This window comes from Gossypium arboreum, chromosome 11 (assembly GCF_025698485.1).
Source record: "Gossypium arboreum isolate Shixiya-1 chromosome 11, ASM2569848v2, whole genome shotgun sequence".
Classification (NCBI taxonomy): domain Eukaryota; kingdom Viridiplantae; phylum Streptophyta; class Magnoliopsida; order Malvales; family Malvaceae; genus Gossypium; species Gossypium arboreum.
In genome coordinates this window covers 121,987,526-122,041,928 of record NC_069080.1, presented here as the reverse complement: position 1 = coordinate 122,041,928, position 54,403 = coordinate 121,987,526, and the positions used below count along the sequence as shown (strand labels likewise).

At 31.1% G+C, this 54,403-nt stretch overlaps 4 protein-coding genes across 12 annotated transcripts; 2 read left to right on the top strand and 2 right to left on the bottom strand.

The window, feature by feature from the left end:
• Positions 1 to 2,561: 2,561 nt before the first annotated feature.
• LOC108471203 (probable protein phosphatase 2C 73) lies at positions 2,562 to 5,144 on the top strand. 8 transcript variants are annotated; one of them, XM_017772814.2, is made up of 6 exons: positions 2,562 to 2,889; positions 3,645 to 3,892; positions 3,974 to 4,282; positions 4,353 to 4,470; positions 4,558 to 4,784; positions 4,891 to 5,144. In XM_017772814.2, exons 2-6 carry the CDS (start codon positions 3,650 to 3,652, stop codon positions 5,077 to 5,079), a joined length of 1,086 nt encoding a protein of 361 aa, XP_017628303.1. In that variant the 5' UTR covers positions 2,562 to 2,889; positions 3,645 to 3,649; the 3' UTR covers positions 5,080 to 5,144. The 8 variants fall into 8 exon arrangements, with proteins under 8 accessions (XP_017628303.1, XP_052876811.1, XP_017628302.1 ...); XM_053020851.1 differs by having other exon boundaries at positions 2,563 to 2,870; positions 4,561 to 4,784; XM_017772813.2 differs by having other exon boundaries at positions 2,563 to 2,870.
• A 5,893-nt stretch (positions 5,145 to 11,037) lies between these two features.
• LOC108472652 (phospholipase D zeta 2) lies at positions 11,038 to 16,966 on the bottom strand. Its single transcript, XM_017774202.2, has 19 exons — positions 16,391 to 16,966; positions 16,176 to 16,291; positions 15,934 to 16,075; positions 15,643 to 15,810; positions 15,345 to 15,518; positions 14,960 to 15,202; positions 14,757 to 14,873; positions 14,524 to 14,663; positions 14,227 to 14,376; positions 13,862 to 14,018; positions 13,253 to 13,768; positions 13,020 to 13,130; positions 12,776 to 12,922; positions 12,499 to 12,696; positions 12,288 to 12,389; positions 11,841 to 11,972; positions 11,635 to 11,700; positions 11,499 to 11,560; positions 11,038 to 11,408 (listed from the first exon to the last, which is right to left on the bottom strand). Exons 1-19 carry the CDS (start codon positions 16,715 to 16,717, stop codon positions 11,159 to 11,161), a joined length of 3,318 nt encoding a protein of 1,105 aa, XP_017629691.1. The 5' UTR covers positions 16,718 to 16,966; the 3' UTR covers positions 11,038 to 11,158.
• A 586-nt stretch (positions 16,967 to 17,552) lies between these two features.
• Positions 17,553 to 20,001, bottom strand: LOC108472601 (uncharacterized). 2 transcript variants are annotated; one of them, XR_001869568.2, is made up of 9 exons: positions 19,619 to 20,001; positions 19,476 to 19,542; positions 19,349 to 19,388; positions 19,059 to 19,191; positions 18,775 to 18,846; positions 18,583 to 18,657; positions 18,392 to 18,453; positions 18,149 to 18,303; positions 17,553 to 17,914 (listed from the first exon to the last, which is right to left on the bottom strand). XR_001869568.2 is itself a non-coding variant. In XM_017774146.2 (8 exons), the coding sequence occupies exons 1-8, from the start codon at positions 19,901 to 19,903 to the stop codon at positions 18,237 to 18,239; spliced, it is 801 nt and encodes a 266-aa protein (XP_017629635.1). In that variant the 5' UTR covers positions 19,904 to 20,001; the 3' UTR covers positions 17,553 to 18,236. The 2 variants fall into 2 exon arrangements, 1 of the variants encoding a protein (XP_017629635.1); XM_017774146.2 differs by having other exon boundaries at positions 17,553 to 18,303.
• Positions 20,002 to 47,043: 27,042 nt separating this feature from the next.
• LOC108472984 (F-box protein PP2-B15-like) lies at positions 47,044 to 48,221 on the top strand. The gene is made up of 3 exons (XM_017774551.2): positions 47,044 to 47,454; positions 47,527 to 47,645; positions 47,727 to 48,221. The coding sequence occupies exons 1-3, from the start codon at positions 47,212 to 47,214 to the stop codon at positions 48,142 to 48,144; spliced, it is 780 nt and encodes a 259-aa protein (XP_017630040.1). The 5' UTR covers positions 47,044 to 47,211; the 3' UTR covers positions 48,145 to 48,221.
• The last annotated feature ends 6,182 nt before the right edge of the window (positions 48,222 to 54,403 follow it).

The window sequence follows — 54,403 nt, the reverse complement described above, 5'->3', positions numbered from 1 at the left end:
TACTTCGGTTTAACTGATGAGAAACTGGGTGTCAAATTTATATAACACTGGGTGCAGTTATTACTTCGGATTTATTCGATGAGGCACTAGGTGCCAAACTGGTGTATTGGTTGGATCTATGTATCCGTCCGAGTCCGAGTCGTGTTAATAGGGGTAATTAAATAAAACAGTACTATGATTGATATTGGATAATATTGTATGCGAATGAAAATGGGATAGTGAATTGAAATATGAAAATGAGACACATAAATTACATATTCATGACCTGGATATGGATTGAATAATATTATTGTTTAAATGATATATATATTAAATTGTGAAAAGCTATTATATAGCAAGTGATGAGATTTGAGAATGGTATGAAATGATGTATTTATGAATTGAATTTTGAATGGCTAATGCCATTGTATGATTAAATGTGGTATTAAATATTCAAATGTGCTTATAATTAAAATATGTATACTATATTATCTTGTCTTTAAATATCCGGATTATAGAAATACCACTGTGTTTTACTCAGCGTAAGGTTTTGTTTTCCGTGTGCAGATTAGGTACTCCAATTTTGATCGTCGATACAATGCTCCTGAACTCAAATGTGGTGATGATTACTCGTTTGTGTCGGCATGTACCTAGGATGTCTAAATAATAGTTATTTTGTGGATTGAATGTAAATGAGATTATAAGTTTAATATTGGTTGGTTTTATACATATAAATATGTGTTTGTTTTTGAAGTCATATTATGGCATGGTAAATTGAGCTAAATCTAGATAAGTGCATATGAATTTAATTCTATGTTTAAGTGCTCACGATCAAGGCAAATTGATTTGGATTTGGTATGCTTATAATTTGGATTAAAATGATGTTTTGATGACTTGTTTTCATCGAATCGAACTTAGCATTGATTAGACGAATTCAAAGTATTTTGGCACAAGAAAATCAGGGGTGTTTGCGTTACATCTTGAGAGAACAGAATTAAATTACAGATTGCTTAGCTAAACAAGCTTTGGTCGAAAAAGAAGATTAGCAGGTTTTTTATTTTCCTCCACGGTGGTTCAAGCTTTCTTGTAATGGACAAGTCTAAGGGTGCTTTTTCTTTTCACAATGTTTCTATGTAATTAGTTAGGTAATGTTTTATTGTCAAAAAAAAAATTATCTCTTAAATTTTATTTATTAAATTTTTGAATAAAATAAAAATATCCTTTATTGATTTACTTATTATTTTATATTATTTTTTATTCAATAAATTATTTTGATTATTATTAAATAAATTTATAAATTACATCATATTTTAATACAAGTATCTCTTAAATATAATATTTATTTTAATTAATATATGTAAGTTTATTTTAAAAATTTCTCATAATCATATTTCTGTTTTATACTCTCTCTTTTATTTTTCTTTAGGTGTATGTATATTAAATATTTCAAAATTTATTTAATTTAATTGTATGAAATGATTTTATTTTTTTCTTTCTCTTTATATGTTTGCTTTTATAGTTTAATTTAAATTAAAAATAATTTAATAAAGTAATCGGTTAAATGTAAGGTCGAATATTGCATTTTCAAATGACATAATAATTAATTTAATCTCTGATGTTTTTTTATGTCATCTTGATTTTAATTATTTATTTTATCATTTTAATCCTTAAATTTAAAATTTAATTAAATTATATTTTTAATAAAAATTAATTAAATCTATATTATAATTTAAGTGTATTTCATTACTAATATGAATATTCTTTAAAATAGCGTAATATTTTTGAATTTGTCATTATGGTATGTTATATAAAGACATCCCCATCTTGCTTTAAGAATATTAAGTAATACTTAGGACCTGGTCTGTATCTTTCTAAAATATATAATTATTTTTAATTGTTTTCAATTAAATATATATATATATATATTTATATTTCAAGAAATTATTTTCTTCTTTTGTTGAAAATATCATAATGATAGTTTAATGTTGGAGGACTGTTTTGGTCTGTGGAAGAACCAAATGGTTACAAATTGGCCACGTGTACAACTGTGGACTACAATAATTTGTCTATTCTAAAATAAAGATATATTTTAATAAGTATATGTGTAAATTCTAGAATAGAAAAAGAGGACATTCCATTTCATGTATATATACTTATATTCATATATGTACACACAAAAGTCAACTGTTATTATCTGTAATCATATAATGTTTAATTTAGAACAAGAAAAATAGAAAAAAGTTATTTTATTTTACCAATCATTTGGGTTTTAATATATAATATTTTAATAAATCATATTTTGTAGGCAGTTAAGAAAATAGGTGTTAACTATAAATTTTAAAGTTACTTCATAGAATTAAATTCTCTATTATTAATTAAAATAAAAAATTCTTACTATCTCACTTTACTTCCATGATTCACGTCCTCATATATTTATATAACCTCGTGCTATTTTAATTACCTAACATCTAAGTATTCAAATCCTTGTTAAATGAGTTAATTAATTAAAATTAGGTCTTTAATTAATTATACCACAATGAACCATTTTGTTTTAAGAGAAGAAGGATTGAGTTGTCTTCATTTAACGTTAATTAAAATGTTAAATTAATAAAAAAAAAGTTTACTGTAGCAGGATTTGTTTTGGTATCTGCATGAAAATACATGTAAAAAGCTTGTCTCTTTCTTTTTCTTTGTTTTCTTCTCCATAGATAAAAAAGAGCTTTTAAAAACCAGACCCAAACAAACCAAACCAAAGGAGAATACTGCTATGGGCTGTTTTTCTGATCCATGTTCATCTTCTCCTTCTCGGTTTCTCAGCTTTTCTTGTAAGGATCACGTCAACACTTTCCGGCTGCTTGCGTCTGCTTCCCGGCAAACCATTTACTCCTGAGGTTTTATTACATCATCTATGTATGTTTGTTTCATATTTCTCAGAGAGTGGATGACAACAAAGATGGTTTTTGGGTTTTATTTTTGCTTTGTTTCGAGTAGATTTGAGCTAAATTGAGCTGTCTTTTCTTCTTTCTTTTTTTTTTCATTTACAGCTTTTGTTTTGGAATTTTCTTACAAGTACTTTCCCAAGAACTGAAAAAAAAAAGTTGGTCTTGTTAAAATTTTGGATTTTTCCCCCTTAAAGATCAACTTTTGATTCATTTTAATGAATACTTTTTATATTAAATTTGAGATAACTTGATAGTTTGTTGAGACTTCAAGAACAGAAACAAGTTCAACAGTGAAATGAGTAGTATTGCACATAGGATCTTAAATTCTTTTTTCTGGTGTTTTCTTTGATTTTCTGGAAAACCAAACAGAAGGTCCCTATAATTAGCTAAGGAAAATCCAAGATTCTACTTCCTTTTAGTGTTTTCTTTTTGCCGTTACTATAAAGGGAAAATTTTAACTAACATGAACTTCTAGTCAACTCTAGATTTCCTGTCTTACTATTCAAGTTCCAACTTGTTGGTCCCTTCAACATACTAAAAAGACAGCAATTTCAAGTTCTATTTTTTCCCAGTATCATTTTCCCAGCAACCAGTTTATGTGATGTGGTGTTATTGGAATTCCTTGTCATAATGAATATTCTATATTTAATGTGAACAGGCAAAATTTAAAGCTACATAAAGGAAACAGTATCTAATTTTGTGATAGTGGGTATTGAATTGTAGAGAGAATGAGTCAGTTTTCCTCCATGTTCAATGGATTAGCAAGGTCATTTTCTATAAGAAGAGGGAAAAATCCAGGGAATGGTGATGGAAGAGAAGCTGCAGAGGCCATGGCAAAGGATGGCAAGAAAAATGACCTGATTTTAAGGTCATCTGGTTTTGTAAACATTGATGGTTCCAACAATTTTGCCTCAGTTTTCTCCAAAAGGGGCAGAAAAGGAGTGAACCAGGATTGTACTATTGTATGGGAGGTAAAAGCCATTACCCCATTAGCATTTTACTTAACATATTGATTGCATATCATTTTAATGGATTCTGTTTACTTGGAATAGGAATTTGGATGTCAAGCAGACATGCTGTTTTGCGGCATCTTCGATGGTCACGGACCGTGGGGTCATTTTGTTGCGAAAAAGGTCCGAGAATCGATGCCGTCGTCCTTGCTTTGTAATTGGCAAGAGACTCTAGCTCAGGCATCGCTCGACCCGGATTTCGATTTAGAATCAGATAAAAAGCATCACAGGTTTCATATATGGAAGCATTCTTATCTGCAGACTTGCGCCATTGTCGATCGTGAGCTTGAGCATTGTAGGAAGATCGATTCCCTTTATAGCGGAACGACTGCCTTGACAATTGTTAGACAGGTAACTGAAGCTTTTAATTCTTGTAATGACATACCAATTGTTGAACTTATATGACATTTATATTGGCCAGGGTGACCTCATATATGTAGCCAACATTGGTGACTCTCGGGCTGTTTTGGCTACAACTTCAGATGATGGAAATTTGGTTCCCATTCAGCTCACTGTCGATTTCAAGCCGAATTTACCTCGTGAGTACTTTGCCATACACTTGAATATCGTAAACGATACATCGAAACCGTTATGAATTCTTATGCTTTTCGGTTTGGTCTTGCTAGCAGAGGAGGCTGAGCGGATAACTCAATGCAAAGGTCGGGTATTCTGTTTGCATGATGAGCCAGGGGTTCACAGGGTTTGGCTGCCCGATGAGGAGTCGCCAGGACTAGCTATGTCTCGAGCTTTCGGAGATTACTGCATTAAGGATTATGGACTTATTTCCGTCCCCGAAGTCACGCAAAGACATATAACCAGTAGAGACCAGTTTGTTGTTCTCGCAACCGATGGCGTATGTGATAAAAACGCGACCGAATCTTGTTACTCGAATTCGAAAGTGGAGACACGCGAAGCGTGCTTAAATTAAGCTAACAATTTTCGACACTTGGTTGCTGCAGGTATGGGATGTTATTTCGAACGAAGAAGCGATTCGGATAGTATCTTCGACACCGGACAAGGCAAAAGCCGCAAAGCATCTGGTCGAGAGTGCAGCCCGGGCATGGAAAAAGAAGAGGAAAGGCATTGCAATGGATGATATTTCCGCCATTTGCCTATTCTTCCATTCAATTCCATTATCTATAACGTGAAAGGTTATGTAAATGTACATGGTAATTGATGTTGAAGTTTATGGCCACATGGTTACGTACAATAATCTTAGTTTATATTAATGGATTTGATTATTAAAAAAAAAAAAAAACAGGATAAGGCAAAAGGATTTATTCCTTAATTATAAGATCCACTATGGATTAAACAATGCAACAACCCACTTAAGGATAATCTTTCAAAACGGAAAAAAGAAGAAGGATAATCTTAATTTACACATAATGGACATCTTTATAATCCTTTATATATAAATATCAACCGATGTGGGATTTGAACTTCAAACATAAAAATTCTCGAATCATAAATTTATCATCAATTTTAACTAAAGTTTTATTGGCCTTAATCATGTTCATAAATGTTCATATACATTCAAACTGAAAAGTACAAATATCATGTAGTAGTTATGTATTAGAGTTGGGCGTTCTGTTTAAGCTAAAGATTCACTTAGCATTTTAAAAAAATTAGTTTAAAATATTAAACTCAAAGAATGAATATAGACAAATAAATGAAACCCGTTTAAGATATAACTTTCAATTTTATATCATGCTTACTCTTATATACTTTTCCATTTATACCATATAAAATGAAATATATAGTATAAAATATAAATATTTTAAAATTTTGTTAAATTGTTTTTTTAAAATTAATAAAATAAAAGTATATAAATTTACTAGATAATAAATAAAAAATTAATTCAATTAGATTCCTCAAACTATGGCTAGATTCTAATTTGGTTCTTTATTTCAACACGTTCTAATTGAATTATCAAAATATCAATATCATATCAATCATGTCCACTCGTTAGTCTAGTTGATAGTTTAGGCATTGAATATCAACTTAGATATGGATTAAATTTTAAATGTGTGTACCTACCGCACGAGTGGCTTACAAAACTAATGCAATAATATGAGAAAAAATTAATGTGCTAACAAAAGTAATATTACAATATTTTATATACTTCATGTCATATTTGAACTTGTGTTTAGCTGCCAAGATGACGACTAGATTAATACAATACGATACTTTAAGGACTCAATTAAAATATTTTAAAATTTGAAAATTGATTTAAACTATAAACCATAATTTAAAAATGTTGATATAATTAATCCTAAATAAATAAAAATACTTTTAAAAATTTAAAGAAAAATAATCATATTAATCATTTATAAATATCAGTAAAATTTAAGATGATCTTGAAATTGAATCAAACTTAAACCTTATATATATTAGCATATATATACATATACTATATACATAATCTCATATTATTTTTTTTAGCATGGCCACTTAGTGTATGTATATAATCTACTTTAGATTAGTGTATTTTGCTTTAAAAACAAGGCAAATATCTAATATGATAGGATAAGGTAAAAAGGTTGATTCCATAATTACAAGATCCACTATGGATTTAACAATGTTAAAACACCCATCATCACCTTAAACCATAATCTTAACTCTACAATCATACACATGTAAGTGTTTATATACATTTGCCGATTGAGTTTTAGCTCAGTTGGTATTAACATTATTGATAATATGAGAGGACATAGGTTCAAGCTTATTTAAGGATTGGGTAGAGACTATGAATAATTTTCGACATTTTATTAAAAGAAATATTTATATACAGTTAAATGAAAAAAATAATGTGCTGTCAATGGTATATATGTTAAAATAATCATATTATTCATTTAAGTTTGATAATTTATTCAATTTATGTCATTAAAATTAAATATGTAATACTATAATGTAATGATAAAAAAACTTAAATTGTTCAAAAATGTATAAAATTACTAGATATTAAATAAAAAATAAATGGCTAAATTAAGACCAATTTTTTTATGAGTTACTCGTATAAGAGTTAAATCTTTCAAAAATGGTAATATAACAGCTCATGTAAGGGTCAAACATCTTAAATTGGAAAAATAAGGGTCCAACATTTTTTAAAATGCTTAAATAAGAGTTTTTCAAACATCATTTATTAGATTTCAACGTATATTTTTAACTAATATGTGACTCAACTGTCATGTGTTGTATCACCTAATTTTGTACTACAAATTTAGGTGAAGTGTGTTAAAAGCCCTTATTTGAGCTAATTGAAAAAAAAAATTAACCCTTATTTGATCATTTTGAAGGGTTTTTTACTTATGCGAGCAACTCGAAAGATTTCATCCCGATTTGAGCATTTGGCCTAAATAAAAATAACATATTTTAAAAAAAAATTTAAATGAACGCATATAAATGGACTTGGATTAGCCATTATCTATGTTTTGTATTAGCGAAAACAATCTACAAGAGTATCAAATTCTATAAAGAACTTCTAGAGTAATTAATTTTTATAGAATAATCTTTGAATATCAGAAGATGGAGGAGAATATAGAAATTTTGTTTTGAATTCTTGGTATATCTTAGTATATCATGTAGTTGAAATTCCTCTCCTATTTATAGAATTTCTATTATCTTTTCATAGAGACATAACTATTCAATAGTTGTCTATTTGAATAGTTATATCTACTAAAATGAACACAATTATTCATTACATATTAGAATGAACACAATTATTCATTACATATTACTAATCATAACTTTTGTTAATAATAAGTAAAAGGATAAATCCCAAAATTATACATGAACTTTGATTCAATGTGCAATTTAATACATGAACTTTAATTTGATGCAATTATATACATGAAACTTTGATTGTGGTTCAAATATATATATATGAAACTTTAATTTTGATTCAATCATGCACATTTAAGGAAATAAATATATCAATTTATTTTTATATTGGATAAATATAATCATATGTGTATGTAATATATGAGCATGAAATTATCAATAGTTGTGTTAATAATTTATGAGAATTTGGCCAAATCAAAATTTCATGTCTAAAATTGTACAAAATCAAGTACATGTAAATCTAATAATTTTTAGTAACAAGAAATATAACTCATCAATATAAATAGTAACAACTCTTGATCAATAAATAAGTGACATAACCTTTAATTTTAATATATCAAAATAATAATAATACATTTTTTTTGATATATTATCCAATATTAAACTAAGCTTCGGCACTCTATTCACCTTATTCCTTCTACTTTTTATAACTCTCATCTTTAGAGTTGTTTTAGTATAACTATTATAGTGTTTTAGGAAGTAGTTTTAACATTTAGATTAGTTTTAGTGCATTATATATATTTTCAAATTAATTATGATTTATTTGGTTTTATCATTTTAGAATTAACTTAGATTTACTTTCTATTTTTCCTTCTACATTGTAAATTTCGAATGAAGAATAAAAGACTTGGAGCATGGAGTAAAAAAAAGAGTGAAGAAATGTCTTTTGCTCTATCGGATTTTAGTGCAGTGGAGCACAATATTCAATTCAGAATTTTCATACAAGCAATCTGTTCCACTACAATTGATTAACTAAAATAGGTGAAGATAAAGTTCCAAGACTTCAAAAATTGATTGAGAAACTAGTGATTTTCAATATTCAATATTCAATATTCAAGATAATTGATTGAACAATATTTAATTCAGAATTTTTAAACAAGCAATCTGCTCCATTACAATTTTGCACTCAGTGGAGTAGGGCGATTAAAACCCTAAAAATAATAAGGGGTGACATGATTTAAGGAAAGAAGAGGGGAAAAAGAGAGAGAAATCAATTTGGAGGCTAAGAAAAATTCTCTCACATCAAGGGGAACTTCAAATTTACAAAGACGAGAAGAAAAAGAGATTCAGAGCGCTCAACATTAGTTTGATAATTTTTTCTTCTCTCTAGATTGTTTCTTTTTACTTTCTCTTGATGCAAGTTTGTTTTGATTTTCTTATTATGATGTTTTCTCAAATCAACATAAACTAAACTCTATTTTCTTGGAATGATGATGAATCCTATTTTTAATTAATTAATTTATTCTCTTTTCAATTGTTTCAATCATTGTTACTTATTTATTCAGCCTCATGCTTATTTAATATGTTTGTCTGGCCACCAAGTTGTATTAATATGATAACTTTGATTTGTCTCGAAAGAGAAAAAATTGAGGTTTAAATCTAGACGGAATGAATTAGGATTAACTTTAGTAGTGCCGACGAACAAGTTAATTTGCGACTAAAATAGAAATATATCTTATGCCTCAATCAACCCAATAGGTTTGTTTGTAGTGACTTTACTCAACTTGCCTAGCATAGGAATATAACTATTAGAGAAGGGGGATTAACTTAGTTAGATACTGGAATGGTCTAGTTAATGCTATTGAGTTTTAAGTTAATAATTACATAGATTGAACAATGAAACGAAAGATAATTGATTAACTGAAATAGGTGAATATAAAGTTTCAAGAACTTAAAAATTGATTGAGAAAGTAATAATTTTCATGATTTTAGTTTAATAAAATTTTTATAATTTTTTAGTTTAATTTAAGGAGTAACTAAAATTGAGTTTCTTGATATAAGATAAAATTAAGTAGTTAATAACCAGTATGGTCCTCGTGAGATGATATCTTACGTAAGGAATTTTTACGCATTAACTTCAAATTCACTAGCTTCTCTAGATATAACTCTGTATCCTGTGCTTGTGAATCCACCTCAACTAATTCTTAACCATCTGTATTTGAACGTTGTTGATTGTAAATGGATTTTTTAAGTGAAGACTAAACTAGACGGAACCATTGATTGCTACAAGGCCAGGCTTGTAGTCAAAGGATGCACAAAGAAAGGAGGGTTTGATTACCCACTTTAACTTTTAGCCTAATTGTCAAGTTTGGCATTGTTCATTTTGTTTTATCTTTTGCAGTTCCAAATGGTTGGTCTCTGTATCAAATTGATCTTGATAATTCTGTTATGCAAGGCAAGCTTGAGAAAGATGTGTTTATGCGACAACCATCGAGATTTGAAGATTCTAAGAATTCTACTAATGCATGCAGATCGAAAAAGATTATTTATGGGCTTAAACAAGCTCCACAACAATGGTACAAGGAATTAATTAGTTTCCTTATCTGTTTATAGTGATTATAGTACTCTTTTTAACTACTTATTAATGTTAATGATATAATACTGACCAGAAATCAAAGTGTAGTTGTCAAGTAGATAATCACCACACTCTCTCTCAAGTTTGCTCTCAAAGACCTTAGTATTCTCAAGTTCTTTTTTTGGGTATTGAAGTAGTACTAACAACAAATGGGTTTTTTCTCACTCAGGTCAAGTACATTCGTGAACTTCTGCATGAAACCAGGATGACAACAAAGGAGCTGATAGCTTCTCTAGTTCTCAATGATGGTAGTCATCCTGTTGATGCTATTGAATTTTGGAGAGTGTTAGGTAAACTTCAGTAATTGATGTAAGTTTTGGTCACAAAGAAATTGCCTCAGTTTATGCATAGTCCCTCTGTTTTTGGAAAGCAGTGAAATGAGTGCTTTATTGCTTAACACACACTACTAGTCATGCCCCCCATATTTTGCATCTTCTTGATCCCAATCTCTATCTATTCTGATGAGGATTGGACAGGAGATCATAGTGATAGGATATCTACCATTAGCTATCTGCTTTATTTTGGTCTTCTAAGAAACAATCAACAATGGCTCAATGACTAACTAACGCAGAATAATTTGCTATTGCTAGTGCTATAAGGCTTTTTGGGTAATGGATCTCCTGAAAGACCTGCAAGTTCCTCTTGCTTAGCCTCTCAAACAATCTTGGTGCTACTTTTTGGTGCCGACGTATATTTCACTACAGCAAGATGAAACATTTGGAAATTGAATTTCATTTTTTATACTCACATCAAGCGTAGGAATCTTGAAGTTGTCCACATTCTTGTTGTAGATCAACTTGCTAATTCTCTTACCAAAGATCTATAAAATTTTGCAAGTGTTGTTACTCACCCCCTAACTTGAGGGAGGCATATCGAAAATATGTGTTTTATACAGGACCGATTCCCTTGGTTTAGTTTAAACTTATTTTATCATTTTATTTAATTTGAAGAGAATAATCAGCTGAATGATTAGGAAAAAAATTGCAATTTTTTTCCGTCTAATTGTTATATACATAGACATATATATGTAATCAGTGAAACACTTGAGGAGAAGCATAGAACTCACGCTCATTAAATACAGGTCTCAAATCTTCTTGAGACATGAACTTCAAAGGAAATACAACAAGATGTCCCTTAACCATTTTCAGTCTTTCCATAGGATCTTCAGTTTTAATTTCTCCATTTTCTACAGTTTCTAGTCTCTCTGGTGCAACACCTAAATCAATGGTGGTGTGCCCAAGCTTGTCTTTCCAATTGGCCATGTCTTGTCTTAAAGCAGCTCTGTGTTTAAAGTGGAAACATATCATTTGAGAAAGAAATTTATCAATGTTATAGAACAAAAAACGAGATGATATCTCTGTCAGAATGTACCTCGAGAGTATTAGATCATTTGGGATGCAGGCAAAGACATCTTGGAAAATCTTGCTGTTAGTCTGTCAGATTTTAATGCAACATTAGTCAACAGCAAATGAAGTAGGAGAAGTACCTATGGAACCTATTATCTTACCTCTGCGGTTGCTACCCATAGTTTTCGGTAAGTTTGTTCCAACACAGGATCATTGATCTTACTGATCTGAAGGAAGTAAGAGATTTTAATGGATTAACTACATTGTATAGGAACCATAATTTTGCTGGTTCATCAATGATGATATATGCATGAACCAGAAATTATGCTGATATAAGGCAGTGTTAATATTGATCCTTTGAACCAACCTCTCCTGGATGAAGGCCAAGGTGCTCACACCACAGCGAGCACCGCAAGCTATGCGCAAACTTTCCGGACTTCCAAGGCTCTCCGTTCATAGATGATTCAAGAAACTCCTTGTCTTCAATCACTACTCCAATCTACAACAGGCAATCAATTGTCAATTACAAGACAGCTTTCTCAACAGCAGATTAGAGCTGCATATAAATTTGTCCATTAATGTAAGAATATAATGAGCAAATATGAGCTTGGAGTGAACCCTCAAAACCCGTTCAAAGGAATTGGTAGCCTAGTGATGATTGATGATTCTATAACGAGGTAATATAACTTCTGCCTTTGATGTTATCACAGTCATCCTCAACCTATGTGTTACGGAAAACTACTTTTCCCGATATTGAACATCTTATGTTACAAGGTGTGAGTCTCTTGAAAATCAAAAGAGAAACGTAAAGTACCTCGGAGTCCCTTGATCCAAGCAAACTCCTGTCATTAATATTAGACGAACCAATCACAGCAAGACGATCATCTATAATCATCAACTTGCTATGCACGTAAACCTGTATCAAAATGAGAATATGTTCAATAAAATATTTTGAACTTTTTTCATTACAAATTCAAATGTCAAAAGGCATATAAAGGTGAAAACATGTAATACAAGAAGAATACCTGACTCGTAGCGATAGGACAGCTATCAGAAAGTCTACCGTATGATCTCAGACCATAAAAGGAAATGTAATCCCATGTTTTAGGTCCAAGTTTTGTTTTCAGATGATGCAATATCGAAGTTTTCTCTCTCGAAATTGTTCGATATTGCCAGTCAACTAAGGCTCTAACAGTTGCAGCACCAAAGTCATCGAGACCTCCCTGTTGATCACCAAGAAAGAAATGGCTAAGCATCTCAGATTTGAAACTAGAAATCAGGATCTCATACAAAGAATCATACCTGGAAGCCTGGTAAGAGTGGTATAACTACAATTACTCGAAAACATTTTTCTTCTTTGTGCGCTCGCAGAATCCGTCTGTACAATGCTTCTGAAACTCGGTTCTGTATAATTTCGTCTTCAGCAAGACCTGATATAAAAAATTGATTCTACAAGCAATCAACCAATAGAAACAGCAAAATAGTTAGTATAAAAAACTGACAACTCAGTTAACCATGGACTTCAATTTACTGCAACTTATGTTACCTCAATGTAAATAAAATGTTCTGCGTTCTCAATTAAGGAACAGTAAGCACTATGAATACTTTCTTCAGTTTGACTCGTTCCTGCAGACCACTGGCTGACGCTTCTGATAACCTGTAGACAAAGATATCAAACACGTGTATTTTAAGAAAGATGAAAATCCGAATAAAAGAGCTGTGTAGACTCACGTACGACAGCCCAATAAAGTTTTATTGGCTTTCAAGAGCAAAGCTAACCTGACAATGACATGGTATACGAGGACCGATCTCTCCATATTCACCTACAGAAGCTTCATTATAGTCAGTAACAGTTGTTTCCCACCATTCATCAGGAATTTCCATATCTGATTGTGGCATTTCATTTGCTTCCAGGTCCCTTTGAGGATCCATGCAATAATGGTCGTCTGCGGTACCCGTAATTTGTGCATCTGAACCTAAGGAGTCAACTTCAAACTCTTGAGAAGATGAGGATCTCGCATCATCTCCATGTTTCTGAGACGAAGGATTGAACCTACTGCACAGACCATTTGACTTTTGGTCTACAGCAAGTCCATCGGATTCTTGGGGCAAAAGCAACGGGATGTCTTCGAAGGGCGATAGTGAGGAAAAAGATTCTTGTCTGCTGACTTCTCTCTGATTGACATCTCCCTTACATTCAATGTCAATCTCTCTATTTCCCATGTAATGAGGGAGGACCATGTGGTGTTGAGGCATAAGTAATGGAATTTTTTGCTCATGTAGGGCTTTATTTCTCTGAAAACAAACAACTTACATGCGTCGGAAACGTAAACTTTGGCCAAGACAAGAAACATGTGCTCAAAGAACCCGAAGTGAAGAAAGAGTAACCTTGGCATGATTCCAACGTTGAACAAAGTGCCTAGCAACATCTCGACAAGGTGGTCCCCATAGAGCACAATGGACATCGTGCCATGGCATACGAGGATATTTTCCTCGATCCAGTTCATCTTTCATTGATTCCTCCCAAGAATTAGGTTCAGATTCTCTAAACAGAACCATCAAAGAATACACAAATAATGTCAAACTTTCTGAAGTAGCCTAACATTTCTTTCAACTTGATAAGTTGATGGAATAATTGAATACAAATGTTTATCAGCATGCAAAGCTAGTTTGCACATATAATCCTCATTATTAATCAGCTCTGGAGATGCTTAGTTAAATCAGTGTCAGTACTATCCATAAAAGAAATATACCTGGGATTATAATAGTCCTTCCCGGGCCATGTAACGGGAGGGCAATCACCAACTCTATGTTCAGCCGTGTCATACCGTCCAAAGCACAAATCTAAACCTCCAATAAAGCATATCTGGTAATCAATAATAACAAGTTTCTCATGATGGGACCTGCATTTAACCATAGCAAAACAATAATTGAACACAAAACAAATAACATAAGATGTAATTTTCTATTTAATTCGATGTCAATAAAATGCAGATGATTGGTATTTGTATCGGAAATGTGGATTGAGTTTTCATCTCTAAGCTGCATACCATAAATATATGCCTGTCGACAAATGGTCAGGATAACGCAGCACCTTTATGTTCTCGTGAATGTTATGAAGCAGTTTCTTGCTATACAAACTATTGATTTTCAAAGCAATGGAAACCTCCTTGTAGAGAAGAACGTAAATCTGCATGGTTAATTTTAGTTCATATAATGAAGAGCAATCAATATGATAGTGATATTATATTTATGGATTGAACAGAGAGCGAACTGTTTGCACCTGAACTCCTTGCTTAGCTTTTGATTCTAGTAGTGCATCGAGCCGAGAAGAAGGATTACTTTCAAAAGGGCGCCTCAGATATAGCTCTGGGCAGAGCCACCAGCCAGTAATGAATATCTGCATAAAAAAAGATTCAGATCATTGAATTCGAAGACTAAATGGGGATTGACATATATAAACAATAGGCATAGGAAGCTATGAACCTCTGATTTTGCCTTCTCTATCGAAGAAGCAATGGCTTCAAATGCAGCTTTACCATCAACAAACCATTGAGCTTGACTGCCATCTTCATTCAAACCTCTTGGAGGAGCAAAGGAACTGAAACGGTGAGGATAACACCAGCCCTCAGGGGCCCCTACGCCTGCATCATTAATGGCAGCAACCCATTGTTTAGCTTTACCATTACTCGTGACTCTCAAGTCCATGCTCCAACTTCCACAAGAGACCTTTTCACATTTCCATTGTTAGATTTTAAAAAGGGAACTTTCATTTAGCTAATGTTGATAGAAAAGAAACTTGATTTCATCCACAAGTCGTAGAAATAACTGGAAAACTCATTTATGTTTCAGATGCATCGATATAGCTTACCCTAAATGCATAGTACAGAGGGTTATGTTCTTTTATCTGTTCTGCTAAATAGACCTGAGACTTCACATCATCATTCGAGGTTGGTAGTACATCAAAAACAATAATGTCTAAAAGCTTTGTGTCAAAAGGATCTTCCAACAAGGCCAAGAATCCCGGTTTCATAACCGCCCATACCTACATGCATTAACAATGAGAAACAACAATAGTTATGAAAATACTGCAGACTGTACATGGTTATTGAGCATTGGTATAAATTTAATGTTTCTTCTGCATATTCGCAGATTGGAAATTCAACTACCTTTCTCCAGTTGTTACTCCAGCAGCTAAACCATTGGCATGGAAAGCATCCGACATCATCATCTCCGGTGACTTTCGATAGATGCTTCACCATAACATATCCTTCTTTTAACTTTGGGCCGTATTCCCGTGAAAACGAAAACTTAGATACCTCCAAAAATTTGCATACCTGAAGTTTGGAACCACTAGTTTCAATGATGCAGGGCATACAAGTGAATAGTCCAACAAGCTAGGCTTTGAATAAGAAAATGAATCAAATATTGACTCACAAAAGAAAATATTATATGCTCACCTCTCTAGAGTTCACTATGTCTAAGTTTCCCAGGAAATGATTCAAATAACCTTGCATTGCCACTTTGGCTTTGTCACAAACAGTTTGCTGCCCTCCTAATGTGGGGCGAAGAATTGGCAAAGCAGCAATAGATGGAACATTTCTGCATTAAGGATCAAATAATTAAGAACTAAAAACAGCAAGCAATGGTAGAGGAGGGTTCTCCTACAGAGCACAATCCATAGAAAACAGTATACACTCACCTATTTCTCGAGCTTCCTTCGTTGTGTAACGGGAAGGCTCCATCATCAGGTTCATCATCATCTTGCACGACCGCAACCTGGTCAACTATCCCTAAGCTTTGAAGCCATTCTTTAACCTATGCCATAAGAATAATGCAATGAAAAGCTCAAAGAAAATTTATGAACAAGTCTGCAAGCATAGAAAATAGCATAAAGTGCAAGGGAAAAGGGAAAACCTGTTCTTGTTTTTCGTGAAATTCCTCAATAAGCGCACGCTTCTTCAACGCAAAGTGTAGATATAGAACTTGTGAAGCCTTCTTCAATAATCTCCACTTGAACTGTTTATATTGAACTTCAATGGTGTAAGATAGAAGCATGGGACTCATATCTCCTGTATCAGGCCTCGAAACAGATACAATGGTTGCCTTTGGAAGTTCTTCGAAGATGGAATCGTTTTCACCACAGCGTACGAAGGAACCAGACCATGCCAATGTCGCTGTTGAACCATACCTTGGTTCATCAGACCGCATAACATCTTCTGCAATGAGTCTCTCTGAAGACATTGAAAACTCCTTGCCAAAATCCCAACAATTCGAATTGGCATGTCCCACTTATACTTCCTATGTGTTTTGTTTTAGATGAAAAAACTTGCAGACAGAACAAAAACAAGAGCAATAATTTATATAGTGTCCTTCAGTTAATAATATACCAAACTTTTTGAGATTATATTTACTGGAAAATAGGGCTATAATGATTTGAGATTGCATGTAATTTATTTGCTGATATTGGTGACAAAACAGATTCTGTAGCTATGTGTCATGTATTAAATCCAGTTGCCTGTTCCTTTTTTTTACGTATTTTACCTTCTAAGCAAATTTGTTCCTTACAGACATAACCTTAGAAGCCTGAGCAAATTAAATTATGGGCTAATTTTAGTGAAATGGATTATGATGTCATGACATATTTTTATCTTTTACGTTCATAAAGTGCTAATTCAATACGGCATATGCTGTTATAGAATCGCTTTTAAGAATATCCTTTCTTCTATGTGCTACCAATAAAAGAATATGCTAAAAAGGGGCACATGTTTGAGATTTGAGATACCTTTTATGCTTAAAACTAGTGTTTTTTTTTTTTTAACAAGTTGATTAATTGATTGGTATCTATCAAGAATTTGTTTTAGTTGATTCTTTATTCCAACAAGAAAATATTAATAAAAAAAGAGATAATTTATTGATAATTATAGTTACATTTTTGTCGTGTACGGCTAAGTCACCTGGATTTGCAAGATACTCAACCAATTGGTTGTTTCATTGAATATTTCTATCAACTTTATAGAGCTTATTATCATTATGAAAACTTTCAAACATAGAAAAATTCCAAATTTATGAATTACCCTTTTAAGGATTCATCAAGTGGGTATTTTTTAGATTAAGAAACAAAGGTGAAATCACCCAGAGTTGTACTTGAAACTTCAAAAAGGAGCTATTTTGTCACTGTCAACAGGTGTTAAAGCTTGCTCTTTTGTCAACTATCCATTGTACACTAACTTGGAGCCTATTTAGAGGTACAAACAATCTAAAAACATTGTCTTAGAATCTTCAAAATATCACAACTTTGCATCTTAAGTTTGGGTTAAGGCTTAATCAAATCCTTGCTTCTGCAAATTAGTTTCCTGAAGTATAGCAATAATGGAGTTTAGACCCGAACTTTGCATCCGTTCTTCCAATTTTCGTGGTTGCTAGAGCCAAAAACTGAAGCTGCAATAGACAAACCAAGTTTTTCTTGTATTGATATACAGATCGTTAACGAGTCAGAATTTAACAAATCGCTATTCAACACCAAGTTGCAGACACTTAACAAGGGTTCATCAGTTTACATTCTTTTCTAGATTTCTCTTCTTTGGTACTCAAGAACACTGCATGCTGAGAATGTCTAAAATAATAGTGTATAAGCTATTCAACATTCACATGTTATCTCAGACTCCAACTCACCATATGGAGTGTTATTGCGGTGATTTGTTCAACTTTTTTCTCTGAAACCAGCTTTTAAATTCATTTTACTAAGCTTGAGCGAGGAACTTCACTCAGAGGTCCAATTTCGACAAAGACAGTGAACTTTGGCAAGGGAAGCCATGTAGTCATCAGACCTGAAAAAGAAATAGGGGCAATTTGTAATGATGTTGTATTGCTATTAGTAGCAGTGGTCCTAAATGTGAATACATTCTTAGTTCAAACCTTTGTCCATAAGGAGAGTTGCATGCTGAAAGTATATGAACTTTGGCTGCATCTGCTTTCTTCTGCAAAGTGAAAAGCAGTACACAACAATTCAAGAAACATCAAATACATCCATCGCTCACCCTGACCGAGTGTGACACATACATTACAAAGCTAATGGATGTAGTAACAACTGAAGGACCAGAACAAACCTGAGATTCATAGTAAAGTCCTGCATATAAAGAAGCATAGAAGTACTGTGGTCCATTGGTGAAAGCAGCAACAAGCTACACAGCAAAATTAATTATTCATTCAGAAACATTAAAGTAAAACCAAACTGCATATTTGGATACATGTTTACATGGACATTACTGCAAGGGAGGGGTGTTCAATTCAATCAATACCTTTTCTGGATCACCTCCATCTTTAAACAAGTTATAAGCTTCCCGCATGACAGGCCGTGGATCTCTTCCAACCTACATTTAGATAGTAACCGGATTAAGACAACTTGTAGTTGTCAGCTCACTTAAAATGCAAAGTTAAAACTGTTCTTCATAAAAAAGAAGAAGCAAACTTGCTCACTTGTGTATTTAAACATTCTCAACTCATTAGAGAGGTCATTCATTATAAGGTGAGCCTATGTTGGCTTACTTACTATCTTGTTAGCCATATCTATTATATCACTTACCTCTAGAAAGCGTTGCCTTGCCTCATCGACTCCATATAATTGAGCTTCACAGAGAAAGCACCATATTGATTCCTCAGTATCATTAGGGTTCTCAGCAACATCTATTCTAAACTGCTCTGCAGCTTCTTCAAACCTAAAGAGAACCAAAACCATAAGTATGAGAATTATCATTGATCTTCTTGCAATAAAACCTAAAGAAAGAACCTAAGCTTAATTGAGTTGTCAATGCCATCAAGCTCAATTACAACTCAATTAACCATCAAAAGATTAAAAGATATAGAACTATTTACCTATCAAGATAGTACAATGATAATCCCCTTTGCCAAAGATCTATAATAAACATTGTAAAAACCACATTACTACAGAAAGGTATTTTTAAAAGACAAATGAAGGGACAATCTTAATTCAGGAACTTACATGCCTTTTGTCGGGGATCTAACTCAATTGCCTTGTCAAACTCCACTACAGAACCTGGCACATCACCCTTTAAAACAAAAAATCATTACAAATCATATACAACAAAAATACCAAACAGAATCAAATGAAAAGATTCAGCTTACCTGCCTAAATAGTAACATTCCACGTCTTATAGCAATTACAGCATCTTTGGGATTGTTATTGCCAGTTAAAGCATCCCAGATTCCAGAAACTGAAGGAAGAATGAAGAACCTCCTGGAGAATGTGAGACTGAGAGATGGGTATTGGAGATTATGGATTCTTGTGGTGAAAGAGAAAGGCTTGGTCTGGGTTTTGAGAGAAAAAAAGGGAGAGAAAGAAGAAGGATGGTGATGAAATGAAGAAGAGGATACAGAAATGGTGAGTTTTAAGTTAAGAGTTAAAGCCATGGATGTTAAAAAGCAAAAGCTTTAAGATTTGGTAGCAAAGAACAAAACTTTCAAGTGGAAAGCAGTGAGTTTTAGCTTAGTGGGTTATAAGGGGATTGACAGATAAGGCGCCAAAGGTAACGGAAGGTTGAAAAATTATTTGCTTTTAGGCTATGGACCAATAGTAGTTAAGATTGTTGGGCTAAACATGAAAAATAAATAAAGCGATTCTGGGCTTCGGCTCAAGAGGTATAGTTAGCATACTTCAACTTTAGTTTTTTTTATTTTATTTTTAATTTTAAGAATTTATTTATTTTAAGTAGGAATGTCAAAATTTGAATCCACCAGTTAATTCTGACTTTAACCCCTTTTAAATGGAGCGGATTTTTGTTTGAAAAGTGGATGCAAGACGGGTAGTGTGGATTCTTTCTTTTGGATAGTGGATGTGGAGAGGTTGTAGTAATTGCTTGTTTTATCCCGACTTATTCTATTATATAAAATTATTATTTTATCATTGTATATATAAACTGTTAAAAGGGTCAAAATGTAATAATAATATAGAAAAAATCATATATTTTATGTTTAAATATTTTTTTTGAAGAATTATGTTTAAATATTTACTTGATTTTAAAAATATTGAAAAAATTAAAGAAAAGTAGCAAAATTAAATTGAAGCGAAGCAGAGCAAGGTAGGGCGGGAATAGATACATCCAACATATATAGAGGTGATAGTGATTTTTAAAATTATATATCCATATTAAAGTGAGGCGGGTGGTGGAGCAGAGTATATCAATTGTGGAGCGATAATAAATTTAACATTATCTATCTTCATTCCACTCCATTATCATCTCTAATTTTAAGAATTTTTAATTTTACTATTAATCAATTGATAACATTAAAAAAATTCCATTAAATTATGTTGCATTTTTAAAGGAAAAAAAAAAGCCTTCACTCTATGAAAGTTGTGTATTACTTTGAACCATTGTGAAAAAATCTTACAATCTCATATTTAAAATCGAAAATTTTATAACTGTAGATATAACAATTTTATTTATTTATTTTAACATTTTAAAAATATCACTTAATCTAATTTAATGAAGTCCACAAGAATGTTATCATATGGAATTCAATTATTAAGTAAAAAATAAAATGGTTAAATTATTGAAATTAAAAATAAAAATTAAATTTCAAAATTGCGAAATTATTTGGAGGTGAAGTTTAAATCTTGACATCTGCTACCTCGGTAACTATTTTATATTTTAAAATTTTGGATGTTTTATTCCCATGCAATATATTCTTTGAAGATGAAGGTATAAGTATTTTATATAGGGTAAATTATAATGGTTAGGTTGATTGAGTTTTAACTTAATTTATATGGGTATTGTTGTTAATATAGGGTGTTGAAGTGCATTATCGTGCTATTTATGAGTTGAGGAGGAGTTATGGACAGTCTTAGGCATCGTATAAAAAATACAATAATTAGGATAAAATTATAAAATTAAATAGATTTAAGTTAAATTATTAATTTTAAAAATATCAAAATAATTACAGAACCATTCTATTTTTTTTATTTAAACATCTAATTCAATTGTGAAAATATCTGAAAGTTTCTAAGTTGATACAATACTTAGAACTACTCTTTACCTTTTCTAACTCTTAACTATGAGGATAATGCGTCTCAACACTGGCGCCAAGTTAATATTTAATCGAACACAAAACCCTCCTATTTAAAAAGTAACAATTATTATAAAGATATTTTTGTATTTTTTATATTTTATATAAAACCTAACAGTTAAAACCCAATGTAAATCCACAATTAATGAATCAATCAAAGCTTTATTTGATTTTAACATAAATTTTTATACAAATATTTTCAATGAAATCATGATTGTGTCTTAGAAACAATCTTCTCTTAGATTATATAAAACCAGCCCAAATTTGAATTGATATTGTGTGGAATTTGTTGTTGATAAAGATGGACCATATGCCTTAAGGACTTACGGCCGACGAAAATGGAACATGTCCCTCAGTTGACATTCAATGTCAAATCATTGGTCCTAAATAAGAACAAGTAAAGGGAACCAACTTGATTAAAAATATTGACGTAGATGCATGTAACATGAACCAGATATATGGGCTAAGATAGTAGTCATCAACCGTCAGCCTCCACTTTAAGGGAATCAACTACGGCACCATAATTTTAGGCCACCAAATATATTTTATTATTTTCTAATTCTTTGGTATATGAAAATCAAAGACAAAGCCAGTTGGTTACTTGCCAGCAGAATAGCTTGCATGAAGGGACCAAGGATGAACTAAAATTGATTTTTGCTTCCAAATTTTTTAGGCTTTGCAGCTTTGTATTATAATGCATATAGCATATGTATCCAATTTCACATATGACACCACTACAAATGTCTTGTAACTAAATCAAGATTATAGCTGTTCAAGGTTGGGTGGCTTGTTCTGCCGACTTGGGCCGATTTGGATAATTTTTGTTGATTCGGTTCGTTTTGGTTCGAATTTAAATTTCATTTTTTAAATTTAATTATTAAAATATATAAAATTTTAAGGTGATGCAAAATTTTTGAAATCAGATTTCAGTCCGGCCTACGAACACTTCTAATTAAGATGTTGTTGGTGAAAGAGTTTATTAAAGGGGTAAAAACTCATCAAACATTAATGATTTTGCAATGGTATTCATACATTAAGTAAATACATTAAATTAGAAAATTCTAAGATAAAAGATAAAAAAGATAAAAAAATCAAAGTGAAAGAGTGTAGTGTAACAACCCGTTTTTAGGTAAATTGGAATAGTAGTTTCGGGACTGCAAATTCGAGTCCGTAAGAAAAATTATTTTAAAATTTTTATTGGTCTATCGTATGATAGGAATATCGTATAAAAATCACGTTAAGAAAATTTTACCGATTTCATATTTAATTAAATGGAAAAGACCAAATTGCATAAAATGCAAAAGTTGAATTCTAGTAGCTAAAGGGATCAAATAGCTATGGAATTCAAAATTAGAGGTCCTTATATGGAAAATAAACCATTAAGAGAAGTAATTATGATGATTCATCGATGAAAAATTTGATAAGGAAAAAGACTAAATTGGAAAGTTGAAATAATAAAAGATGATAAGTTAATTAAATAATGAAAATATCATCTTTTTCATCATCTTTCCCAAATTTTTTTATGGAAACCCTAGCTAAGAGAAGAGAAATCAAGCAAGCTTACTTGGCTTAATTGGGTAAGCATCCTTGTCCTGTTTTTAATAATTTTTATATTTTCGAGATCGTAATAGCTTAATTTAGCTATCTCGGGGATTAATTTGTAAAGTTATCAAAGTAATAGGGTTTTGCCAAGGATGAATATGCATGAATTATGAAATTTATGGTAGAAAAATAAAAGGTTGTTGATAGATAAACAGCTTTTGTAAAGTGAATTTTGATGAAATTGTGATTTAGGGACTAAATTGTAAAGATGTAAAATTCATGGAAAATTTCTAAATTTTATGAATTACAGGGGATGAAAATGTTATGTAAAAATCGTCTAGGATTGGAATAAGGATTAAATTGCATGATTTTTATTTTCCGAGCCTAGGGATAAAATTGTCATTAATTAAAAAGTATAGGGGCAAAATGGTAATTTTACTTAGGATGTGAATTGAATTGAATTGAATATGAATTGTATTAAATTGAGCTAAATTTACTGGTATAGATCCGGGTAGACCAAATATGGAGCTAGATCGAGGTAAAGAAAAAGTAACGGATTAGTAGCATACAAGTTCACGAACATTGTCAAGGTAAGTTCGTGTAACTAAATTGTATATTTATATTTTTGAATTGAATGTTATGATTGTGAAATGTATGATTACCATGTATGGATCGATAAGGATAAAATCTCGTTTGAGCACATGAAATTCGATTGGATACAGGGTTTCCTAATTGGTTGTGGTCCTGTATATGTTGTAGACACACCACAGCTCAAAAGAGCATCCCGTTATTAGCTCTCATGAGCATATTGATATTTGGCCCTCTCGAGCTTCCCGTTATATGGTTCTTGCGAGCTCCCCGTTAATAGCTCTTCGAAGCATTCTGATTGGTTGTAATTCTACATGTGTTGTAGACACACCACAGCTCTTATGAGTGTCCTGTTATATGGCTCATCGTGAGCTTCCCGATTAAAAGCTTTTTGTGATCTTCCTAATTAATGGCTCTCTGGATTTTCCTGATATAGCTCGCTTGAACTTCCCGATATATGGCTATCTGGAGCTTCCCGATTAATGGCTCTTCAGAGCTACCCATTATTGGCTCTTATGATCTTCCTATTATACAGCCTGGATAGGCTTCCCATTACATGGCTCACATGAGCTTCTCGTTATATGGCTCTAGAGAGGGCTTCTCGGTTATGTGCTTTAATGAGCACTCTCGAATATGAATTGACAGATTATAGATTCATACACTTCATATGTATTTGTAACACCCCGTATCCATGCCCTACGCCGAGAACTTTCTTTTAATTCAAAACTTTTCAAACACATGCATGTCATCCCTTATTTGGGTCTACGAAGCCCAAAACATATATTGGGATTGATTTGAGACTAAACCGAGAACTTTGAGAAGTTTCAGGAAAACTTAGAAAATTTTCTCATGGTATAGGGTCACACGCCCGTGTGGACATAAGGACACGCCTGTGTGCCAAAGGCACACCCGTGTCCTTAGGCCATGTAACTCTCTGACTATGACGTCAGCATGCAGATTGAACCATACGGCCGGGCCACACGCCCGTGTCTCTAGGCCGTGTCCCTCACACGATTGAGATACACGGCCGTGTCTCAGCCCGTGTGGCCAACACTTAGGCTATTTTCCAAGCCTTCATGTTGCCTATAATCTCTTACAACTTATGCACATCAAAATCGCAATTCATGGCATCATTTTAGTGATTAAACACTCTTTATTAAGATATATCCTTAACATTAACAAGTCCTCTTACAAGTAATGCATCTACTCATGCAATACCAAGTCTAGGTTCCTTACTTCACATTCATAAAGCTGGTCATTTTGATGACCATTTTCACCATTATACTATGGTTACCAACTTGTCCATCAAACACTCATGTTCAATCATTATCACGTTGTGTATATAAAGTGCAATTACTACATGGCTATGACTACCTCAATTGGTCATAGAGCATACATCTAACACACATGTCATATTACTAACCATGCATGACAAACAAACATAATCACATTATAAACATTAGACATAACATAAATAACTAGGCTTACAAGCCATAATCAATATGAGCCACATCTCATGGCCATATGCATATAACTCAATATAAGCCAATACATTTGGCCAAAGCAAAATAATGCATGTCAATCAACTAGATCCCTAAACATGCCACTCACTTGAAAATTTCCAATATATATACTTCATTTTTTCCAAAAGTAGCGACTTGATAGTGTGATGCTGCCTCCGATGATCTCCAACTCCGAGCTAACCTGAAAACACTAAAGGAAAGGAAAGGAAGGGAGTAAGCTTTATAGCTTAGTAAGACCGTATGAAAATAATAAGTAACTTATCAACTTGCTTTTCATGGTTATGCAACCCTATTTGCATTTTTACTTATGTTCTAGTCAAGCTGTTTTCTCGAGTCACAGTCACTAAATTATTTATATCTAGAGCTACGGAAATCCAAATTAAGTTCCACTAATTTTTCCTAAAACTAGACTCATGTATATTTTTACCATAAAATTTTTAAAATTTTTGGTTTAGCCAATTAGTACATTTTATTCCTTAAAGTTACCCTTTTTCGCTATCTGACAGTTCTGACCCTTCTTCACTAAAAATTAATTATCTCATAATACGAGATTCAGATGATATTCTTGTCTATTTCTCTTCAAAATAGACTCATTATGAATTCTAAAAATATAAATCATAACTCATAAATATTTTTTTACAATTTTAAATGATTTTAAATAGACTCATTATGAATTCTAAAAATATAAATCATAACTCATAAATATTTTTTACAATTTTAAATGATTTTCTCAAATAAGAATAGGGGATTTCGAATTCATTCTGACTCAGTGTCACAACAATTTAAATATTTCATAATATGAAACTCTTTTGCTTACACCATTTCTTCTATGTGAAATTAGACTAATTAGGCTTTAATTTCATATTTTATTAAGCCTATAACTCAATTTCCACAGTTTTTGGTGGATTTTAAAAGTCGGACTATGGCTGCTGTCCAAAACTATTTTAGTGTAAATTAACGATACTAAGTTTATCACACCATATTAATTCACTTTCACCATGTTGGTAAGGTTACATATTCATACATCATAAGCATAGACCTATAATCACAAGGTCATCAAAAAATAATTCTTATAAGCATGAATTACCTAGTTACATCTTCACTAAAGGTGCATCATAAACTGAAATCATTTCTCATGAGCTTGGCATACATACCTGTGTTACTCAACATGCTCATTTTCATTTCTTACTAATCATATAACATGAATTAAATTCACATATCATCAATTTCATGTAAGTACCTGTACCACTCACAATATGGTCTTAACCTTTCTCGTTTAGCTTAAACCATAACTCTCACCATTGAACCATTCAGAAAACTATCAAATATTCACTAAGCCTCAAACATAGGGTATAATGTCGATGCCATGTCCCAGACATGGTCTTACACTGGCTCATCCATCAAGTCGATGCCATGTCCCAAACATGGTTTTACACTGACTATCGAAATCAAGGCTGACGCCATGTCCCAGAGATGGTCTTACACTAGCTCTCACATATCTGTGCCGATGCCATGTCCCAAACATGGTTTTACACTGACACATCTTGTAGCCGATGCATGTCCCAGACATGTCTTACACTAGCTTACATCTCGAGGCCGATGCATGTCTCAAACATGTCTTACACTAGCACTTGTCTCAATGCCGATGCCATGTCCCAGACATGGTCTTACAGTAGCTCACAATAACCCATACGTCATGGCATGAATATCCAATTTATTCCCTATGGTTCAAAAGGGAATTCTACTATCTCAATTATCATTATGCATTCTCATTTCCACAATCAAGCATTTCATGCTTTATCAATTCAGCACATAATAATAACAATGTAATTGTATTATTTACATACAACTTACTCGTTTCAACTGAATATCATATTCCATCAAATCTCCAAGCATTCAATCAACACATAAATGTCATTTACATTTGACATCACTTTCTCCTATACAATATCATCAACATAAACTTTAATACAATCATGACAAGATAGATTTTCAAGTATAATAACAATAGCATAAATATCATGCTCATTTAATCATACGGACTTACCTCGAATGAAATTTTGGCTAATTATTCTCTTTTTTGTCTTCAACCACGTACTTTCTCGATTTAAGCCCAAATCTCAATTTTCTTGATTTAAAATGATGAAATTCACTCATTTTATTAATGCACTAATCATTTCAGACCTAAAACATATTTTGGAAAAAATCACATTTTTACCCCTAAACTTTTGCATAATTATGAATTTACCCCAAGGCTCGGAAATGGAAATTTATTAGATTTCTATATAAGATTTAAGACATTCTAAACATTTTTTCTCTTCTATGGAAACCTCAAATTCTCACTATTTCATGCTTTTATAAACATTAACAACCTTTACTAATTAACCCGTTTTAACTATTTTCAACGAAAATCACTTAACAAAAATCATTCTCCTAACCTCAAGCATCCTTATTCTACCATTAAACATCAAAATCCACAATTATCCAGCATGGGTCAATTTTTTTAAACTTCATTTTTCATGCAAATAAATGGTAAAAATAGAAAGGTTAAGCTTTTAGGATCTCAAAAATACGAAGAACATTAAAAACGGGGCTCAAATGCACTTACAATTGAGCTTTGAAAAGCTTGAAACCCTAGCCATGGAGCCATGTAAATTTGGCAGCCATATGAAGAAGATGAGCAGATTTTTGGGCTTTTTTTTTTGTCTTTTATGCCTTTAAACACCCAAATAACCAAAATGCTCTTGTTGCTAACCCTTCAATTTACCCTTCCATGTCTAGTTTTGTCCATACCAAAATTTGATGTTCTATTTTCCATTTAAACACCTCTAGTTTAAACCCCCATTTCAAACAAGTACTTATATTCTAGAACTCATATTTTGCAATTAATGCTATTTAATCCCAATAATAAAATTGGGCACTTTATCAATAAAATTTACTTAACAAAATTTGCACACAATCACTCAAACATATCATGGACTCTAAAATAGTCATAAAATAAATATTTCTACTTTAGATTTGTGGTCTTGTAACCACTGTTCTGACTAGGCTTTATTTCAAGATGTTACAGTATTACCGTGTATCTATTGATATTCAAATGGTTCAATGGACAAAGTTCTGATAAGATGAATTCTAAATGAGATACTACCTGTATACACCTGAAAACACATGAAAATTTAATATTTGATGAGCTCATCCCTGACTCTTAATATTCACACGAAATACATGACTAACATGTTTGATGAAGCCAAATTGCTTGAATGCAATTTTTGTATGCTTACCTTAAAATGTAAATGAATGGTAAGTTTATTTCCTGTTATACGAACTTACTAAGCATTAAATGCTTACTCTGTTTTATTTCTCCTGTTTTATAGTACTTCGGAAGCTTGTTGGTTTGGAAGCTTGGTGGAGATATCTCACACTATCAATTTATCCAACAGCTCATTTCGGTATAAAAATTAAATTAAGTTTTAGGTTATAATGACAAGTATAAGCTAAATTTGGCCAATGATGGCATGTAAATGTATAATTGAAACAAGCCATTAGTATGGCTTGTAATTTATATGTGTTTTGGTATGTTTACATGATAGCTAACTAACAGGCATGGTTTGATTTGGTATAGTTAATACAAATGAGTTACATATTATTGATCAGTTTGATAAGATTGAATACTTGGATGAATGAGGTAATATAATATGTTTAAGACATGTATTTGGCTTGTTTTGATTGCTTGGTTATAGCTTATATATGTGCTATTTGATATGTTTAGGTTGAAGCTAAAAAGGGGCGAGAAATATGGCTAGGAAATGTCCTTATTTTGTCCATACGGGCAGAGACACGAGCGTGTGTCTCAGTCGTGTGTGACACACGGTTTAGCACATAGTCGTGTGTCTTGGCCGTGTGTCCCCTGTATATTAAAAATTTCAAAACAAAATGCTCAGGATTTTTCATATGGTTTGGCACACGGGCTTGTGGCTTGGCCATGTGACCCTTGCACCTACACATGGCCTAGCACACGGGCGTGTGACTTGGCCGTGTGACCTAAGTCAGAGAGTTACAGAGGTATGGACACGAGTTAGGACATGGTCATGTGTCCCATTTCGAATACCCACACGGCTTAACTACACGGGCTTATGTACCCTGCATCTAGGAAAAATTTTAAAATTTCACGAAAATTTTTTTGAGTACCCAGTTTAGTCCCGATTTGTTTCTAATGTATGTTTTGGGCCTCTAGGGCTCATATATGAGACTTTATGAATATTATTTGACATGAATGTTAAAGAATATGAAATGTCTGTATTTATTCTATTTATTTTGGTAATGCTCGGTAACCCTGTTTTGGCGACGGATACAGGTTAGGGATGTTATATTTATTGGTGTCATAGCTACAGTTTAGCTGATTCTCAGACTAACGTAGCATATACGAGTATAGCTATACATGCCATTATGTAACCTCTGATAGTGTGATATCTCCTGACCATTTTAAACATATTTTTCATATAGTAATGTCATCCAATCGAGTTGAATACGAAGAAGCTGAGAGCAATGCTCAAGCTACAGTACAAAGGGTAGCATCTAGTAGTAGAAGGCCCGTATCTGAGGGCCGAGGAGGAGAGGCAAAAGAAGCCTTCTTACAAATGATGAATGAGTGGTTTACAGAATTTTTAAGAATAGATCCAACTGTACAACAACCTCCCCCTCCTATTCATCCACCGATTCCCGAAACCCTTTAAGGTATAGAACTTGTTAGAACTGGTAAGCCTCCTATTGATAAAATCCGTAAATATGGGGCAAAAGAATTCAGAGCTACAGCTGAAGATGATCCTGAATGGGCTGAATTCTGTTTGGAAAATACTATCAGGGTTCTGGATGAATTATCTTACATAGTGGTCAAATGTCTGAAACGTGTTGTATTTCTGTTAAAAGATTTGGCTTATCAATGGTGGAATACCTTGATTTTTGTTGTACCGAAAGAAAGGGTTACATGAGAATTTTTTCAAACTGAATTCAAAAAGAAGTATATCAGTCAGAGATTCCTGGATCAGAAATAGAAGGAATGTTTAGTGCTTAAAAAGGAGAATATGACTGTATCTGAGTATGAAAGAGAGTTTGTCAAACTGAGTAAATATGCCAGAGAATGTGTCCCGAGTGAAATTGCTATGTGTAAGCTGTTTGAAGAGGGTTTAAATGAAGATATAAAATTGCTAGCTGGGATTCTTGAGCTAAAAGAATTTGTTGCACTAGTTGACCGGGCATACAAAGCCAAAGAGCTTAGTAAAGTAAAGAAATAAGTTGAGATGAAAGCCAGAACTACAAGTAAAATATTTACGGGGAAGTCATAACAGTCAGTTTCAAAGAAATCAAAAAGATATCATGACCGTTTTGCCACCTCTACGGGGTATTCTGGGAGAGACAGAAGTATTCAACGCTCTAATCCGAGATCTCAAGCTACGTCTGTAGCAAGTGCAGGCAGTGTAAGAAACACCAAACCTAGGTGCAAGCACTGTAATAAATTCCATTTTAGTGGTGCCGCATGAGAAGCGGAGCATGTTTTAGATGTGGTTCTTTTGACCACTATCTCAGAGACTGCCCGAAAAAGCCTGAGAAATATATTATACAGACTTCAAAGCTGAGCAACTCCCCCATAAGAGGTAGACCACTTCGTAATCTCGACAATGTCAGTGGTAGTCAAGGTACGATAAAAAATTCAACTGTCAAATCTGAAGCAAGAACACCGGCAAGAACATATGCTATTCGTGTACGTGAGGATGCCTCTGCACCCGATGTTATTACTGGTACTTTTTCTCTTTTTGATATTGATATAATTGATTTAATTGATCCTGGTTTGACACATTCATACATTTGCACAAATTTAGTGTCTAAGAGTCCACTGAATTCGTGGTTAAAGTATCAAACCCCCTGAGCCAGTATGTGATGGTGGATAAAATTTGTAGGAGTTGTCCACTAATAATACGAGGTTTTTATTTTTCGGCTGATTTAATGTTATTTCCATTTGATGAATTTGATGTGATTTTAGGTATGGATTGGTTAATTCAGTATGAGGCCATATTAAATTGCAAACGAAAATATATTGTGTTGAAATGCTTGAATGATTAAATGATATGTATTGAATCTGATAATTTGAATGGGTTATCTAATGTGATATCAGCCATGTCAACATAGAAATATGTCAGAAAGGGTTATGATGCTTATCTTGCTTATGTGTTGGATACTAAAGTATCTGAGTCAAAGATTAAGTTAGTGCTAGTAGTCTGTGAGTATCTGGATGTATTTTCAAAGTAGTTACCTAGGTTACCGCCGGCCAGAGAAGTAGAATTTTCTACAGATCTTGTATCGGAAACAACATCGGTATCTATAACACCCTACAAAATGGCTTCTACTGAATTAAAAGAGTTAAAAGCGTAGTTGCAAGAACTGACTGACAGAGGCTTTGCTCGACCTAGTTTCTCACCTTGGGGTGCACAAGTTCTGTTTGTTAAGAAAAATGACAGACCATTGAGATTATGCATTGACTACCGTCAACTCAACAAAGTCACAATTAAAAATAAGTATTCACTCCCTCGTATTGATGATCTATTTGATCAGTTAAAAAGTGCTACCGTGTTTTCAAATATTGATTTCCATTCTGGCTACTATCAATTATGAGTGAAAGACTCAGATGTACCAAAAACAACCTTCAGAACGAGGTACAAGCATTATGAATTCCTTGTGATGTAGTTTGGCTTGACAAATACACATGCAGTATTTATGAATCTGATGAACAGAATTTTCAGACTGTATCTAGATAGATTTGTGGTGGTATTCATTAATGATATCCTAGTATATTCCCAAGATGAAAATGAACATGCTGATCATTTAAAAATTATTCTGCAAGCTCTACGTGAGAAACAATTGTATGCCAAATTTAGAAAATGTGAATTTTGGCTTCGAAAACTTGGTTTTCTTGGACATATAGTATTCGCTGAAGGTATTAAAGTGGATCCGAATAAAATTTCAACAATTTTTAAATGGAAACTACCAAAAAACGTGTCTGAAGTCAGAAGTTTTCTTGGATTAGCCGGTTACTATTGAAGATTTGTAAAAATATTTTTGATGATAACTTTTCTGATGACACGGTTGTTGCAAAAAGATGTGAAATTTGAATGGACTGATAAATGTCAACAAAGTTTTGACCTATTGAAAGTCCTGTTGACTGAAGCACTCGTTTTGGTTTAGCCTGAATCGAGTAAGGAATTTGTAATATTCAGTGTTGCATCATTGAATGGCTTAGGCTGTGTTTTGATGCAAAAAGGTAAAGTAATAGCCTATACTTCGAGACAACTAAAGCCGCATGAAAAGAATTAACCGATACATGATCTTGAATTAGCAACTATTGTCTTTGCTCTGAAAATTTGACGACATTACTTGATTGCTGAAAAATGTCATATATTCACACATCATAAAAGTTTGAAGTATCTAATGTCACAAAAAGATTTAAATTTAAGAAATCGCATGTGGCTTGAATTGTTGAAAGACTATGATTTGGTTATTGATTATCATCCGGGAAAAGCAAATGTGGTGGCAGATGCTCTGAGTAGACAGTCTTTGTTTGCCTTACGAGCAATGAATACCCTATTGTCATTGTCAGATGATGGTTCAATCTTAGCTGAGTTAAAACCTAAGTTGACATTTCTACAGCAGATCTGTAGAGCTCAAAAAAGTGATAATGAGTCACAAGTTAAACGAGTACAATGTGAATCGACTTTTGATTCAGAATTTTAGATTGGACCTGATGACTGTATGTTATTCAGAGGTAGAGTTTATGTACCGAAGAATTTTGAGCTTATACAGAAAATTTTGCATGAAGCTCACAGTAGTACTATGTCTATTCATCCAGGGAGTATTAAAATGTATAATGATTTAAAAAAGATGTATTGGTAGTCGGGGATGAAACGTGATATTTCTGAATTTGTATCTATATGTTTGATATGTCAGCAAGTCAAAGCTGAACATCAGGCATCTTCAGGATTATTACAACCAGTCACGATACCGGAGTGGAAATAGGAAAGAGTTATTATGGACTTTGTATCGGGGTTACCCCTATCTTCAAAAAAGAAAGATGCCATTTGGGTAATCGTCGATCGTTTGAAGAAGCCGACAAACTTTATTTTGGTATGTATGCATTTCTCCCTAGATAGATTGGCTGAGTTTATATGTCTCTGAGATTGTTAGATTACATGCTGTACCAGTTTCCATTATTTCTGATAGAGATCCTCAGTTTACATCTCGATTCTGGAATAAGTTACAAGAAGCTCTAGGTATACAATTACATTTCAGTATCGTATTCCATTTTCAGACTGATGGTCAATTCAAACGTGTGATACAGATTCTAGAAGATATGCTTCAGTGTTGCGTGCTAGAATTCGAAGGTAACTAGGAAAAGTATCTGTCTTTAGTTGAATTTGCATATAATAACAACTATTATTCCAGCATTAAAATGGTACCATACGAGGATTTGTATGGTCGTAAATTTAGAACTCCATTTTATTGGACTAAGTTCAATGAGAAAAAGATACACGGAATTGATTTGATCCGTAAGACTGAAAAAAAGTTGAAAGTGATTCAGGATAGCTTGAAAGCAGCCTCTGATCATTAAAAATCTTATGCTGATCTTAAATAAAAAGAGATAGAATTTCAACTTGGTGACAAGGTATTCTTGAAAGTATCGCATTGGAAGAAAGTTCTTAGGTTGGTCGTAAAGAAAAACTTAGCCCACGGTTCATTGGACCATATGAAATTACTAAAAAAATTAGACCTGTTGCGTACTGGTTAGCATTACCACTAGAGCTTGACAGAATTCATAATGCTTTTCATGTGTTTATGTTGTGATAGTATCAATTAGATCCTTCACATGTTATTTATCTGACAAAAGTTGAGATTCAGCCTGGCATGACTTATATGAGGAACTGATCAAAATTTTGGCACGTGAGACGAAAGTGGTAAGAAATAAAAAAGGTAGCTTTAGTAAAGGTTCTTTGGCAACGACACAGCATAGAAAAAGCTACCTGGGAATCGGAGGAAACAATGAGAAAACAATATCAGAACCTCTTTATTGGTAAGATTTTTGAGGACGAAAATTCTTTAACAGGAAGAGTTGTAACATCCCGTTTTTAGTGAAATTAAAACAGTAGTTTCGGGACTACAAATCCAAGTCCGTAAGAAAAATTATTTTAAAATTTTTATTGGTCTATCGTATGATAGGAATATCGTATAAAAATTACATTAAGAAAATTTTATCGATTTCATGTTTAATTAAATGGAAAAGACCAAATTGCATAAAATGCAAAAGTTGAATTCTAGTAGCTAAAGGGATCAAATAGCTTTGGAATTCAAAATTAGAGGTTCTTATACGAAAAATAGACTGTTAAGAGAAGTAAGTATGATGATTTATCCATAGAAAATTTGATAAAGAAAAGGACTAAATTGGAAAGTTGAAATAATAAAAGATGATAAGTTAATTAACTAATGAAACTATCATCTTTCCCAAATTTTTTTATGGGAACCCTAGCTAAGAGAAGAGAACTCAAGCAAGCTTACTTGGCTTAATTGGGAAAGCATCATTGTCTCGTTTTTAATGATTTTTATGTTTCCGAGATCGTAATAGCTTAATTTAGCTATCTCGGGGATTAATTTATAAAGTTATCAAAGTACTAGGGTTTTTTCAAGGATGAATATGCATTAGTTATGAAATTTATGGTAGAAAATGAAAGGTTGTTGATAGATAAACAACTTTTGTAAAATGAATTTTGATGAAATTGTGATTTAGAGACTAAATTGTAAAGATGTAAAAATATGGAAAAATTTTAAATTTTATGAATTAAATGGGCTGCAAATGTTATATGTAAAAATCAGCTAGGATTAGAATAAGGATTAAATTGCATGAATTTCATTTTCCAAGCCTAGGGACGAAATCGTCATTAATTAAAAGTATAGGGGCAAAATGGTAATTTTTCCTAGGATGTGAATTGAATTGAATTGAATATGAATTGTATTAAATTGAGCTAAATTTACTCGTATAGATCTGGATAGACCAGATACGGAGCTAGATCGAGGTAAAGAAAATGTAACGGATTAGTAGCATACAAGTTCACGAACATTGTCGAGGTAAGTTCGTGTAACTAAATTGTATATTTATATTTTTGAATTGAATGTTATAATTGTGAAATGTATGATTACCATGTATGAGAGTATTCACATATCTGACAAGGATCGATAAGGATAAAATCTCGTTTGAATATATAAAATTCGATTATATACAGGGTTTCCTAATTGGTTGTCGTCCTGCATATGTTGAGGACACACCATAGCTCGAAAGAGCATTCCGTTATTAGCTCTCATGAGCATCTTGATATTTGGCTCTTTTGAGCTTCCTGTTATATGGTTCTTACGAGCTCCCCGTTAATAGCTCTTTGGAGCATCCTAATTGGTTGTGATTCTACATGTACTATAGACACACCACAGCTCCTATGAACGTCCCATTATATGGCTCATCATGAGCTTCCCGATTAAAGGGTCTTTGTGATCTTCTTGATTAATGGCTCTCCGGAGCTTCCTTATATAGCTATCTTGAGCTATATAATGGGACGCTTATGAACTTCCTATTATACAGCCCGGATAGGCTTACCGTTACATGGCTAACATGAGCTTCTCGTTATATGGCTTGAGAGAGAGATTCCTGATTATGTGCTTTAACGAGCACCCTAGAATATGAATTGATGGATTACAGATTCGTACACTTCGTGTGTATTACCGTGTATCCATCAATATTTCAAATGCTTTAATGAACAAAGTTTTGATAAGAAGAATTCTAAATGAGATACTACCTGTATACACCTGAAAACACGTGGAAATTTAATATTTGATAACCTCATCCCTGATTCTTGATATTCAGATGAAATACATGACTAACATGTTTGATGAAGATGTGTGTTTAGGCTATTAGCCAAATTGCTTGGATGCAATTTTTGTATGCTTACCTTAAATGTAAATGAATGGTAAGTTTATTTCCTGTTATACGAACTTACTAAGCATTAAATGTTTACTCTGTTTTATTTCTCCTGTTTTATAGTACTTCGGAAGCTCGTTGGGTTGGAAGCTTGGTGAAGATATCTCATACTACCAATTTATCCAATAGCTCGTTTCGGTATAAAAATAAATTAAATTTTAGGTTATAATGACATGTATAAGCTAAATTTGGCCAATAATGGCATGTAAATGTATAATTGAAACAAGCCATTAGTATGGCTTGTAATTGGTATGTGTTTTGGTATGTTTAAATGATAATTAACTAATAGGTATGGTTTGATTTGGTATAGTTAATATAAATGAGTTATATATTATTGATCAATTTGGTAAGGTTGAATACTTGGATGAATGAGGTAATATGATATGTTTAAGAAATGTATTTGGCTTGTTTTGGTTGTGTGGTTATGGATTATATATGTGCTATTTGATGTGTTTAGGTTGAAGCTATAAAGGGGTGAGAAATATGGCTAGGAAATGGCCTTATTTTGTTCACATGGGTAGAGACACGAGCGTGTGTCTCAGCCGTGTGCAACACATAGCCTAGCACATGGGTGTGTGTCTTGTCCGTGTGTCCCCTACATCTTAAAAATTTCAAAACAGAATGCTCAGGATTTTTCATATGGCCTGGCACAACGCGTGTGGCTTGGTCATATGACCCCTGCACCTACACATGGCCTAGCACACGAGCGTGTGACTTGGCCGTGTAATCTAAGTCAGAGAGTTACACGGGTATGGACATGGCCGTTTGCCCTATTTCGAGTACCCACATGGCCAGAGACACGGGCATTTCTCGACCTAACCACACGGGTGTGTGTACTTTGCATCTAGGAAAAATTTTGGAATTTCACGAAAAGTTTTCTGAGTACCTGGTTTAGTCCCAACTTGTTTCTAATGTTTGTTTTGGGCGTTGAGGACTAATATATGGGACTTTATGAATATTATCTGACATGAAAGTTAAAGAATATGAAATGTTTGTATTTGATTTGTTTATTCCGGTAATACTCCGTAACCCTGTTCTGGTATGGATACAGGTTAAGGGTATTACAAAGAGATAAAGATAAACTCTACTAATATGCCCTACTGAGATTGTGATCTCCTAGATACACCAATCTTGACTCACAATTGTTTAAAATAGAAACGTGAAACTGCCTTGGTAAGCTAATCAATAAATTGATGTTTAGTAGATATATGAGTAACACGGAACTTCTATTCTTGGACCAATATTCGCACAACATGATAATTCACTGCAACATGCTTCATTCGAGAATGGAACTTGAGAATTGTACACAAATAAGTTGCATCAAAATTGTCATAGTAGATAAAAATTTGAAAAGAGGACGAAATTGATAGCTCTTGAAGTAGATTTTGAATCTAACATAACTTAGCTGCCGTGGATACTAAAGAATGATACTTAGATTATATTAAGATCGAGCAACAAAACATACTTTTTAGAGCTCTAAGAGATTGGATTTTTTTCCTAGAAAAACAATGTTCACAATAGTAGATGTATGACCATCTTATTACCTACCTAATCAACATCTAAAAAATGCATAAAGATCGGTGAAGAAACACACCATGATCTAGAGTACCATAAAGATATCAAATTATCCTTTTAATTGTTTCCCAATGATTTACCATTGGTCAATGTGAACATTGAGTCAATTTATTCAAGCAAAAACAATATCTGGTTTTGTAAGTTCAAGATAATGAAAACAACCAAGATTTGTACGATACTCTTTAGGATCATCAAGGTAAGCACTATCTTCAGGACGAATTATTATTAGTGGCTAAAGGTGTTGTAATAAGATTATCTCCTTGCATATTAACTTTTTCAATAATATCTTTAATATATTTACCTTGAGAAAAAAATAGACCATATTTATGTTTTGAAACTTATACTCTAAGAAAGTAATAAAGCTCACCAATATCCTTAATAGAAAATCGATGGCCAGAAGTAATGAAAAATTGATTTAAGGCATCAAAATTATTACTAGTAACAACCAAGTCATCAATAAAGAACTACATAGTCACATTATCCCCCTAGTAAATAAAAAAACAATTATCAGAGGTAGCAAGAGTAAACTTTAATGATATGAGATAATCTCACAATTTGAATACTAAACACATGGAGCTTGTTTAAGACCATAAAGTGACTTATAAAGTTTGCAAACATGATAGGTACTCTTTGTCAACAAAACCCTTAGGGGTGTGACATAAAAACATCTTCAATTAAGGTTCCATGCAAGAACACATTATTAACATATATTTGATGAAATGGCCAATCATTAAAAACTACCAAATAAAGAACAACTCTTACAATTGTATATATGCTTAGCCACCTGAGTAAAAGGTTCAATATAGTCAATGCCATGACCTTGACTAAACCCTTGAGCAACAAGTCAAACCTTATATTTATTAACTGTATGATCGAGATTATATTTGATCCTAAAAATCTATTTAGAACCAACAATATTGATAGGTATTTTTCTAGGAACAAGATACCAAGTACCTTGAGATTTTAGTGCATTAATCCCCTAAGCCATAGCTAGATGCCATTTCTCACTTTTCAATGCTTGAGTAACTATTCGTGGTTCCACTTATCTTAGTTTGGCTTGCAAGCTTATGGGAAAGATTAGAGGATAAAGTTTCAGTGGAGTAAGAAGGGGCTTTATGGTGTTAAGGTAAAGGCAATATATAGGGATTATCTTGGGGTACAATAGATAATACAAGGGATTGTGTTCCTAAATCTGAAACTTGATGGTTATCTAAGTCATTTGATTGAGGGACTGTACCAAGAAAATCATTAATAGTTGAAAACTCATTAGATGGATGTGCATGAGACACTTATGCTAAAAATGAAAAAATAGATGTCATAGGAAAAATATAGCGAGGAGCCTACTCATAAAAAGACTCTTTAGAAGGACGAGTAAAATGAAGATCAATGTTAGTATATGGAAAAATATTCTCTATAAAATCAACATGGTGAGAATATATACATTTTATTTGTTTATGGATTAAAACTGTAACAACTTAGTTTTCACTAGTGTCGAAAATTACGGTTTTGGAACCTCGTTTTCATAAACCGAGTCTGTAAATATTTACGGGGTTAATATATTGTTGAATTGAAAATGACTAGGTGATTTAGCTGAAATTGCATTTAATTGAGACCCAATGAATAAATTGTAAAAGTTTAATCACTATAGGTTTTTAATTAGGATATGGCTTGGGAACTTGAATTGTAATTATTCAAAGAGCCAAAATGGTTATTAAACCATTTCTAAAAGGATGTTAGTGGGCGGTGATGGATGGTGTCATTTACTTAGTTTAATTAGTGATTAAGCTTAAATAATTAATGTTAACTTTAAATAAAGTAAAATCATAGTATAAATAGAAATTGGTAGAAGGAGAGATAAAAGACTCATCTTATCCAATCGGCCAAAGAAGAAAAGAAAAAGGAAAACACCATTTTTTTAGTTTCAAGCTTTCGACTATTAAATTTGTAAGTGCAATCAAGTCATTTTCTTGTAACTTTTATAGATTTGACGTCATGGAAACTTGATTTAGCTAGCTCATGGAATAATTTGCAAAACTATTATAGTTTTGAAAGTTTTCATTATTGATAATTGAATTAAATTGATGAGAAATTGTTAGAAATTAAGCTTAGATTAAGAAAATGACTAAATTGTAAAACTTAGTTGTTAGTTTTGTACATTAGGGATCAAATTGAATAAAATGAAAAACCATTATGAAATTGAGGTAGGAATAAAAAGTAGAGGTCCTTAATTGTATATATGGAATCAAATTTTAATCCAAAGCTTTAGTTTGAAAGTTATGCTTGTCTCGATTTTAGGGACTAAATTGAATAAATTGAAAAATATGATTAACTTATTATTTTAATGTGATTCGGATGGAATTTGATACTATGTTATTATTAAATTAGATTCGTAGCTAACGTCGACACTGGGCCATCGAGAGGGAAATGAAAAACGAGGATTGTTGACAAATGACACAGAACCCTAGTTTGTACCCTTACAAAATTTATCATTTGATTTGTTTACACATGATCGGTAGTTGCATATGGAATGTTAAGTTGAATATAATATAGTAAAATGTATTGTAATGCTGAATATGTTAGAAGATATCAGAATAGATGACTAAAATGAATACAACGAGAAATGATATACATTACCTTGAAATGTGATATATGTTGTGGAAATTGAATAGAAATTGTTTATGATATGAATGCATGTGTTTGGTTAATGAATCGATGATGAGATTGAAATGTGTTACATAGTTACAATGTGTACCAATTTGGTATTATTCTAATAACAGTCTCAAGTACCGTCGATGTAGGTGGCATGCCTTAGGTTGAAAATCATCGTTGTCGGGCCATCTAGGATGGGAAGATATATACGTAGTGTGAGCCAAGAATGAATAGATCATGAATGCCATCATTGTCGAGCCATTTGGGATGATAGTATAGGTAAAGTGTAGAAACCATTGTTGCCGGGCCATTCGGGATGATAATATATTGAATTGAATTAACCACCGATGCTGAGCCACTCAAGATGATAAATTGTATATTTTGTAAAAGTCATAGGAGCCAGGCAACTCGGGATGACTAGAGTAGGGTAAGAGTTATGAAATGATGATGAATTGACATGTTTTGTATATTTGTGTCTCGTGATAGGGAAAGCATGCAAACTACTATTTGAATTGATTAGAAATGAGCCTTGAGGCCACTACGATTATAAATAAGTCGACAAACTCTAGTAATAGATCCGAAAGATAATGTAAATGATCATTGATGTTGAATGAAATTAGATTTACATGGCTTGAAGTGAAAGGTATAAATATGAGAGTTCATGTGTGACCTAGAACTTGGTATTTGAAAAATAGCCTAATTTGGTTAACTAGTTTATTATGTTGAATAGATAGGCTTTACCAAATTGTTGATGTATACTCATTTATAGAAAGTTTTATACATATATGTAATATAACAAGTTAGTAATGTTATACTTTATTACTTTGTTTTATGAAAATACCATTAAGCCTTAATATTCAACATACGGTTTATTTTCTCTATGCACAAGTTTAGGTAATTTTCGGGAATTCAAGAAGTAGTTTTGGCATCCAAGAAGACGATTCTCTAACTAAGCAAAGTTGTAAAATTCTCTTTTGTCTAGTATATGACATGTACCTAAGTTTGAGTTGAATTTATATCGAATTTGGCTGAATTAGAATTTGGTTTCTTGATGTTGTTTTGAAGTATCAATTTGGCATATTTTAGTTTGAATGCAATTGACATATTGTTTTTTTGGTTGTAATTGGAATGTAAAGTATTATTACAGGTCTCCCAAACTTGTACCATGTTTATTCCTATGGAAACAGTATGCCTCGTCATGAACGTCACGACGAGAAGTGGACTTGGATTCACATTGCGATGGCGTGTAGTCAAAGTTCTAACAAGACCTACTTAGTATGTTGCGTCGCAAATGTCAACCTTGTATCTGAAAACTTTACAATTTGGTCCTAATCTAACCTCGGGTTAGCTTTAGAGCTTTTGTAAGCTCATATAAGAACAGGAAACGACTTTATATTGTATTGTATGAATGTATTAGTTGAAATTAATCATTAATAGTACAATTCGAACATAGTTTGATCATAGTTGCTCCGGTAATGAATGTAGCATCTTATGGCTTGGACTTGGCGATCGAGTCAGGTAAAGGCTGTTACAAAAACACTTGTAAACATCTTGATTTAAAGCATGCCTAAAAATATACAAGGACTAGATTTGGGTTCTAACTTGTTTCTAGTGTAAGGTTTTAGCCAAGGATAACACAAACAACCAAAAACCTTGAGACGATTGTAATTTGGTAAAGAACCAAAATTTTGAAAATATAAAGAGTCATTAGTTAATATGGAAGTTTGCACCCTATTGATAAGAAAAGTAGCAACAAGAAATGCATGAGACCAAAATTCTAAAGGTGATTTAGCTATATAAAGTAAAGTAAGCTCGGTTTCAACAATATCACAATGACCACGTTCAACAGTCCATTATGTTCAGGTGTGGAAGGTGAAGTGAAGAAGTGAGAAATTCTATTAGAAGAAAGATAATCACAAATATGGGTAAATTCCCCACCATTATTTGAATAAAAAGAAACAATGAAGTTTTGGAAGTATTTTTCAATAATAGCTTTAAACTTTGGAAAAATATTAGAAACTTCAAACTTATGTTTTAATGGGCGTAACCAAATGTATGTTGAGGGTTAATTTGTTTTAGAATCAAAACTATATTGACACAATATATAAATGTTGAGGGTTAAATTTGTTATCTTGTCAATTTTTAAAGTTGTCAAATCATATTTCCGTTAACCATTTAATGGCTAGTGACCAAAAAAGATAAAATCGAATAGTTGGGTAAATATTTTGTAACTTTTCATAATTGGATGACTAAAAAGAAGTAAGAGAATGAGTAAACTACATTCAAAGCCATTGAATTATTAATAAATTTGTACTTTGATCACTCAATTATTAATAATTTTACAATTTTGTCACTCTCAGCATAATTTAATAATTTTTTTAAAATGAAACAATTGAATAAAAGATGTCTAACAACATAAAAATACGGTGATTAAAGCCCCATGTTGACACCTCAATAACGGGGGTTTAAGCCCTATCGAAATAATCCCCCTCCTTCAATTCTATAAATTACGTAAAAGAAAACAAAAATATCATTCTCAATAGTGTCCTAAGTAACATAAATAGCTTTAAATTAACAAAATTGACTGACAATATAGGTTTTATCTTATTGATCATCGAGTCCCTTTCTCGACCTTTCAACACCCAATACTAAAACCGAACAACAAATATCAAAACATTGGTCGTACCATACCAATTACAATCACCACTGCACCATTATCTCCCCTTTTAAAAACATGCATATTATAGGAAATTAATTCAGCCCACCACCATCTTCTACTTGTTTACCAATCACTCATTACAATTTTCTGTCATTATCGACCATGTGTTTATATAAATAAAAAACAGAAACAGCGTCTCGGATTTCTTCTTCCTTACTAAGGACGTCGCACTACCTTATCAATCGTTAATCTTATAAAATGAACACATTTTCCACACGTAAGAATCAAAGCTTTTAACATGTGGCTGCGGTTCTATGTATAATTTTAGCCTTACTTTTTTTTTTTTTCTCTTTTTGTTTTACAAGGGAAAAACATGAAACAAGACATAAATAAGATTACAGATATTCGAATGCATGAGATAGATAAATTAAATTATTTTTCAAATAAAAATCTAACATTTTAGACTGATAATGTAATTATTTGACTCAATTTATGAATTTTTTTAATTTTACAAGTAAATTGAAAGTATAACAAATATTATTAATTTATATATATATTTAAACTATTGCATAAAAATAAAATGGCAAAACAACAACAATTTTTTGGCCGAAGATGGTAGTGGTAGTGGTAGTGATAGTGATAGTGAGTAGTTGTGATTTGAGGCAAAAAGTAATAATTTTTTATTTCGTGGGTAACTCCTTTAATAAAATTCATTTTATTTTTAAAATTTTTAAAATAATAGGAAAAAATAGAGAAATATTATTTAAATCTGCATTAAACGAATGTTTAATAAAATTTTAATCATCATTTTATTTAAATTAAAAAAAACAATATATGATAAGAGTTTGATTTGATATTATTCACTTTAATCAAAATTTCATTTAATTTTTATATAAAATTTTAATAAATATATTTTTACATAATTTTTACTTACATTATGAGTTTTCATAATTTAATATATAATATTATTTTTTGAAACTTTTTAATTTAATTAATATTCAATTAATTCGTGATCATGCTCAAAGTCATTGTAATTAATAAAGTTGCTACCAAAAAGAATCTTGTAGACTTGTAGACAAAAGTGATTCTTGCTTATAAGTTCAAGATACTTCGGTTGATATCTAAGATTAGTGAACACCTCCAGAAGCGTTTGAAGGCATTAGGGTTGTAAATGGATCGATCTTAAATAAATGGACTTATATTTATGTTACTTTGTTTATTTTAAAGTTTTTTTATATTCAGTTTGTATTTGTTAAGAATTTAAAATTGTATTCGTATTTGTTTATTTAAAATCACATATGTTCATATTCGTTCGTTTAAATTAAACAAATATATTCACCAAAATGTTCATAGATAATAAACAAACAATAAATAAGCATATATCTTAATTTTTGTTAGTACAAAAACTTTGGTGAGGAAAGTCTCAAACGCACAAACAACAACTCGAACAGAAAACGATGAAATAGAATAAGGCTCCAAAGCATGTATTAAGCTACTATCTTTAAGGTTTTATTCGCCCCCACTTATACTCGATGTGCAAATGGGTTTCAAGCAAATGAACCTTAAGAATACAATGAAGCTTGATGGCTATTTACATTTTGCACTGACGAAAATAGTCCACTAAGCACTGAGCAATGTATAACAAGAAAATTAATTTCTATAAAGAATTTTTGCAGTATCTCTTTATAGAACAATCTAATAATATTTGAAGATGGAGAAAAGATAGAAAGAATTTTTAGAACTCGTTGGTATGATTTCCAAATGAAATCTAATTCCTATTTATAGGAATTTTAATGTCTTTTCATAAAAGCATAAGAGACATAATTATTCATCTAATATCTCTTGATTAAACATAACTCTTCAAATAATATTGTTTGAATAGTCATAATTCTTTGTCAATAACCAAATAGATATAACTTTTAATTAACTACACCATTTCATTTATAGTTTTTGAAACACTATAATTGTTGTTGAAAATGTTCGACAATTTTAGATATAAAATAATTAAATATAAATATTATTAATTATATTATAAATAAAATAACGACACAAACAATACAAAAATTGTATTAATATATAATAATCCAACAATAAACGAAACTTAAACAAACATAAATGAATATACCAAATAATTTTACAATACAAATTTAGTATTTATAAAATTTTCTAAAAAATAATCCTTAATTTTTAGCATTTAGTTTATCAATTTATTCATTAAAAACTTATTAAATAAAAATTATTATAACAAATTATATGAAATATGAGATAAATTAAGACACACGAAGCGGTGGAGCCAAAAAAATTTTGTGGGGGCTGGGATGAAGTTGTAAATTTTTATGATAACAAAAGTGAAATTTCACCATTGTAATAGCCTATATCTTTATAATTTTAAAAATTAAAATATTTTTTTCTCAATGGGCAAAGTGTAATTTTACTATATACCAATTTAAAATTTTTAAAATTATAAAAAAATTAAAGGTGAAATTTTCTATTTTAAAGGAGATAGAACTCCTGCCAGCCCCCTTCGCTCCACCCTGTCACGAACAACAAAAAAATTATTCATCTAAATTAAATTATTAAAACAAATTAAATTGTATTTAGCTTATTAATATTGTATTAATATTAATGAAAATAGTCATTAATTTAAGAGATAGAGGGTTATAGATTAATTAATGCTTTCATTAAGAAATTAATTAAAGCTTTCCTAAATCTTGTTTTAGGTATAAAACTTAACTTTGGATATTACCTAAACCTTAGGTCCTGGTTCTACTTTAAATAATGTTCAATAAATATGCAAATGGATGGCTTAAATCTTCGCTAGTTTGGTAGTTTAATTCAATCCGTTCAATTTTGTCAATAAATTCTATATAATTTAAAATAAATTTAAATACAAAATATTCATTTTATTTATTCTGTTAATTTGAATTACTATTTATATAAAAAATATATTGAATGAATAATGAATTCAGATATGGATGAACAGAAAAAATCATAATGGTTTATTTAGTATTCAACTTTATAATAAAAAGTCATTTTATCTATTTAATTAATTTAGACTTAATGATATACTAATGTTTATATGTTTTATCAAAATTATTCTAATTATGTTTTTGAGTCTTTTTTACTATTAACATTTGTTTATTTTGTTTTTTTCAAACTACTTTTCTAATATATTTCATGAAATTACAATTAAAGAATTTAACAGGCTAATGTGAAATATTTTTTAATGGGATGTAATTTATTACTTAGGTAACTCAATAAGATAATCACATGTGAAAATAATAAAATAAATAAATCATATATTAAATTAAAAAATAACTCTTAATTTAAATAAAATAAACGTAATTATCTAAAAAAAGTTTCATGATAATTATGTTTATTTTTAAAATTAAGAGTTATTTTTTAACTTCATGTTTTATTTATTTATTTATTATTTTTACATATAATTATTTTATTGATTATCTAAGTAATAAATTACATTTTATTAAAATATTTCACATATGAAATTCCATATCACCCCATTAACTTTTAACGGCACTTTCATCACATCTATTAAAATAAACAAATTGAAAAACAGAATAAAAATTGATGGCAAAAAAGAACTCTAAAATATAATTAGGACTATTTTAACAAAATATATGAATTTTAATAGCAAAATTTATGATTAAGCATTTAATTTACATAGCTAATCTATCTTCTATTTCCCTATTTGAAAGGTAGGTCTTTCGGAACGTGTCTTTTTCAGGGTTTGGATATTCATGGGTTTAGATATAAGAATATTATTGTTTAATCCAAGACGATCTTTCTTTCTAGCCGGCCAAAACACATAATATCTTGTATTAAAATATTTATAACCTGTTGTTTTTTTGGTGTTAATTATTCGTTTATCCTTATCTTAATATATATTCCAAGCAATAAGCTCAAAATATACATTCATCGTGGCAACCGCTCTGTTTCTAGATAATCATTGCAGAGTTCACACGACCTTTATATACCCCCTTAAACTGGGGTTTTTGTTGGCAAAACAGATTTGAAGTTCGTTCAGACATTCAACATGTTACCAAAAGATTGTCTTTCTATCATTCTGTCCCTCACTTCCCCAGAAGATGCATTAAGAGCATCCTTAGTTTCGTCGTGTTTTCGATCGGCAAGTGATTCGGATTTGGTCTGGGAAAGGTTTCTTCCTTCGGATTATGCTGAAATCGTGTCGAATTCGGTCACTCCTCTCATGTTTTGTTCCAAAAAGGAACTGTTTCAGTGTCTGTCTGACTCAGTTCTGATTGATGGTGGTAACAAGGTAATTAAGCTTATTCCTTTAATCTGCACTCGATTTAGCAATTTTGAGCATTGAGTCTCCAATATTCAACAGGTTTTCAAGTTGGAGAAATCATCAGGCAAGATATGTTACATATTATCTGCAAAAGAACTTTCCATCACATGGAGCTCCAATCCCTTGTATTGGAGCTGGATATCCATGGCTGAATCAAGGTTAGTTTCAAACTCTCTTAAATTTTGCAAACCATAACTAAAACGGCTTAATTTCCCCTGTTCCAAAACATGTTTTTACAGATTCTGTCGAGTGGCAGTGCTAAGAACAACAGATTGGTTAGAAATAGGCGGGAAAATAAGGACTAAAATGCTGACCCCAGATACAACATATGGGGCTTATCTTATAATGAAAATCTCAGAGCGTGCGTATGGGCTTGATTCGATGGCATCAGAGATAACATTGGAAGTGGGAAACCAGGTCTGTAGCAGCAATGTATTCCTGCAGCATGGAGAGGACAGCAAAGAGATGGGAAATTTGGGTAATGAGAAGGAAGGAAGTGTGAGAGAAAGGGAAGATGGGTGGATGGAAGTTGAGTTGGGAGAGTTCTATAGTGGGGAAAAGGATGAACAAGTGAAGATCAGTTTGATGGAGGTCAAGGGTTGCCATCTAAAGGGAGGCCTTTTAATTGAAGGCGTTGAATTCAGGCCTAAACACTGATGAAGAAAGGAGAAATCTGTGTATTACTTTTCAATGCATTAATTATAATCATTCCATTCATTGATGAATTATGAAAACTCTATTATTAATTCAAAAAAATTATGAAAATTTTAAAAAATATATAAAATATATTTAGATTGTCATGTGAATTTTTTGTTAAAAAAACAATAATTCAACTTTTCTTGAATAGTTGATGTTTAAATTTGATTTTTTAATTGTTAAAGATTAAATTCAAAATTAAGTTTAATTAAAATTAAAAATTAAATTAACAAAAAATATAAACATTAAAAATTAAATTTATCCATTTACTTTTATTATAAAATTATTTTTTCCTTTTGCTAGAATTGTAATACTACTATCTATTAACTCTTATAAAAAGAATCCCTAAAATTAAAATCTATTAACTCTTATAAAAAGAATCCTAAAATTATAAAGGTTTAACATGTTTTCGGCCTTCTTTTTTTTTTTTTAATTTTTAATGGAATTCATTTATGGATGTATAACTGTTCATCATGCCTGAAGGTCCGCTCAAAATTTGGGAGGGTTTAGGTAAAAATATTGAGCTTGAAAAATGAGATTAGGCAAAAAAAAAAATTAAACTCATTTAAAATATAGATCGGGCTCAGGCTTGAGCATTTAATGTCTGAGTCTAACTCAACTCGACCCAGTTTTAAGTTTATAATACTTTATATTATGTTATGTTTATATATTATGTAATTTAGAACACATTTAAAAAATAAACTTATACAAAATATATAATACTACTCTAATGTAAACATTAAAATAATGTTAAGATGACTATATAAAAATTTTAATAAATAAAAAAATGTATAAAATTATTAAATATTAAAATAATATAATATAAATATTTTTAAAAATTAAAAATAAAATGGACAATCCAAATACTGGTTTGGGAAAAATTTTAAGATCATATTTTGGATTGAGCCAAACTTGAACAAATATAAAATATATTAATATCATGCTTAGATTCGACTTCAAGCATGTGAATTGAACCTCAAGTTTTAACATAATCTAGGGAAAAAATTAAAATTTGACCATCGACTTATAATGTACAAACCTAAAAGAAATAGAAAGTCAAATGTCATTGCCAGCCTCTAAGATTTTTCTTAACGCATTCAAATTATATAAAACCACGTAATATTTTAATTAAAAAGTTGAAAATATTAAGGGTCCAAATTATATTAAAATTATAGAGATTAAATATCAAATTTAAGTATAATAAAGGAACCAAAATTAGATTTAACTGTTTTTCTAAAATGAAAAATTATAAATATATTTATGCATATAGAAATCAAATCATGTAAAATTTAAAGTACAAAATTAAATTTAAATTTAATTATGAAAATTGAAAATTAACTATTTTTAAAATTTCTTTTAAAAATATTAATTAATATATAATATATACCAAATATATTTATATTCATGTTTAAAATTGTATCAGTATCACATAAATATGTAATTATTATAAAATTTTAAATAATTTAATTAATTAATATATAAACTAATATAGCAAAATAAAAGAATATAGGTATCATATAAATTTATTTTGGTATGTTGTTTAAGATTTTGTGACTCTTATACTTAATTTAAATTATTTTTAAAACAAAATAGTATCGCCCTATTTTATTCATAATGAAATTATATTCATTTAAAGGCATTTAAAGTAACAGAAAAATTATAAACTAAAATGTTTAAGTTTTTAAATAAAAAATAAAAGATTTACATTTACATTGTTAATATATATGATTAGAGATAAATTCGATTAATTTTATTCAAAATATAATTAGATAATATTCAATTTAATAAATATTTAAAAAATTCAAAATCATCATTATTCATAAGTGATTATTTTAGAACTAAATGTAACAAGTAAAATTTAATAAGGACTAATAACGTAATTTTAAAAGAGGTTATTAAGTAAATTGATTTTGATAATATTTAGAAGAGTGATTAAATTGTAAATTATCTATATTTAAAAATATAAAATAAATAATTGAAAAAACAATAATGGCAACATAGTGCACTTACTTTTAGAAAGAATAATTAATGCAATTGTTGATAGAATGATAAAACAAGGGAGGAATATAAAAGAGAAGAGAGTGGTTGTTGTGGATGTTCGGTTCACTTAGTCAAAATGGAGAGTCGAAGGTTATGGAGAATAATGGTGAAAAAAACTTAAAGGTTGGAGACTAAAAGTGTGTTGGCATAATGTAAGTTTAATACTCTTGAAGGTTCGATTTTTTTTTCATCGTTCCTTGAGGTATTTATAGGCAATGGTATTATGTAATATGGTGTTAACGTGTTGGACTTGTTATCTAGCTATCATTACGGAGCGCATGGAAAAGATGTCTTTGATGAAAAAATGATATTTCTGACAGAACAGACCCTGTCATTCATTCTAACTCTAATAGAATAAAGCAATTAAACCCATATAATGTTTGGTGGCCAACAACTTTATATTAACAATAAAGATTAAGTCATTCGTTGCTCGAGTAATCATCTTAGGAAGGTAAGCTTGCATGTGGCCTCTCACCTTGCTGATGGCAAACTTATTGTTCAAACGTCTTCTTAACTTATCATGTGTACTCACATAGTTTGGAGCATAACCGCAGTAATCCTTTTTTTTCAAAATTTAAGGCGGCTGGCGGACTACTTTGCTACACTAATGGGAGATTCAAAGTTGCACTCCATGTTCTAAAAATTTGAACATCTCAATAAAAGTATAATGGACGGTCAATTTAAATAAAAGTCACAATTGTATGGGAATAATATAATCAAACCACATTTCAATGTTTTTACAACTTTCCTTATTTTTTACAATATAATGAAATAAATCATTATCAATTATGCTTACAATATGAATTCCTTAAATCACATTTATATGCATTGTTGTAATTGATGACCTACCTTCTCCTTTATTCATAACAAAGAACTCTTATATCAACTATCACCCTTATACACAAAGCATCAACAATTTCTTTTAAAAAATTTCCATTGTTCTGCAATTCAACTTCAATCTTCTTTTCATTTCACCATTATATTAATACTTTCTCACTATTCACAGGTTTATTTTCATCCAATATTATTTTTAAAATATTGTTAAAATGAACAATATAAGTAGTAAGTACAACATTAGAAATATATAATGGCCGATTGAGTCTTAGCTCGATTGACATTATTGTCAATGTAAGAGGACGTGAATTTAAGTGTGCTGAAACGCATTATTCTCCTATTTAAGAGTTGGGGAGGGACTATAAGTAGTTCTAGGCATTACATAAAAAAAAATAGATATAATCGAATCTATAATGAAATTATTTTAAAAAAGAAAAAGAAAAAGAAATGCATAGTATTTTAAATTGCACTATTTAACTTAATTTTCCAAATTTCTTCCGTCGACAATATTGCAAGAAATAATAAATAAATGACATTTAGGGTTCTGAGAAATCAAGAATACTGGACAATAATAAAAATACTTGACGGAGAACCAATAGATTTCCGAGAGAGGCTTTGATTCAAGCTAGGAATCGTGGGGTAATAGTGGCTATTCAACACGAGGATTGCAAAATATTGAAGAAAGTCTTGGAGGCGAAAACAAAAACATTTAGCTGGAGGCTACATCCATTGATGGAGGACATGAAGTTGCTTCAAAATGTTTGTTCAACGCAGGATGATCCCGGGCGATTAGGCATTGGAAGAATGACGTAATGAGATGAGCATAATAGAAGGCTTATTTATGTACCAACAAAAAAAAATGACAAATAAGAGAAGAAATGGGAGACTAATGCATTTTACATTTTTCTAAGAATTAGTTCAAGTGCTTGTTAAAAGTGCTTTTGGGAAAAAAACACTTTTAGGGAGAAACTAAAATTTTCAGCTTATGAAAGAAAAAAATATTTTGGAGACAATTTTTGATTTAAAAGAAGAATTTTTTCTCTCAAAAAGTAACTTGTTTAAGAATGTTTTTGCAGTATTCCTAGACTGGCACTATGTAATTGCGGGCATGTATATTGAAACTCTTAGGTTTGATCTAATTTAGCTTAAATATTTATTTAGCCATTGAATGTCACTTTTTTTTTCCAAGTTGGTGGTATTTAAGGTTTTTTTTTTCTCAAGTTGTTATCCGGATTTTTATTTTGTTCTCTATATTGGTATTTCTTTTGTAATGATGTCAAGTTTGAGACACGTGACCTTATGTAACTATGCCATGTGTTAATGATGACATCATAAATAAAATTTATTTAATATATTTTACAAAATAAAAATAGATTAAATTTTAAAAAATATAAATAAAAATCAATAAATATTAAAAATAAATAAAATTTTTAAAAATATAAACTAAAAATTTACCAAAAGATTAAATCAAAATAACAATTTTTTTTTTCTTTTCTGTTATTCTTCATCTTCTCCATTCTTTTCTTTCTTCATATCCTAATCGCTACCATGACACTGCCATTTATGGCCTTCTTCACCCGATCCTACTTGTAACACTCTTATACCCGACCAAATCATCAGGTCAAGATATCAGGATGATACATTTGTTGTCAAAGCAATGACAGTCAAATTCATTTGACTTTGAGTACTTATTTAATCACTTTGATCAATTTAAACTTTTGATATGCGTTAGTATCATTTTCAAGTCTTATATGAGCTTATTGCAACCTTTAAAATATTCTAAAGAGGAACAAAGACTAGAGTGAAAGATTTTCAAATTTTAGGGGTAATGTCGTGACGTTGGGGGTTCTCTGTCATGACATTACAAAATGACTTACGTCGTCGCATCGAGAATTCTATTTTCCATGTTTTACCATATTTCAAGTATTTAACATCTAAGTTAATTTTCAAAGCTCAAAATTCAATAATTTCAACTCATTTCACATAGAAATTCATTCTCATTTAAGTATTTATAGTTTCAAGCCCATACAATATAACATGATATTTAATCCAAGATAACAAGACTTATAAAATTGACATAATTATTGAAGTTTTACAAATAAGTTCATTAGAGGTATCTCACTTACAAATACAATTTACTTTTCTACATACCATAACTAATGCTAATGTATATACCTATTAATTTAATAAATAGGACTTCATCAATTCATTTTATGACAATCACTTACTTAGTACCTCAACAAAGCATTTGAATTTCTTTTATGTATTTTCAAGTCTATTATTTGCAACAATTCCTTAGCATTATCACTCTTCTATTATTTTGCCTCCTCCTCCTCTCCATTCCACATCCTTAATATTTTTATATGTACACATAAATAATTTTCTCTTAAGGTAGCATGTGCATGTGTGACATGAATTAAGGTTTTTCTAATTATATAATACTCTTATCAAGGCTGTCCATTTCAGTGATAGACACTAAATTATTTATATATCAGCATATAAGATTTGAAATTAGGATCCGCATTTTTTTCTTGAAACTAGACTTAATGAAATTTTTACCTAGTCCAATTAATACAGTAAATTCTTTAAATTCTTCCCTGTTTTGTTGCTAGGCAGCTCTAACCCTTCTAAACTAAAAATTAAATATCTTTTAGTAAAAATATCGTATTATGTTACCGTTTATATCCCTTGAAAATAGAGTAATTAAGATTTTAGGTATATAAACTTCATCACCTAATTTTTTTGTACAATTTATAATGATTTTTCAAAGTTAAAACAGAGAAACCTGAAATCATTCTGCTATTATCTCACAAAAATTCATATATCTCATAATATAAAATTATTTTACTTATATAGTTTCTTCTATGTAAAACTAGACTCAATAGAATTTAATTTAATACTTTAACTAACCTATAATTCAATTTATACAATATTTAGTGAATTTTCAAATTCAGACTATTGTTGTTACCAAAAACAGTTTTAGTGCAAAATGTTGATAACCAAATTGTAACACTCTCCTTTCCTTTCTCTACAATATTTATATCAAATTATTTTATATATAAAATATGATAAGCGAGAAAAGTATTAATTATAAAATTGGTTACTTAATTAAGTTTTTGTTCTAATTTAGTCACCTAAATATTAATTTTTCAATTTAGTAACTAAACTTTTAAAATTAAATATTTTAGTCACTTTCTCGTTAGTTGTCGTTAAAGTGATGAAAAGCTGACGTGGACTTTTTTTTATTGATCTAATAAAAAAATTAGCCTTCTAATGTTCACACATTTTATTAATTTGATGCCAAATATAAAAAATTCAACAAGTTTAGCCCTCAATGTTTATAAAA

Coding starts and splice junctions, on each gene's coding strand:
- LOC108471203 (XM_017772814.2), top strand. CDS start 3,650: ATGAGTCAGTTTTCCTCCATGTTCAATGGATTAGCAAGGTCATTTTCT. Junction 3,893..3,973: donor ATTGTACTATTGTATGGGAG/GTAAAAGCCATT, acceptor TACTTGGAATAG/GAATTTGGATGTCAAGCAGA. Junction 4,283..4,352: donor CCTTGACAATTGTTAGACAG/GTAACTGAAGCT, acceptor TATATTGGCCAG/GGTGACCTCATATATGTAGC.
- LOC108472652 (XM_017774202.2), bottom strand. CDS start 16,717: ATGTCTTCAGAGAGACTCATTGCAGAAGATGTTATGCGGTCTGATGAA. Junction 13,769..13,861: donor AACGTTGGAATCATGCCAAG/GTTACTCTTTCT, acceptor GTTTGTTTTCAG/AGAAATAAAGCCCTACATGA. Junction 13,131..13,252: donor GTATACCATGTCATTGTCAG/GTTAGCTTTGCT, acceptor CTTTGTCTACAG/GTTATCAGAAGCGTCAGCCA.
- LOC108472601 (XM_017774146.2), bottom strand. CDS start 19,903: ATGGCTTTAACTCTTAACTTAAAACTCACCATTTCTGTATCCTCTTCT. Junction 19,543..19,618: donor GAATGTTACTATTTAGGCAG/GTAAGCTGAATC, acceptor TTTGTTTTAAAG/GGTGATGTGCCAGGTTCTGT. Junction 18,658..18,774: donor ATGGAGGTGATCCAGAAAAG/GTATTGATTGAA, acceptor TTTGCTGTGTAG/CTTGTTGCTGCTTTCACCAA.
- LOC108472984 (XM_017774551.2), top strand. CDS start 47,212: ATGTTACCAAAAGATTGTCTTTCTATCATTCTGTCCCTCACTTCCCCA. Junction 47,455..47,526: donor TGATTGATGGTGGTAACAAG/GTAATTAAGCTT, acceptor AATATTCAACAG/GTTTTCAAGTTGGAGAAATC. Junction 47,646..47,726: donor ATATCCATGGCTGAATCAAG/GTTAGTTTCAAA, acceptor ATGTTTTTACAG/ATTCTGTCGAGTGGCAGTGC.